This window comes from Helianthus annuus, chromosome 14, assembly GCF_002127325.2.
Source record: "Helianthus annuus cultivar XRQ/B chromosome 14, HanXRQr2.0-SUNRISE, whole genome shotgun sequence".
Taxonomy (NCBI): domain Eukaryota; kingdom Viridiplantae; phylum Streptophyta; class Magnoliopsida; order Asterales; family Asteraceae; genus Helianthus; species Helianthus annuus.
The window spans coordinates 1301992-1374080 of NC_035446.2; the positions used below are offsets into that span (position 1 = coordinate 1301992).

The 72089-nt window shown below is 38.2% G+C and overlaps 2 non-coding genes across 2 annotated transcripts; both read right to left on the minus strand.

Moving 5' to 3' along the window:
• Positions 1 to 28579: 28579 nt before the first annotated feature.
• LOC118487021 lies at positions 28580 to 28686 on the minus strand. Its single transcript, XR_004880188.1, has one exon. It is a non-coding gene; the product is annotated as a small nucleolar RNA R71 (small nucleolar RNA).
• Positions 28687 to 43915: 15229 nt separating this feature from the next.
• On the minus strand, positions 43916 to 44022 carry LOC118487002. The gene has a single exon (XR_004880169.1). It is a non-coding gene; the product is annotated as a small nucleolar RNA R71 (small nucleolar RNA).
• Between the last annotated feature and the right edge of the window lie 28067 nt (positions 44023 to 72089).

Below are 72089 nucleotides of genomic sequence, written 5' to 3' on the forward strand. Positions count from 1 at the left end.
TGTGACATGACCAGGATCAAGCCATCAATCATATTGAACGTAGCATATTATAAGTAAAATAGTTCGTAAAACCCAATTCAATACAATTGATGTTCTAAACCAAATATAGTATCAATAGCGGAAGCATAAGTATGTAACCCAAAGTAAACCATAAGTTCAAACATCCAAAACGTTAAACATAGTGTTCATGATCCATTGCCCACAACGACCCGCTTCTCCAGTGCAAGCTCCATATGTACCTAAGGTCCTGCAAGGCATGCAGCAGAAAGTCAACAACTAGTTGAGCGAGTTCACAGAAGTAAATGCGTAATAGTAAGTTCATGAGTATCAGGTGGCTCTACTGGGCCAATATAGGTTTCTATTGGTGGGGGCTTCCCATGTTATTAATCCACTAGACTATGCGTAACCATAAGTGTTCTTCACAACCGAGAACAGTAATACGTACAAGTTTACGCAGGATTTACGTAAGTATCCTTCACAACCGAGGATAGGGTACGTGGGGGTTTACGTAAGTTTTACGTAAGTGCCTGACACAACCGAGGCAGTAGTGAGTATCCGTTCACGCAGGTTTTACGTGAGTATCCTTCACAACCGAGGATAGCGTGTATCATAGTGTACATAGGTTTTACGTACGTGTCCTGCACAACCGAGGACGATGGTATGGTAGTCTAGTAATGATATCCGTATGAATCTATTCAACCTTATCCTTTCAATCCCATTCCCAACACCCCGGGAATCCCATGCCTTGGTAAGAGTGTGAACTCACCTTGGTTTGCTCGGTATGCTAAGTATGTGCTCAAAGTAAATCAATCACGTCCTAAAGTATGCACGTATACACAATCAGTTTGCATTCGTACAGTTCACGTATAAGCATCAACAATGATCATCAAGTAGCACGTGGTACGTAATCGTAATCATACAAGTATTGTATAACACTTAACAGCGGTTAAAATAGTCCAGTTCACATTTAACGTAATTAACTCAGGTTACTGTGAAAAGTTCACAAGTTGGCGAAACACATTTGTTGGCGAAACACAGGTTGACGAAACATAATTCTGTTTCGTCAATCATCCTTTGGCGAAACAAGTGTCTGTTTCGTTGAAGACCTTTGGCGAAACATAAATTCAATTTCGTCGAAACCCTTGGCGAATCAGGAGTTCTATTTCGTCAACTCCTCTTTGGCGAAACAAACTCTCAGTTTCGCCAAGCTCCTATTTCGTCAAATATCTTCACCTTCGTCAAACATTCTAATTCGTCAATATGCCAATTACGTCAATCATTCACAGCAGTTACAGAGTTATCATAGGAAACCCTAATCTGCCGTCACATCATTATCGATCAAACAACAATCATTCAGTAATCATAGAATCATCGTCTAATCACTACGAAACATTACCGTAATCATTCATCCCCTACCATGCATATCAGTTCGTTAATCAAATCATGTTACAACAACCATCTTCTAGCATGAACCCTAGATCATCAGATCACAATATCGCCAATACCCTAGTCCGATTATCCATAACCACCAATCCAATTTCGATACACAGATTTGTAACAAATACAATAGATTCTAGTATTATAAAAATATCAACCAATCATGACATAATCATTATCTAGCATCAGCCCTATAGATTTCTAGCAAAATAGTTAATCAATGAAACGAACTAACAATCACGCCAGAGTTAAACGCTTACCGCGATGAACAAGATAACAACTAAATTGGTCCGAAGCTTCGGGAACACCAGATTGCCGTCAACAGAGAAGGGAGAGAGTTCTAGGGTTTAGGTTTTGCCAAAGATGTGAAACTGAAACCGTTTCACGTGATTATACTCGAAACAGCGTGTTGGGCCCTAACTGGGCTTCGGCGAATCTGGGCTCGGCGAAACAGGCTGTTTCGTTAAGAGTAGTTTGACGAAACAGTGCTTCTGTTTCGTTGAGTGGTCCTTGGCGAATCACAAGCTTGATTCGTCGAGATGGTTTGATTGGTGCATAAGTCCAAGTGTTTTATATCGATCCATGTTATATACACAACAACAATAAATCACATAAGTGCACAATCGTATCACGTTTCATTATAACATAACATGTATGGTTGCAATTCAAACAAGTCAACTACTAAATAGTCAAAGTCAATGGTCAAGGTCAACGTGCATTAAATACAAAATGAAAGTCAAAAGTTCGAGTTGTCACAAATGTAACCACCATTGATATTCCTCACATCATACAGCAACGCGGTCTTCCCTGTCATATGTCTCGAAGCTCCACTATCCATGATCCATCTGGATACAAGTTTTGGAAGATCCTGCACATAACAAATCATCACTTAAACAACTTCAAGAAAGATGCCGATTCATGCTTCGCGGTCCAGAAAGCTCCGGCAATTCAAACTGTTTAGTCAAACATCGAGTCCACCCAGGCCTCATCAGCCTTAGGTGTAACCTTGACTCTCGCAATTTGAATTTTGAAATTTTCAGCCTTGAGAGGTGGAAAATTTGCATCATAATCAACGGTAATTGATTCTTCAGCCTTTTTCACCTCAGAAGTTGAAATTTTCTTCTCAACTTTTGGTTTCCAAACTTGTTGAGATAATGCAACCCTTTTGTAAAATTAGTCATTTTGAATTACCAACTTCTTTATGGGTTCATTTTTCACATTCTTTTTCTCAACAACGATTGGTGTTTTACCCTTCACTTCAACTTTCTTCTGTTGAGCCTTCACAGTTTCAGTCTTAGGCTTCACATTGGTACACTTTCGTGCAATGTGACCAACATGATTACATCTAAAACAAGTTCGAGTATCAGCCACTCGACTTGTGCCTTCAGACTGAGCCTGTGAAGTTCTCTTTTCAAAGAATTCTTTGTTAGATTTTGAAAAAATTTCTTTTTCTTCATCAGCAAGTGAACTCGAACTGTTCACAAACTTTTTCTTCTCAACAAACCTCTTGTTTTGAACATTCCATTTCTGATACAATTTACCCCCTTGATAACCACCCGACCAGTTGTTTCTGTTGTTATTATAAACACGTGGTGGATTAACAGATTTCTTGTTGTAAATCTTTTCTTTCTCAAATCTTATTTTACTTTTCTTTTGACTCAGATTGTTCACTGCTGACAACTCAACTTCAACCAGTTTGAAAACATTTGTCAATTTGTTCATGTTTACATTCTCAATCGGAAACTCTAAATCCGAAAACAACTTATCTGAACCCAACATCTTGTACATGACAAGATTTGATTCTTCACTTAAGTTGTTCTTGGACTTTTGTTTCGGAATGTATTTGTCCAAAAAACACCCTTCTTCCTCAGTAGTGTCACTATCCGTTTTAAGCACATTTTCAACAACACCTTTTACAATATCATTTTGGACACTATCGTCACTGGAAGATGTGAACGTGACATCAATGTTCTCCGGAAGTTTAACTTCACTTTCTTCCTCAAGTTCAACCAACCCAGATTCCTTTTTCGTGTAATTATGCAAAATCGGCGGTGGAACTTTGTGAAAACCCACCCCGGTTCCATCAGAATACACGTCTTCGCCAGCTTTGTTTTTCCCGATGGGTTTGGGAACAATGTGCTGCAACACAAAGCTTGCGGAGCTATAGCTGTTAAGCTTCAACTGGATTCGCTCATTCTCAAATTCAGCCTCTTGAACTTTTAGTTTCAATTTAGCGATTTCATCCAGATGTTTGTTGATTGATTCTTCTTTAATTCTTACCACTGCTTTTAAATGTTCGTTTTCTTTAAAAGTTTTACCATTTCGATCATCACTATCTTTCACAGTGCTTTTGAGTTTTTCAAATTTTTCAGAAATCTGACGGTTTTCGAGAATTGATCTTTCATTATCATTTTTAACCTTTTCATGTTCAATTTTATCAGTTTCAATTTGAGCAGTTAATTCTCTAATCCGTTCAGTTGAAGCTTTAACTGTTTTGTCACGACCAAGAATCTGATCCTCAACGCTTCTGACCTTTGCTGTCAGATTTTTAATTTTCTCACCGTTGAGATATGTGACAGTGCTACAAAAATTGCATTCTTTGCTGCAATTTTTGCAATCATCATTTCCCTCGATCTTTTTACCTGACGCATTTGTTGACGAATTTGGACTGACCTGGCCTTTTGACTCAGACACGGAGTTAGAGTCTACCTCAAGTGCTTTAGCAGCCAGCACTTTGTCAGGCATTTTTCCCAGGTTCTCTGCAGTCAACTCCTGCGTAGTATCGATAATGCCCGTATCAACCTTCTTTGCTTTTGTCACACTCCCAAAATCCCACACGGGGAGTACCACCGCTTGGGAGCGTGACATGACCAGGATCAAGCCACCAATCATATTGAACAAGCATATAACAGTTAAAGTAGTTTATAAAACCCAAATCAATACGATTGATGTTCAAACCAAACTTGTTTAAGTAGCGGAAGCATAATAATGAAAACCCAAAATAAGTTATAAGTTCAAATATCGTTCACGATCCGTATCCCACAACGACCTGCTCCTCCCTGTGCAAGCTCCATAATGTACCTAAGGTCCTGCAAGGCATGCAGCAGAGAGTCAACAACTAGTTGAGCGAGTTCACAGAAAGTAAGTTCAGTAATAGTAATTGTATGAGTCGTATCATGTTCGTTCATTGTTCATGTATAGTATTGGTTTTTCCATCGCGGGCCCTTTCGGCATGTATGCGAAGATTTGGGGTAATACTCCCAAATATCCTAGACTAAGTATATTTGTATCACGGCCACCCTGGCATTCCTTGCGAAGATTTAGTTTCTATAGTTCGCAGCTGTAACGCCCTGCGTTTTCAAACTTCCTACATTTAGAAACCTTACGTGAAATTCTAACTTTGGAAATCTTGTGTTCTTATAACCATTCTTTCATTGTAATCGTTGTAAAATACGGAACTTGCTACGTAAATAAAACTTGTACATTACACTTTTTACCTAGTTAAATCATGTTTTATTTCATATTTCACCTTGTTACAAGTTAGGGGAAACATTGTTGCATATTATTACACAACTTAATTAACAAAATTACTCATTATAATGTTTTAAAAAAATAGAAAAATAAAGAAATATGGCAGCCCCAATTCAGCAAAATTCAGCCCCATATAGTTGGGTTTTGTGGGCTAGTTTCAAGGTGTAACCCCTTCTAAACACTTACAAAGCCCAACCCATTGAAACCCTAATCCTTCCCCCTATAAATACCACTTATAACCAGCCTCCCTACCACTTTTGCAACCCTAAAAACTCACAAAACATCCACCAAACCGTAGCTGAAAGCAAGGGTTCGAGTAGATTGACACCCCTTCACGAAAATGGGCATAACTCACTCAATTCTTATCCGATTCACTCGATTCTTTTTCCTACTTGCTTGTATAATCATGGGGTTCGATTCCTAGACTTCTCCTTGGAGAAATCAGACCTGGAAATGCCCCGAAATAGTCCATAAACTTTCTGTTTGTTTTTATGTTCATCAAAAACTTGTTTAAACCTATACAACTTGTGTCCAACACATCTCATACCTATGTCCTAATGCTTACAACTTATCCCATGGTTGGTTAAGCTTAAAAACAAGGTTGAGACATTTAAAATCAGAGGATTAAACCTCATAAACTTGGTGTTTTGTTTAGGGTTTTTAACCCACAAGTCATGTCAAACTTTGTCTTTGATACATGAGTGATTATGGAACAACTTGGGTTATCCAAACATACAATCCTCACATGATTTGATGATTTCTCTTAGTTAGTGTGTATATTTCTTATTCTTTACTGTATGTTCATGACCCTCCTTGGTTGTTTTTTTTACATCAAGTGTAGTGGTGAACACATAGAGGTGCCTAAATGGAAGACTTGATCTTCCTACCTCCTACATGACTTCTATGACATTTAGAGGTACCAAAATGAAGATTTTAATCTTCTACCTCATGCTTGAACTATTGGACATATATTATATAACCTAAATATATTATTCGAATAATCGAATCTTTGATGATGAACTAGTGTTCATATGTCGGGGTACTAGATTACATCATCCTAGACTATGATAACTTGTCACGATTCTAATGGAACCTTGTTCCATGAAAACATCTAAACTCCTTCGAGTTTCCTAGTGTCAAGAACAAGCATCATATGTACTAAATGATTATTTTCCATGTTATTCTCATATCTTATTTTTATGTTGTTTTAAACACCGAATCTCGACTCTAAACATACTTGAACTTTAACCCTTATACATTCGGACTCTAAATCTCTACTCGTCAACAATTGGATAATCGGAAAACATATGCAAACTTTGTGAGTATACTCGTATTTCCCCTTTTTACTTTTACCACTTTTGGGGTGTAACATGTTTACTTATCAAAAACTTACACATGAACATTTTGCTTAAACACATGAACATTCCTATAACATGCTTGTATACGTGATGACTTGATACTTTAAACTTGGGTGATTCTTATGTGTTGAACTTATCATTAACTTCGTACGAGCCTAACCGTGACATATGTAGCGCTATAGGATTAACGACCCGCCTCTACTGAAACTTTGGTTATGTCATGAGCAAGTTGCGTTTTCTTGGTTTGATATGTTAGACACATGCCATATTTAATGTTTATCTTGAATCGCTTGCTTGCTATGAGGAATTGTTCACACTTTTATCTTATGCTATGTATGTACCAAACTTGTATACTCGCCTTTGCTTTTGCATTGAATTGTATTTTAAACATGTTACAGGTTGATGATGATGAAATGAAAGAGGTAGCACGATGCCTAGATACACACTTTAGACGTTAGGTTTAATATGTTGTATCGAATTTTGGTTATGTTGGTTTGTTATTTTGATTAAACTTGTTGTTAATTGGGATCTTGTATTGAAGACTACTTGAAGTTTGGAAATGAAATTTGGATTATTAAATTATTGTCACAAATAGCGTTATGATGTCTCGAGCAATCTTCACACTTCGTCTCATCCCGATGTTTCCGCCATTGGTTGGGGTGTGACAGATTGGTATCAGAGCCATAACTATAGGGAATTAGGAAAAGTAGGAATGCTTTAGCCTAGTCTATAGTTTTAGAACCTTATTCGTATGCTTTGCTTGGACTACTACATGATACTTTATTTGTTACTTATTTATGCTCTTTTAAACATGTATGTTACTCATGTGTAATATTCGACATGTTATTCTTACGCATTAATGCTTGTTTTATTATGTGTTAACACTTGTTTCGTTGTTCGATTCTTTATGTGTTATTCTTGACATATTTCTCTATGTGTTAATACTTGTTTTATTTCATTATTTAAGTATCATCCTTGATATGCTTTCTTATGTGTTTATACTTGTTTGTGTATCTCCTTCGACATACACTTCCCTCATGCATTTTACTGGATTATTCTAAATCCGACAACACTCATATTGTACAAATGAGACGAATTCACCAAAATAGGCGTGAAACCCACAATTTGGTGAACGACTCTCAATCTACCTATTCTTTTTTTTTTACACGAGATATCGCGATTAAGCTAGGAGTGAAATCCACATCTTAATGGTAAATCTCAAATTTCAAGTTCTAGTGGACCCTCGTCAACACGTCGAAGTTAAATTTTGACCCGACGAGTACCAACCACACTTAGGATACGAAATCGTCAAGTTAGGGGTGAAACCCGCACCTTGTCGACTAGTTCCACTCCTTGGCATTTTTTTCATAAATCCCGCCAAGTCTCGAAATTTCGATTGATTTGGGACATGTAGTAACCGGAAGGGTAAATACCGTTAACCGACTTGTCGGCGAGAGTATTTTACCTATTAGGCCAAAACATGCTCCTCAAATTCAAAAGACTTTTCGACCACTTTGGTTAGTCAAAGTTCCGTTTTGGAACACTCCAAACTTTGGTCAAACATGTGTTTCTATTGTTCATTTTATACGATGCAATCTTTCAACCTCGAGTATACTTTCGATATTCTCTTTTCATGCACACAACATATTGAACCTTTTCCATACATTTATATATATGCATGATTTCATATAATATAATTTCATATTCCTTGTAACGACGAGTGGAGACATATCATTAAGATTGGAGTGATTTCCTTACCTTGACGACTAACTCCACTCCCCTTTTTCTTTAAAAAAAAAACGACATCACCAACGAGTTAGGGGTGATTCCCTTACCTAGGTGATCGTTACCAAAACGTCTCTTCAAAATATCTTATTATGCAAACTCGATCATATTTTATACCCAAATTGTTTATCATTATTCAAAATACCCACTCATACCGATTTCAAAATGCATTGTTTTATCAAACGTACTTCTTATTCTACAATCTATTTTCACTCAACTCATATACGAGAAATTCATAATCATGTCTTAAAACGTTTTATTGCTCGAACTTCAAAACCTTACGAAATGCTACCTATCAATTTAATCGGCTCAATGAAACTCTTGCCCATGAACTTCATATTCGACTTAATCACTAAAACATGCTCACCTTCTACTTTTAATCAAAATCCAACCAACCTTTCTCAAATACTTATAAGATCTTATAGAAGTTATATGATTGTTTTACCAAATACCCTTTTCAACATCAACAAATCATTTGTTAATTTTTTTAATCACTAAGTCCTTTTGCTAAATTTCTCTTCTAAGGATCCTAGTTTTCACAAGAACCTCCTAAATTCATAATTTCTTCTTTGATGAAACGAACTTACTTTTTAACGAAAACCCTTTTCCTACACCAATTTACAAAACACGTGGGCAAGAAGACTTCATAGGGACCTACCATTTTTCGGATTACGTAAACCCTTTTAAACAAAATTAGCATTTCTATTTGTTACAAAATACGTTATGCATAACCAACGAGTACTTTATGTTCCTTTACATATACAAACTATATTCTACCTTTCAAACCAGGCTCAATCTAATTTTGATTCGATAAACTCAACGTTTTGTTGGAACCACTATACATGCACATCGTCATACACGTTTTAGTCGATATCTCGCGATAACACCATTTATATCGTTCGTATCTACATACTTAGCCTTTCTAATCCGCGATGCCTCAACGTACACCATATACGCAATATTTATTTTTCATACCTACACCTATGTTCATACGTTTTATGCTTGTACTCATACACATACTACTTATACGTTTTACGCTTCTGCTTGTACACATACTACTTACACGTTTTATGTTTATGCTCATACATACATGCGTATTCATACTTAAACTTATGCTCATACTTTCATCCTTACCCATGATTCATACATTCGTACCTATACGCGAGCGTAACCTAAGGGATTCGCTTGCGTGGGTCCCACACATACTTAAGCATGGACTTGCTTATATGCTATATTCTTGTACGTACACATTCTAAACTTTTTATGTATACCCCGATTCATACACAACTAGTACAAGCAATGCGGATCATGCGACGATCAAAATAATCACGGGTGCACACGGGATTATAGTGATAGGCGTATGAGAACCATAGAGTGTGCTACTGCATATGGTAATACATGGAACGTAACATGACACCGAAGACGAAACGGACGTAACATGGTCAAAACATGGTGGATACGCCGCTGGTACTTCCTATATATAAGTGTTTTCACCATGTTACCAAACTTTCGTAAAACGTGCCATGGGAAATTCAGTGTTTTACAGACCTCTTGGACCTAATACAAGCTTTAAGCAACTCACAAACACATTATGTCTGATTATCCATGACGAGACTTCATCCTTAACATGCTACTTTCATCTATCTAATGCCCATATCATTCGTGTACTTGCGTTCATTTAGTGTCAATCGTTCGCCCCATGCTCCTATTTCCTTCCTTTCATACGAACCTCGTTCACAATCAAGCTCGTTTAAGCATTCAAATCCTAACTTATCTTATTACCCTTAGAACTTTCTAATTTTTAGCCATTTCAAATCGTTTTACCTATACCTGTTTACCCCTGCTTATGCCTCAAAACCATTTCGGCTCAACAAATCATTTTACAAACTTAACTTTATCTTCCCAAAATCTCGTACGTTTCAAAACGTTTCAAAATCTCGAGTCTCGAACTGTTACCAAAACTCTTTAAATCTACGTCTTAAATAAATTTCGGGACGAAATTTCCTAAAGGAGGGGAGACTGTAACGCCCTGCGTTTTCAAACTTCCTACATTTAGAAACCTTACGTGAAATTCTAACTTTGGAAATCTTGTGTTCTTATAACCATTCTTTCATTGTAATCGTTGTAAAATACGGAACTTGCTACGTAAATAAAACTTGTACATTACACTTTTTACCTAGTTAAATCATGTTTTATTTCATATTTCACCTTGTTACAAGTTAGGGGAAACATTGTTGCATATTATTACACAACTTAATTAACAAAATTACTCATTATAATGTTTTAAAAAAATAGAAAAATAAAGAAATATGGCAGCCCCAATTCAGCAAAATTCAGCCCCATATAGTTGGGTTTTGTGGGCTAGTTTCAAGGTGTAACCCCTTCTAAACACTTACAAAGCCCAACCCATTGAAACCCTAATCCTTCCCCCTATAAATACCACTTATAACCAGCCTCCCTACCACTTTTGCAACCCTAAAAACTCACAAAACATCCACCAAACCGTAGCTGAAAGCAAGGGTTCGAGTAGATTGACACCCCTTCACGAAAATGGGCATAACTCACTCAATTCTTATCCGATTCACTCGATTCTTTTTCCTACTTGCTTGTATAATCATGGGGTTCGATTCCTAGACTTCTCCTTGGAGAAATCAGACCTGGAAATGCCCCGAAATAGTCCATAAACTTTCTGTTTGTTTTTATGTTCATCAAAAACTTGTTTAAACCTATACAACTTGTGTCCAACACATCTCATACCTATGTCCTAATGCTTACAACTTGTCCCATGGTTGGTTAAGCTTAAAAACAAGGTTGAGACATTTAAAATCAGAGGATTAAACCTCATAAACTTGGTGTTTTGTTTAGGGTTTTTAACCCACAAGTCATGTCAAACTTTGTCTTTGATACATGAGTGATTATGGAACAACTTGGGTTGTCCAAACATACAATCCTCACATGATTTGATGATTTCTCTTAGTTAGTGTGTATATTTCTTATTCTTTATTGTATGTTCATGACCCTCCTTGGTTGTTTTTTTTACATCAAGTGTAATGGTGAACACATAGAGGTGCCTAAATGGAAGACTTGATCTTCCTACCTCCTACATGACTTCTATGACATTTAGAGGTACCAAAATGAAGATTTTAATCTTCTACCTCATGCTTGAACTATTGGACATATATTATATAACCTAAATATATTATTCGAATAATCGAATCTTTGATGATGAACTAGTGTTCATATGTCGGGGTACTAGATTACATCATCCTAGACTATGATAACTTGTCACGATTCTAATGGAACCTTGTTCCATGAAAACATCTAAACTCCTTCGAGTTTCCTAGTGTCAAGAACAAGCATCATATGTACTAAATGATTATTTTCCATGTTATTCTCATATCTTATTTTTATGTTGTTTTAAACACCGAATCTCGACTCTAAACATACTTGAACTTTAACCCTTATACATTCGGACTCTAAATCTCTACTCGTCAACAATTGGATAATCGGAAAACATATGCAAACTTTGTGAGTATACTCGTATTTCCCCTTTTTACTTTTACCACTTTTGGGGTGTAACATGTTTATTTATCAAAAACTTACACATGAACATTTTGCTTAAACACATGAACATTCCTATAACATGCTTGTATACGTGATGACTTGATACTTTAAACTTGGGTGATTCTTATGTGTTGAACTTATCATTAACTTCGTACGAGCCTAACCGTGACATATGTAGCGCTATAGGATTAACGACCCGCCTCTACTGAAACTTTGGTTATGTCATGAGCAAGTTGCGTTTTCTTGGTTTGATATGTTAGACACATGCCATATTTAATGTTTATCTTGAATCGCTTGCTTGCTATGAGGAATTGTTCACACTTTTATCTTATGCTATGTATGTACCAAACTTGTATACTCGCCTTTGCTTTTGCATTGAATTGTATTTTAAACATGTTACAGGTTGATGATGATGAAATGAAAGAGGTAGCACGATGCCTAGATACACACTTTAGACGTTAGGTTTAATATGTTGTATCGAATTTTGGTTATGTTGGTTTGTTATTTTGATTAAACTTGTTGTTAATTGGGATCTTGTATTGAAGACTACTTGAAGTTTGGAAATGAAATTTGGATTATTAAATTATTGTCACAAATAGCGTTATGATGTCTCGAGCAATCTTCACACTTCGTCTCATCCCGATGTTTCCGCCATTGGTTGGGGTGTGACAGCAGCTTCCCCGAAGCATGTGTGCGAAGATCAGTCATAATTATCGCAGCCAACCCTTGGCGTGTGTGCGAAGATCAGTTCAATTAGGTATACTAGTCTAGCCGTATCTTATCATTTACCATCCTCACCCTGAGGACTATATCATCAGGTTCCATTAACTAGGTACGCACGTAATAATCATCCAATCCCATTCCCACCCCGGGAACCCCATGCCTTGGCTGTGTGAACTCACCTTGGATTGCTCGGCAGATACACAAAGAGAGAGGGTTCTTGAACTAACAGTGGTCAACCACGTCCTAACAGGGTTACCATACAAGTCAGATTTTGACTCAAGTATTGCACGTATGTATCACATAAGTTAACACGTTACGAACACGTATAGGTCATGGCAACAATTTACAGTTAAAGCAAATCCATCTAACTTGTGCAATTTAAATTCAGCCCAAAAGTAATCTGGCCCAACATGTTGTGCGATCCACAACATGTTGTGTGATCCGCATAATCCCGACCCAAATAGCATAACTGACCCAACAGCATAAGCGGCCCAAATATATAACACATAAGTGACTTGTGCGGCCCGGATCAGGTTGTGCGATCCGGCCGAGTTATGCGATATGAGCTAGCCCAGCCCAATAATTAACATACGGCCCAAAAATTAACATATAACAATCTTGTGCGATCCCAACACCTTGTACGACTGAGTTGGGTTGTGCGATCAGGGTTGGGCTTGTGCGACTGGACACTTGGGCTGTCCGGCCCAACAGAACGGACCTGATTCAAATTGTGCGATCCAGTGAGGGCTTGTACGATCCAGCTGCCTTGTGTGATCCGAGAGATCTTGTGCGACAAGCAGCCTTGTGCGATCCGAAGCCTTGTACGTGTGGGCCTCTTGTACGATCAAGAGACCTTGTGCGATTTGTTTTAACATACCCGAATTATATGCAAGTTGGTTACCATTATCAATTATCATCAATAGTTTCCAAACTTATAGAATCAACTAACACCAAATCAGTTTCATAACATCCAAAATCTCGATCAAACAAGCAATCTATTTTCTAATTCACATGAACCCTAATTCTTGTTCAAAGCATAACAATAATTTATCAAACCACACGATTCTGTCCGATTCATAAACATTCCCTTAGTTACAAAGATTTAATCTTAACATCACATGAAGGCCGAACAATAATGTGTAACATACCCGATTACATAAGCATACAATCGATTACTTTTATCCGATCACAAGCATCATACAAACAGATTGGTCATGATAGCCTATGATATCTAATCGGTTTTTAGATTATCATCATGCAACTCAATTCACAAGATCATCACTACATAAACATCATGCAAAACACATAGATCATAACATCAACAACATACAATCAATAGACACAAGAACTAACCGATTAGAAGAAGAAAGGGGAATTGGCCAAGTCAAGAGCTTCGAGGGGGATGGTTGCCGTCGGGTTCGTGAGAGAGAATGAGGGAACTAGGGTTTTGTGTGTGTAGAGTGTTTAGCAAACAAATGAGGAGCAACTCCCCCCATTGTGCATGTGTACGCATAAGAGGAAATGGGCCGGCCCTTACTTGGGCTGCCCTTGATCCGATTACAAGGGTTAAGGCCCGAAGTGGGCTTGTGCGGTCGTGAATATTGTTGTGCGATCGGATCATGATGTGCGTTTGGTTCGTGTAACATTCATATAACATATATACATACATTTACACCAAGCACGCATCAAATATATCATTCATTAAGTCAATCATAGAGCTTCACATAAGCACGTAACGTTACAAGATAGGTCTAAAGTACGAGTTGTCACAACTTTCTCGATCTCTTCTTTATCTTTCTTCTCTTTCTCTTCTTTCTCCTTTCTCTCTTTTTCTTTTTCTTCTTCTATCATTTTCTCAGTTGGAGTTCCCTACCATTTGTGATGCCAATACTCATCCTCTTCTTTGTACTCCTTGATGATGGCTTCAATATCTAATGTCTTGTCATTGATCGCAATGTTTCCATACGGATCCAAGTAACACTCTCTATCCGGATCCCATCTTCTCGCTCGCTTTGCTTCCGAATAGATACCAGACAGTCTAATGATCTTGTTTTCAGCAATCATTTTTCTGTATCTATACTTCTGCTCTTCCGTTCGATTATCTTTCCAAGGAACAGGTTCATTGTTTTTCGCCATAAATGCGTAACCAACCGCATCTTCTTCTGGTAGAACCTCTTTGCTCCAATCATACCCCTCATCATCGTAGATCACCGCAAGAGCTCTACATTTGTCTCTGTTATCTTCAGCCTGCTTTAATCTAGGCGGCTCAGATTTATTCTGGTGATAAATCGCCTTCTTGTAGTAATCATCTTTGAAAGGATTCTCCGACTCATCAGCATAAGCATTTCTGCACTCGCGTTTGAAGTGACCTTTCTGCTTACACTTGAAGCATGTCACTTTGGATTTAGCGAACCCCAGCTTGGTAGACGGACCACCGATCGTCTTCCTCCCGGTAATTTCCATAAAACGTTGTGCTCTACGAACAGCACTTGCCATAGTCCAATGAATATCGATCAGCTCCATTTCTTCGGGATCTATCTGATCATAATCTTCCTTCGTCAGATTTGTATTCCCGATCTTACCTGCCACCAATCCTTCATAAGATTCTAACACTGACGCCAAGAAAACCATTTGTTGTTTAGCCGACTCCTCATCAAAATTCTGAGCGTTCTTCAAATCTATTGCGATGTTGCATGAAAATTTTGCATCAGAACGATTTGCAGAAGATGAAGATCCACTGTGATAACCACTATGACTTCCACTGCTTTGACTTTCTTTGCTTACTGAAGAAACATTCTCAGCTGAAAATGCAGTCTTGGGAGAAGTAGCTTTAGGCATCATACTCTTCGGATAGTAGAGATCCAAATTTTGTTGATAAGATGAATGACTCACTTTTACGTCTTCTTCAACTCTAACTCATGACTTTCAAGTCTCTCTATCACCAAATTTGGTTTCAGATTTTCAGGAGCAATAGTGTTCTTCAACATCAACGCATAATATCTCCAATCCATCTCGTCTGGTAATGAATCGAACAGTTTGTCAACAAGTTCATCATCGGAATATGTGATATCGTATCGTGATAATTCCAGCTTCAGATGACCAAACCTTTCTATCATCTTACAAACTGACTCATTCTTAAGACAACCGAACATATCGAACTCTTTCCTAAGAAGTTTCTTTTTACTTTTTACAATTTCAGTACTTCCTAGACACTTCTTTTCTAGCTTTTGCCAAAGATCTTTTGCGTTCGAATAATCAATCAAAGAAATAATGTCTTCCCGGACAGACTGGAACAACAAAGCCACACATTTTTGTTCGGCTACAAACGAATCAATCTCATCAGACGATGTTAATGCTTCACCATTCTTGTTTCCATTATCATATCCGTTCTTCAAACTTTTCCAACTTGGAAATGCAAATGCCATCATCCAATCTTCAAACTTTCTGGACCACCGACTGTACTCCTCGATAGCCATAAGCTTTGGGGGTTTATTGAATGTTCCAAATGTACTTTCCGATTCCCAAGCTTCTCTTTTCTTTTCTTTTGGCGGGTTCTCGTTTGTATTGCTTGACGATGTATCATCGTTTCCGGTATTTCCTGCAAATGCATACATGTCGCTAAACGGGTTCAAGAAAATATCATCCATCGTGAATGTACCTGCAACGTTAACAAACACTTAGAAAAATTTTCAAGATTTTGAAAACTGACAAACAAGCGAAACAATCAATGATGACAACCAAGCGAAAACAACAAGTGACAGACAAGCGGAACTAATCAAGTTGTCACAATAAGCGAAACCACTAGTGTTCGTTCAAGCGAAACTATCAGATTTTCTCTACAAGCGAAACTAACAGATCCTTCAAGCAAAACCAATCAAGCGAAACATCCAAATAAGCGTAACTAACTGGCAGTTTCAAGCGGAACTATGTCATACAAGCGGAATATATAAGCGAAAGCAGTATTTCAAGCGGAACCTTCAAGCGGATCTAGGTCTTATAAGCGAAACTAGGTCTTTTCAAGCGGAACCTAGTTCTAACCAATTTTCACCATGTTTTAGTCTGAATTTTAACCTGAGACTTTCTAGGATTTGTTAATACTGTATAACACACAATATAGTCAAAATTCAGGCCATTTCAACCGTAGGAACCACTTCAAACTGAAAAAGTATGAAAGAAAGTGAGTAGAAATGAGAGATTTCTGCAGATTTCAAGCTGTAGTAGTATGAACTCCTCGTCCTGAGCTCTGATACCACTTGTTGGACCGTGTACCGACCCTAAACCGTCAGTTGAGATAGTTCATCTTCACGTATAAAGGCGGAATCAATATATGTGAAGTAACACAGCTTTTCTTTTTCAATTCCTTCTCTTTTATTGCAATTTGAATCAGTTTTGACAGAGTTTTAGTACCGAATGCTCTCAACAGTTTCGCTTCAGTGAACATCAACTTCATCTATGATTCGCTTCAACTGACTATATATACCCCTATTGGTTTCGCTTGTAAGACATGCCCTTCAAGCGAAACCTCTTCAATACCTTATAAGCGAAACCTATATGACAATGAAGCGGAACCTTAATACAAAATACAATATTGACATTCTAGACCCTATGTTGACTAATCTTGACCTAAGACTTCATGCAGACGCAATCAACAGACATTCCATGCATCAACACTTCATGCATCCTAAGCTTGCGAGACTTATACTGATGCTAAGGAGTGGCCAGCCTATTACGCGTAATACCTGCACTTAGCCTTTTTGGAAAATATGTCAGTTTACACTGGTAAATACAATTTAACTGACTCATTTTGAAAAGGTTTAAAAAAATTGATTTGAATGCCCGCGGCACAAAACTTTTTGTAACTTGGGATCATTATTTGCTTATAATCTTGTAAAAGAATTACATGTTTGTTCTGCGTTCAGTTTTCCGGGTCGTGCCGGTTAAAGATTAATAGACACACCACATAGTATAGTTCCGCCGCGAGATTTCCTCTCGTACCGACTGTTATACTTTATTGATTTTAATGCACTAAGGGTGTACGCCTACACCCGTGTGCTAAGGTGGTGGCCATTCTTTGAATGATGCCAAGGATATCCGGGACATGGTCATTAAACCCCCAAAGGCGTTAAACAAACAAAACAACATTTTTAAACGGGTCATTTGACTGCTCTTAACCACCGACCGGTTAAGGTCAATTACCCGACTAAGCGGTATTTTATATACCGTACCCCAAGCCCGTATAAGTGAAAATAAGTTAAAAGTATTTACCTGAGCAAAGTATAAATCAAATACAACAAGTGCATGTAGCTTTTACTGGGCTCCTATATCTGGAATGAAGGTTTTAAATAACCTATTAGAATCCTAACGGGTCTTTTAATTTAGCCTAAGCTTAGACCGGTTAGTTTTAAATGAAGATTACTGTTTGATCGCACGATAAGGCGAAGACCGTTTTAGAATGTGGTTTTGACCCAACAAGCTTGCATACTTGTTTAATATGGGTAACTTAATCACATTCAGGATTTTGAGACCGAAATGATATGGTTTGACTCGTTTCGGCTAAAATGGGTAAACTAGTTACATAAGCCGATCTGAACGCGTAAAGTGCGTAACGAGTGACCATATGAATCATATACTAGTTTCCTAAGTTAATATGCCTCAAACATGTTGTGATATCAGAATGATACCTTCCATTATGCCCCAAATGGTTTTAAACCAAAACTATGCCTTATAAGGGCACTTTGGTCATTTTAGTGGGTGTAAAAGAGTTTAAATAGTATTCTGAGTTATAGACCTGAATAAATCAGCAAATATACTCATTTTATTAAGTCATGATAGTAGGGTATCAAATATATGTGAAATTTATTACTTATAACCATACTATGCTCCGTAGGGGCATTTTGGTAATTTCACATAGGCCTAAAAGGTCAAAACTGGAATTCTGAGTTTAAAAGATTCACCTACTGTCAAAATATAAAAAAAAATTACTGAATACATCAGTAGGTTTCAACCCCATATGCTTAAAGAGGTTCTAGCACATACTTATGCGTTAAAAATGCTTAAAAAGGCGATTTGGAGCCATTTCCAGGTTTGGTATAGAAAGCTGATATTTTTAAAATTCCAGAAGGCTCAAAATACTTTATTTAACATATTAGATCAGTAGAAAAAGGTTTGGGGTCAATAGGTGTCACGGCCCCCGACCCGATTTTACCCGTTTCAGGAGCCGCGGGACAGAAATCCCGTGATATTTATTTATGTGATTTTAGCAGCGGAATTTTAACATCAGGATCGTTGTAAAGCTAAAAAAAACTTTTCCCGATTATTTTTATTTTACAATTCGGGATAAAACCCCGATAATTTACAATACATAAGTTTTAGTGATAAATCCTTGTTTCGAAACATATCTCTTTATTTTATAATGAGCCACTATTTTAAGCCTTGAAATGCTCCTCAGCACTTTTCCTGATTTACAGTAGATCACCTGAAACATGTTTGAAAAAGGTTTTGTCAGCGGGGAAATACTGAGTGAATCATTCTATTTACTAAAACGACACTTTTGTTATAATTCACAGTATTAAGAGTTTTTACATATGTTTATTATCAACCAACTTTCAAGAATAGGTATTTGTCACACGACCAGCTCTGTGACTGTGGTCATATCACCATTGGCTGTCCCAATGAGTGACGTATATCACTTATTTTTAGGCTCGCCCACCTAATGTGATTAAAACAATAGTAATGTGCATAATACCCCACATACCGGCTGTAATTTGGTGATTACATAAACTTAATCACTGTAACTATAACTCTGAAAAATGATTTGGAGTATTGTAAAACATATTTGATAAAAAGAGAGAATGACTCACATTGCAGATTTAGTATGGATAGAATATGATTTAGCCCTGTTAACCTAATTTCAACAATAATGCACACAAAACAGGGTTAGTGATAATACAGCAGTTACGATAACTCACGAGATCAAATTCTCACAATGAATGACAAAGTGCAATACTTAAACATTCATCGATTTAACGACGAACGACAAAGTATAACCAAATGTGGGCAGCACTTAAACATTCTTTGGATATATTGATCTCGGAAAATGAATCGTAATAGCGATCGAGTACTTACCCTGTTCCGTGGCAGCGATTCGAATACAGTGTGTGTTTAATTATGATGTACTGAGCTAATTCGACGTGCACAGAGCGTGTCACCGTCGTTTTCATTCCAAAATTCAAGTCCCAATGTCGGCTATTTATAGCCAGAAAATAGTCATGCTTACGGACCGTATGACTTAACCCTTACGGTCCGTAAGGAAACCGGTAGGCTTACGGTCCGTAAGGACTTACCCTTACGGTCCATAAAGGGTGCAGTCTATTTACCTAGCCTAGCTAGTTTCGGGACTAGCTTGGGTGACTCAACATTTTTCTTAAACGAATTTTAGACAGCAAATTGAATAGATAAATATCAATTAGGGTTTATCCCCCCTGAGTTTTAGGGGCCCTGATCCTAATTCCGATTGTTCTGAAAATTTTAGGGTTAATGCGGAATTACTTGGGTGTCTCAATTAGGGTTTCCTTGTCGACTAATTATCATTCTAATTATTAATTTTAATGAGAGTTGTTACATCCTCCCCACCTTAGGAAAAATCTCGTCCTCGAGATTCATTGAAACAGCTGAGGGTATTTCTGCTTCATTTCTGACTCCAGTTCCCAAGTGTATTCCGGTCCTCTCTTTGAATTCCATTTGACTTTCACCAATACCAGTCGCTTGTGTTTGAGAAACTTAACTTTTCGGTCTTCTATTTGTAAAGGTTTCTCTTTGAATTTCAGCTTTTCGTTTACCTCTACATCTTGAAGAGGTACTACCAGGGATTCGTCTGATAGACATTTCTTGAGATTGGATACATGAAATACATCATGTACTCCAGCTAGTTCTTCTGGTAGTTGTAAGCGATAGGCAACTGGCCCTATTCGTTGGATCACTGGAAATGGTCCAACATATCTGGGACTCAGTTTTCCTTTCTTACCAAATCGTACTACTCCTTTCCAAGGAGATACTTTCAAAAGTACTTTGTCTCCTATCTGGAATTCAAGTGGCTTGCGACGATTGTCTGCATAGCTCTTCTGGCGATCTCTGGCTGTTTTCAATCTTTCCTTGATTTGAGTTATCTTGTCTGTGGTTTCTTGCATGATTTCTGGTCCTGATAATTGACTTTCTCCTATTTCTGCCCAACATACGGGAGTTCTGCACTTGCGTCCATACAGTGCTTCGAATGGAGCGGCTTCGATGCTTGAGTGATAACTATTGTTATAGGAGAATTCAATTAATGGTAAATGGTTATCCCAATTACCTCCAAAGTCAATTACACATGCTCGGAGCATGTCTTCCAGAGTTTGGATCGTCCTTTCACTTTGTCCGTCTGTCTGTGGATGATATGCAGTACTTAGATTGAGTCGGGTTCCCATTGATTCTTGGAAACTTGTCCAGAAATGGGAAGTGAAACGACTATCTCTATCCGATACAATGGAGAGTGGAACTCCATGTAAGGATACTATTTCATCTACGTACAACTTGGCTAACCTTTCCATACTAAAGGTTTCCTTTATTGGTAGAAAATGAGCTGATTTGGTTAATCGATCCACGATTACCCAAATGGCATCATTACCTTCTCTGGTTTTGGGTAACTTAGTAACAAAGTCCATTGTTATGAGTTCCCATTTCCATACAGGCATTTCTAACTGTTGTAGTAGACCTGAGGGTTTCTGATGTTCGGCTTTAACTTGTGAACAAGTTAAACACTTAGATACGTATTCGGCTATATCCTTTTTCATTCCGATCCACCAAAAATTCTTTCTTAAATCTTGGTACATCTTATTGTTTCCTGGGTGTATAGTATACCTAGATTTATGAGCTTCTTCTAAAATCTTTAATCTTAAATTTTCCTGTTTAGGTACCCAAATTCTGCTTTTATGGAATTTCCAGATTCCATCATTTCCTTGTTCCAATTCTTTTAGGTAACCTTTCATTCCTTCGGCATCGTCCTTGATTGCCGTTTCCTGAATTTCCTTCAATTGTTCCATTAAATCTACTTGTAGATTTATTCTAAGAGCACGGACTCGCTTTTGCTTTTCATGATACTTACGACTTAAGGCGTCTGCGACTACGTTTGCCTTTCCTTCGTGATATTGAATATCACAGTCGTAATCACTCAGGATTTCTATCCATCTTCTTTGCCTCATGTTTAACTCTTTTTGCCCAAATATATACCTTAAACTCTTATGATCTGTATAAACAGTAAACTTACTTCCATACAGATAATGTCTCCATATCTTAAGGGCAAAAACTATAGCTCCTAATTCTAAATCATGAGTCGTATAGTTTTCCTCGTGCTTCTTCAATTGTCTGGAAGCATACGCAATTACCTTTTTGCGTTGCATCAACACACATCCGTATCCTAATTTTGAAGCATCACAATATACCTCAAAATCTTCTGTTCCTTCTGGTAAGGCTAAGATTGGAGCATTGGTCAATTTCTGCTTTAAGATTCTGAAGGCTTCTTCTTGTTTAGATCCCCACTCAAATTTAGTGGCTTTACAGGTTAGCTTAGTTAATGGTACAGCTATCTTGGAAAAATCCTTAATAAACCGTCTATAATATCCAGCTAATCCTATAAAACTTCTAATTTCCATTGCAGTTTGCGGAACCTTCCAATTGGTAATTGCTTCTATCTTAGCAGGATCTACGTGAATACCTTCGTGATTCACCATGTGTCCTAAGAATTGCACTTCTTTAAATTCACATTTTCGACCTGACTTTTTGAATAAATAAGTATATCGTCTATGAAAATAATTACAAATTTATCCAAATATGGTTTACAGATTCTGTTCATCATGTCCATAAATGCTGCGGGTGCATTAGTTAATCCAAAGGGCATGACTGTAAACTCATAATGTCCATACCTAGTCCTAAATGCAGTTTTAGGTATGTCTTCTTCTTGAACCTTTAATTGATGATATCCGGAGCGCAAGTCTATCTTAGAAAAATATTTAGCGCCTTGTAATTGATCGAAAAGATCATCAATCCTAGGTAATGGGTATCGATTCTTAATTGTAACCTTATTCAATTCTCTATAATCGATACACATTCTCATCGATCCATCTTTCTTTTTCACAAACAACACCGGTGCACCCCAATGGGGATGAACTAGGTTGTATAAATCCTTTGCTTAGTAATTCATCTAATTGCTTTTTCAATTCTAACATTTCGGTAGGAGCTAATCGATAGGGTGCCTTGGCTATCGGTGTAGTTCCTGGAATTAGATGAATCCTAAATTCTACCTCCCTATCTGGTGGTAATCCAGGTAAATCTTCTGGAAAAACATCTGGGTATTCTGAGACTACAGGAATTTCCTTAAGTTCGTTATCTTTAGTACAAATGATTACTGAAATCATATATACTATTCCTTGTTTCCGTTCATAATTAGCAACTTTCATTACTGATATGAACTTCAGTGGCTTCCGGGGTTTATCTCCTGAAATCTTAATTACCTCTCCAGTAGGTGCTTGAATTTCTATAGAGTCTCTATCACAAATGATTTGAGCATGGTTGGCTATTAACCAATCCATTCCTAACACAATATCAAACTCAGCTAATTTCATAGGTAATAGGCTTGCAGTAAATTTATGACCTAAGAGTTCTATTTCTACTTTTTGTAAAACCTGATTGATTTTGACTGAATTCCCATCTACAGTTTCGACTGTAAAAATCTACCTAACGGTAGTTAAAGGTAACTTAAGAGCTTGACAGAATGAAGTATTTATAAAACTTTGGTTTGCACCAGAGTCAAATAATACTTTTGCATAAATGTTGTGAACCAAAAACGTATCGGCTATCACATCCGGAATGAGTTCTGCTTCTTGAGTAGTTAGCTGGAATGCTCTAGCATTCTTCTTAGTAGCTCCTTCAGCTGCCTTGGGTTTGTTGTCTACTGGGTTAACTAACTTAGGATATTCTGGTTTGATATGTCCGGCTTCCCCACAATTGTAACAAATTATGGATTTCTTTCTGCAGTTTTCTTCCCGATGTCCTATTGTCTTGCAAAAATTGCAAAGTTTGTTACATTTTCCAAAGTGTTTCTTTTTGCAAATTTTGCAGAATGGCACAGTTGAAGATTGTCCTGTTCCTCTCTTTTTGAAATTACTACTATTATCCACCCTAAATCCTTGGGTAATTTTCTGAGCTACTTCCTTCTTCCTATCTTCATCTCTTGTGCGTATCAGTTCATCAGTTAAGGTGTTAGCTAATTCTACTGCATCGTCAATAGTGCGAGGTCTCGCAGCCTTAACGATATTTCGAATTTCGCTAATTAATCCCCAAATATAGTGAGAAATGAGTACCGGTTCTGGCGAAGCCAGGTGAGGTACCACTCTAGCATATTCAAAGAATGTCGAAGTATAACCACGACAATCCACACCTATCATCCGATGAGTTAGGAACTTATTTGCCATTTGTTCCTTTTCATACTCAGGACATAATTTTCTTTCTACCAGACTCTTGAATTCTTCCCAAGTCATAGCATAAGCCCTATTTCTTCCTTTAGCTTGTAACACAGTGTTCCACCATTCCAGTGCTCCTTCTTTAAACAGATTTGAGGCGTACATGACTTGATCATCTTTGGCACACTTGCTTATTGCAATCACTGCTTCGGTTTTATCTAACCAACGCAGCGATGCAGTTGCCCCTTCATTGCCTGCAAATTCAGTGGGTTTACAAGCAAGAAATTCTTTGAAAGTGCAACCAGGTGTTGCAACCTTTCGCTTTTTAGGGAGCGACGTGTGCTGGGTTTCATTATCATGATTAGCATGATTATTACCCCCGTTTATACTATTACTGAAGTTATCCTCAATAGTATGTTTACTAGGAATAATTTGTTGCGGTTCGATTGGATTTTTCATAGCGGCAACAAATGCTGGAATAGCATTAGCTATCCCTTGAGCAACAATATTTTCAATATCTTGTCTAGTCATATATTGATCTCCTGGATGTTGCTCCGATTGATTAACCTCATTTACTGGTTCATTACCACTATTTGCCATCTGATAATATATAATAATTTGTATTAGTATTTGATAAATAGTAATCATACATAAACAATCAGACAATTTATAGTCAAAACTATCGATTTCTCGATTCCATTTCATATCCGTTATAGTATGCATCACTACACACAGATATTTTACAAAGTTTTATTTGGAGTTATGTTACAGACTGATTTCACTATTTACTATACTATTACACAACTATAGTTTACCACCTTCCTATCCCTCACCATTTGTTGTTCTAAAAACGCATTTCCCTTTCATCATACTTCCAAGCAATCTGTCCCCCTATCTCTCTGATTCTATTCCCTGCATCCATCAACTCTTCACCGAAATGGCGAAGTTCAGCCATATTCTCAGTGCTCATTGGTGGATTAGGTAGGGGTTCTGGGTCGAATTGCGGAAGGAAGGAATAAGGGTCGTTGACAATATTTTGAAATTGCCAATCATTTGTCCACCATTCTTCCATTTCTACAGGTTGGGCATGGACTATTGGTTCTGGGATTGCTGGTGCAAAATTCATAGGGATTGGATTTTCACTAGGATAGGTAAAAACATTCGTATTGACAGGCTGAATAGTTTCACAGTTTGCTAATAGAAAATCTATTTCATCCTGAAAAGTTATTTCCTGTTTCTGGTTTTGATTAGAGCTCTCTCCGATTTCTAACTGAGTTGGTCTAGAACCTTGCCCTACTTCCATTTCTATTTCTTTAGAATATTCCTCAAACTGTATTCCCATTTGTCTAGTCTCCTCCTCGACTTCAATTTCCATTTCCGGCTGTTTACCAGTGTCTTTTGCTATTTCTAAAGGATTGTTTATTTTAGGAAGTTTCGGAACTGGCTTTTTCCTACGGATACGATGTCCCCACACGTAATTCTTCTTTTTCTTTCGTTTTGGTTTTGTCAAAGGTGGAGCATGCAATTCTACAGGTTGGTCCACATCAGCAAAGTATCCAGTAAATTCTTGGGAAACTTCTATATTCACCGGGTAAAGATTGAGGTTCTGAAAAGCTTCAGATATCTCGCTCATGCTGTGTAGCATATATGCAAAATGCACAAAAATGCTAAGTTAAAACTTTGGAACAAAGTTTAACAAACACCGAAGTTTTATTGCACATTATTTGTACAAAATAACAGGAAAGAACACACTCAGATTTATTTATTTAATTACTGAGAAGTGTTATTACTAGACTTAGGGTATTTAAAGATTTGCATGTTCTGCTACAGTGGCTAACATATACAGATTTGCCCATTTCTCATCTAGCTTGTCTTCCCAAGGTGATTTATTAATTAACTCATGGGTTTCCTTTTTAATTCTCTTTTCCCGTATTTGCTCCTTACTTTTCTTAATAATCATACTCCTTTTTCTAGGAGAAAGCGGTTTCTCATATTGTGCTTTTCGCACAAATATTCCTTCTTGTAGGGAGCTTTGAAAATTTAGTTTTGGATGAACTTCCCTCTTCGTAGACTGACCTATCTAATTTAAGATAGATATCTTGCAACTTTTGCTTATGATGTGTGTAAAATGCAACATATAAATCACATCAATTAAGGCACAAAACTAACCCTTTTTAAGTAGTAATGTTGGAAAAAGAGTGTTTTTGTCTTCCTTTTGTATTTTCAGGATGAAATGAGCTCAAAATCACAAAAGAAGCAAAAAGACAACTAATTCTACCATAAATACAAGAAAAGGAACAAAAGTAGGCTGCCCGGACCCTTAACGGCACCTCCCAAGGCAAAGAAGAGAAAACAGAGTCTGAACACGCCCCGTGTCCAGCGAACACGGGGGCGTGCCCAGGAAGCAGCAGAAAAGACAAACCAGTAGAAGCTTCCATTGCCCACCACGGGGCCGTGTCCAGCGGGCACGGGGGCGTGGTGAAAGTACAGCAGGCGCATTAATTGTAATTGCGAATTACAATTAATGAAGAGAGAGAATGTCAGACGGGTACGGGGCCGTGTCCAGCGGACACGGGGCCATGTCCAGCCTTCTGTTCAGCCTATAAATAGAGGAGCTTGGCTTCATTCTCTCTCATCCCTTGGCACACCACCTCTCTCACACTTCATCCGCCACCCACCACCACCATAACACCATCATCCACCACCATCATCCATTGTCCATCGTAGAGTGTGTGAGTCATCTCGGGATCCAAGATTGATAGTAAGAGTTCTTGACAAACAAGGCCATGTTTGCCTAAGTCTCTTACATCACTTGGTGAAGACAAGTGTTTAGTATAATACTTTTTATTTTTAATCTTTTGCACTTTTTATTTGGTTTTGTATTAATGACTTTAATAACTAGTTACTTATGTTGAAGGTGTTCTTTCCTTATCGTTTGTCCGTGGTGTCTTGGCATTATTTTACTGTCTATATAAAATAAAAGATTTTCACCATTCATATCTCCACGGTCTATATGGAGGTATGTTGGCTACCTGGTCGGGGGTTAAGGGAACGGTTTGGTAAGGGTCTTGCCCTTGTTCAGCGTTTAGAGGTCCTGCTTGGGACCTGGGTCAAATTTAGTAGGATCTCCTTCAATGCCCATAGGTATTGGATGGCGGGGATCCAAACTCTTTGACCCCCTCATAAGTTAACTACTATTAATACTATAACCCGGCTATTTAGGACTGTATCCCTGCTGACTCAGACTACTTAGCCGAGGGTAACGTCACCGCCACCACAATTTGCATTAATAACTTAATTCATTATCTTTCAATAATCCGACCCTTTAGGATTGTATCCTTGCTGACTCAAACTACTGGGTTGAGGGTAACGTCGCCTTCAAAAGAGGGGCCTACTACAATAACTAAGATAATCTCTTAAACAAGTGCAAAAGTGCGAAAATAATCAAAGGTTATACTAATACACGTGTCGGATCCAAGTGATTCATCTTGTCTATCTGTTTTTATTTTATTTTTATTTTCAGCATTTAGTTAGTTTTTATTTTTCTTAGTTTAAAACATTTTTCTAACTATTTGATTTGATTAGACGTTGAGGATAAACCGGTACTAAAAGCTCTTGTGTCCTTGGACGACCTCGGTATCTTACCAACACTATACTACGTCCACGATGGGTGCACTTGCCCATATGTGTGTTTAGTGTTAGTAAATATCGTGTTTTATAAATTTAAAACTTGGCTAAAAGTGTAAAAAGGGGCTTAAATACTCATCAAAAATATATTACACCTAACGCACATCAAGTTTTTGGCGCCGCTGCCGGGGACACAAGGATTTTAAGAAAGTTAGGAATCAACGGCCTAATCATATTTTTATTTTTCTTTAATTTTTTAGGATTTTTTCGTAGATTTTCAGCTTCTGCAGAGCTCAGCACGGGGCCGTGCCTGGTCGGACACGGGCCGTGCTCAGCATCGTTACTGGCAGTTTTTTGTTTTTCAAGTTACAGAAGGCTGACCACGGGGCCGTGCCGGTGCAACACGGGGCCGTGTCCAACTTCCAGTAACCGGGATCTGGAAAACAATCACTGCAATTCCGACCACGGGGCCGTGTTCGCTCAACACGGGGCCGTGGTGAACTTTCTGACCAACATTCTTTTCTGTTTTTATTGCAGGACTTGGAACCTGACGCCAACCTCACGTAGTGTATGAGCTCCAGTTCCAATAAAGACATAAAAGAACCGCTAGAAGAACCCGAACGCTTTCTCAGAAAAAGGTTAAAAGCCAAAAACCAAGAGAAGGTTTCGGGTGATCCACCTCCAATGGCGGACCAACGTACCCTTATGGATTATCTACGGCCCACCGTAGGTAATCTAGGCGTCGCTATCAATGCTCCGAATGTCGAAGCCAATAACTTCGAACTTCGACCGCATCTGATACAAATGCTCCAAAACTCTGCAACCTTCCACGGGCTTGCGGACGAGGATCCCCATCTACATATAACTAATTTCTTAGAAATATGTGATACCTTTCGGATCAATGGAGCATCAAACGACGCCATCCGCCTCCGTATGTTTCCGTTCTCACTAAAAGACCAAGCGAAAGCTTGGCTCAACGCCCTCCCAGCTGGATCGGTAAACACCTGGGATGAACTAGCCCAAAAATTTCTATATAAATATTTCCCTCCTGCTAAAACTGCTAAATTAATGGCTGAAATTAATACATACTCACAAGAGGACGGGGAATCCTTATATGAAACTTGGGAAAGGTTCAAGGAGCTATTACGCAAGTGTCCCCATCACGGCCTCGCAATATGGCAACAAGTATCCACTTTCTATAATGGATTATTGCCACACACTAGGCAGACACTTGATTCTAGCTCCGGGGGACTTTTAGGTAATCGACGCCCACACGAAATATATAATCAAATTGAGGAAATTGCTCAAACCAATTTTCAATGGCACACCCCCCGGGGAAATATGTCTATCGCCCCGGGCGCCCATAAGGTCGATGTAACATACCAATTTTTATCATATAAATTATAAGGTTTGGTCAAAATTTATTAACCACTAGTAACTAGTTTATTTTAAATAGTCAACCCAAATAGTTTTTAACATTATTTTATATAGTTGGTTGAAATATTATTGACCCATATATGGGTGACCTTGCTGATAAAATAAAAGTATATAAAAACTTATATTATTAGACGGGTAGTCTACGGATAAGTTAACTATTAGAATTATGAAATTCCTAGACAGGTCTAGGAACCATATAATAATTAAAAAAATAACATTATATTTGAACCTACTCTGTTTTTAAAGAAACTTAGACCCAAATGTAGACAAAAATATTATCGTTCTAAATAACATATTTATTATTTTCTAGAACACCATATTTTAGAAATTATACACGCCAAATAAGTGAAGCAGTTAAATTAATAATAATAATAATAAATATAAAACCAATCAAATGAATTTCCATAAAATTAGAAGGAACCTGTCATGTCTCATTTACCTACTTCTTGTTCATTTCTATAATAATAATAAAATAATAAAAAGATGATTACATATCAAAATATAGGACATGTATGAGTATACGTGTCTGTATACTAAATTATGGGAATAAAATAATAAAATTCTATAATACATGAATAGGCATCATAGGTGATGCGTGGAAGTTCCATAGACTTTTGAAGATAGACGTGTCTCAAATATGAAAAAAATAGGCCAATCTTTTCTTAGTATAAATAGGAAGTAGCTTCAGCTGTTTTCAATTGCTCAATCTCTCTCGAAATTCCCTCTCTCTCCATATTTTTCTACTTTTCCTTAATAATAATAATAAAATAATAATAATAATAATAATAAAGCTCTGTTCCGTTTAAGTATTGTAACCCCCGATCACCGCTACCCTTTCCGATTGATCTGAGCCTCAGGGCTCTGCCCGACTAGGTTGTTGGGATTTGGTCTCGGGATATCGGGACAAGGTTGATTTAGGGGTACTATACGAGTACATTATATATTTTAAAAGTTATACCCAAAATTTATACCAGGAGTCCTTCTAGTTAAACCCTAAAGTTACACAGTGGGTCCATTCCTTTTTCCCACCATTCTACTCTCTTTTTGTAAGTTACCCAAAACTATTATTTATTATTTCTATTTTGTAAACAAACTTTCATCAAAAGTCATACCTATTATTTTATTTACCCAATAGGGAACCATAGTTGAGACACCCAAGTAATCCTGCACAACTCCTAAAATTTTCATAGCAATCAGAATCAGGATCAGGGCCCCTAAAACTCAGGGGGGGCAAAACCCTAGTAACGATTATCCTCATAACTAATTATAAAATTCGAAAATTTAAAAACGGTCGACACAGCAAGCCTACATGCACGAAGGGCTACTCTATGAAAGTAGGGTGATCACTCGCGTAGCGCGACGCCTATAGGGGTACCCCCTCGCGCTACGCGACAGTGTCAAATTTCGGGTATAAATAGAGGGGGTTGGGACTTGAATTCTGCTGAAGATTCGACGTTAAAATTCAAATTATACACTGAGTTATAATAGAAATCGTTCACACACACACTAATATCGAATCGCTGCCGCAGAACAGGGTAATTACTCAATCGCTATTACGATTCATTCCGGGATCAATATATCCAAGGAATGCCTAAGTGCCGCCCACATTGGGCTATGCTTTATCGTTGTCGATAATTCGATAATGAGCCGAAGCATTGTACTTTGTCGTTGTCGATAATTCGATATACGAGTTGAAGTACTATACTTTGTCATTTGTCATTTTGATAAATGAGCTGAAGTATTGCACTTGGACATTCATTGTAAAAATTGATCTCGGGGAATTATCGTAACTGCTGTATTGATCATTAACCTGGTTCTTGTAAAAATCGTTAAGATTGATTTAGGTTTTTCACCAATACTTATTCCATTATGTTAAACCACCAGAAATACTCCCAACTACACCCTTACAATCAAACAAACTATTAAATCATCAGAAGATCCAGAATAATAAAGTACATGCCTAATTATTATCGAAAGAAGTAGAATCAAGAAGTTTGTTAACTCAATCCTGCATGATGATTTGTGAGTTATTCTCTTTTTATAAATTCTTTTATCACAGTTTGTGATCGTTTACAATACTCCAAATTATTTTCAGAATTATAACTTACAGTGATTAAGTTTATGTGAATCACCAAATTACAGCCGGTATGTGGGGTATTGTATACATTACTTGATAATCGTCACCATTGGGGCAGCCATTGGGTGATATGACCATAATCACAGATACCATTGGACGTATGGGCCAATGGATCGAGTGGTAAAGTACTGTGGGTAGTTGGTTGATATCAGGATACATTGTAAAAGATCTTATCACTGTGAATTATAACAAATGTGTCGTTTTCAGTAAAATGAATAATTCACTCAGTATTTCCCTGCTGACAAAAATCTTTTTAAAACGCGTTTCAGGTAATTACAATAGATTGGAGTAAGCATTGGATCCGACACTGAAGGACTTCAAGAAGTGGCTTATTTTCAAATTAAGAAATATTATTTTTTTTTTGTAAAAGCTACCTTTATAAAACATGGAATTTATTCCATCTTTTTAAATAAAATCCGGTGTTTCTAAACTCTGATATTTTTCCTAACTCACGGTCCTGATGAAATTTCCGCTGCAATATTTTTCAAAATAATCACCGGTACCACTGAACTGCTCACGGCACCGATTCCGGCTAGATGGGGTCGGGGGTCGTGACAGAAGGTGGTATCAGAGCTAAGCCACTACTTTAAGCCTATAAAGTGTTGTGATAACAATACTTAAGCTTAAATAAAAGAGTTAGGAGATTGCTATTAACTTAACTGGTAGCATATCTGATAGCATTTAGACTTGAACATAAGAAAAGATGCCTTAGTATAAGCTAAGCCACTTGTTTATGCAAATAGGTGTTATAATAATACCTAAGCTTAAACGGAAAGTTAGAAACTTAATATTATTTGATAGCACTCTGAATGATATTTAGACTTGAACTTAGGAATTTTGCCTTAAAATAAACTTTAAGGTAAATTACTTATATAAGTATAACGTAATGGATACTGGTATGTCATAAGAATGACGGTTAGCAAGCAATAACACTTAATTGCTATTTATTCTTGCTTATTGATATTATTTGGTCTAGAATAAGATATGTTATGGGAATACAAATTTCTTTGATTCTGGATAAAAGTCCTAATAAAAGAGGCACTTTTTCTTGAAAAGATACTATTTATGGGAAATAGAAAATTTTCTCCGGCAAAACTGGGTATAGAGTAGCAGACTCTCCAGCTTGTCCGGATATACTGAAATTACCGCTCCGGCGCGAACCGGATAAGACGGGATAAATGGTATGTCAAACCAGTAACAAGATTTCCCTAAATAGTATCATGACCAAATATTTGACTGGTTTTTGGAAATATGAATCTATTATATACCTTTAACCCTATGAAAGGTATGTATATTACAACATGTGAAATATATAATATAGATATGTATATCTATAAGGAATTCCAAAAGTCAATTAAGAATAAAGCACAAGCATATGTATATAGATTTCTTTATCAGGAATCTTTCGCATATATCTTTAATTTTGATATCAAACATTCTTTCGTTTGATCATCTACCTCGTAACTCGTGCAACAAAATAATACTGGAAACCCATTAAGTTGGGACACCATCAAAAATATAAGAATTTCCAATACGTTATCATAAACTACTAACGCCAGTAAGAAGCTGGTAAAGTTAATGCACAAGAAAACACATGAAACTTAAATTATACATCCACAGATGTCGAAGTTTATCACACACGACTTCCAAAGGAAAGATCTTTGAAATATATAAATTAGGCACGATGATACCTACACTAATTCCATCAGTAAAAGAACTCCTAAATCAAAAATCGGCACTTTGTCACATGATCTTACAAACGATCAAAATGTCGCTGAGGTACGTTGGAACAATATTTCACAAACATCGGTGCATAGTCTAACCTGAGTCATAATTATTCGCACTACAAAAGAAGTCATATAGTTTTGCAAATTCCCTACTTCATTTTATTTCATTCGACATTCCTTGGTACTGTCACGTAACAACGGTTATCACACAAAATTTCAGATAAGAAGTTCTTATATTTCTTTCGTTGCAATTCTAACTTCTGTCTATAATAAGTTGACTTTCGTGTTCTTTTAATGGTCATCATACCATAAAGAATTCTTTCATAATAGCAAATATTGATCCATTTCGTTTCTTGTGTAAATCCACACAATACACATGCACTATTTGTTGCGCATGTGGTTCATTTGAGTTATAAGACCCTAGGAAGGCATCCTTTCAATTTGTTGTTTTATCAAAAGTTCAAATATCATTCCGTTATCCTTGATCTTTGCATTATAAACCGCGTTTTTACAAAGCAATAACTCTTTAATATCGAATCAATGAATTTATTGAAAAACTTGATTTTCTTTTAAAAGGGATACATGGTTTCTTTGTGATCATGTTTGAACTTTCTTATTAAAACTCGTTTTATCCAAACCCAGTTAACTTGCTCGCAATACGTACTCAATTCAAAGTCCCATATGATGAATTGAAACCATCATATTCAAAATAGTCCTAACAAGCACTTCAATTCTCTTAAATCATAATATGCTTGTTTAATCTTCTAATTCATCAAATCATCTCTTTGATCACGATCACTTTGTGATGACATTTTCACAAAATTGAAAATTGCGCTAATCTAAGATTTAATTATTTATTTATATTGAATCCGCTTTATTTTATAAATCTTAACACAATTATGTGCTATAATAATGCTCCACCATTTCATGTCCTAATTCCGTAGTCCTTACAACCAATCGAGCTTTTCGTGATATTTCTTACCTTATCATCATTAATCGAAAAATATTGTATAAACTTAATTGATTATATATAGAAACTTACAATATAGTATTTCTGTAATTAAAATTTTTGCTAAAACCATTAAGGTAAAGAAATTATATTTTTACGTATAAAATTTTGTTTAAAGTATATTCTCATTTAAGTTTATGCATTTATTATTGGTAATTAATATTAGTTTTATTATTAGCAATAATATGGTAATAATAATAGTATTAATATTATAGAGTTATTATCAGGGGCATGTATTGGATAGCCTAGCCTTAATTAGGCATGGACTGGCCACCTATGCTTAAACAAGGCAGCACTAACCAATATCCGCCATGATAATGACTAGTTAATTAAGTGATCATACTTATTTAGTAAATCTTAATTATATATTTTACTTTGTACTGTAAAGAGAAAACATATTTTTCATAAAACAATATCAGAATTTAAAAGGACAAATAAAACAAAATAATTATGTATCATATATTTTGTGATAACTATGTACCATAACACTCTAATAAGAAAATAACCATATAAGAATAATATAGTCAGCGACTACATTGGGTTAGAAAAACATTGTAATACATAAAGAATAGTCACCACAACATTTGTAACTACATTTTTACAACGCTATATGGTTTCAAAATAAAAATGAGTACTCACCTAGAATTGACCCAGTATTATATAAAATATTTTACAAATACTTTTACCCCTTTATTCATAACTTTCATTTAAACGTTATAAGTAATAGTGATTCTTTTACAAAATCATAATACTAAAATATTTTGTAAATGTAATAACTTCATTATAGTATTCTGTAATCTATATTACATAATATAAAACTATTTGAAAATGGTAACCCTTTTTCATATAGTAAAAATGCGAAACAAATAATATATATATTACATTTGCTTTAGTAATATAATATAATAGTTGGTCATGCCAAAACAACTTGTTCTTTTTATATTTCCATCTCTATGACATAGTATGAAAAATATAGTCACCAATAATATACTATCACATTATTTTAAAAGCAACTTGGAACTCTAAATAATGATACACTAACTCTATTATCCTTTGGTGTATCTTTGCAATTCACTCATTTCAATACATAGAATTTCTCATATCATAATTTACTATTTGACAAATCAATTTTCATGCTTTTATTTCCTTTTGAACCCGTCAATTCTAAGTCATCCTCAGTTGTCAATCAAGTAAGATTTCTTTTAAAAAGAGTTTTATTGATTCCAAAAGTCCTTCACATTTATTTTAAAATCTATTTATCATATATCTTTTGACCTGAACCTAGTCACCTTAGAAATTATACCATTTCATCTCATTCGTTTGTCATCAAATTCTTACACTAATTCAATTGAACCATTGAATCCTATCTATTGTACAACTCATAGTCACAAAATTTGATATGTTGAGTTGGCATCATTTACCTTAATATTATTCTTTTTGGTCAAAAAGTAACATAACTCTAAAAGAAATATCGTAGTCCAAATCTCGGGGACGAGATTTAAAACAAGGTGGGGAGGATGTAACATACCAATTTTTATCATATAAATTATAAGGTTTGGTCAAAATTTATTAACCACTAGTAACTAGTTTATTTTAAATAGTCAACCCAAATAGTTTTTAACATTATTTTATATAGTTGGTTGAAATATTATTGACCCATATATGGGTGACCTTGCTAATAAAATAAAAGTATATAAAAACTTATATTATTAGACGGGTAGTCTACGGATAAGTTAACTATTAGAATTATGAAATTCCTAGACAGGTCTAGGAACCATATAATAATTAAAAAAAATAACATTATATTTGAACCTACTCTGTTTTTAAAGAAACTTAGACCCAAATGTAGACAAAAATATTATCGTTCTAAATAACATATTTATTATTTTCTAGAACACCATATTTTAGAAATTATACACGCCAAATAAGTGAAGCAGTTAAATTAATAATAATAATAATAAATATAAAACCAATCAAATGAATTTCCATAAAATTAGAAGGAACCTGTCATGTCTCATTTACCTACTTCTTGTTCATTTCTATAATAATAATAAAATAATAAAAAGATGATTACATATCAAAATATAGGACATGTATGAGTATACGTGTCTGTATACTAAATTATGGGAATAAAATAATAAAATTCTATAATACATGAATAGGCATCATAGGTGATGCGTGGAAGTTCCATAGACTTTTGAAGATAGACGTGTCTCAAATATGAAAAAAATAGGCCAATCTTTTCTTAGTATAAATAGGAAGTAGCTTCAGCTGTTTTCAATTGCTCAATCTCTCTCGAAATTCCCTCTCTCTCCATATTTTTCTACTTTTCCTTAATAATAATAATAAAATAATAATAATAATAATAAAGCTCTGTTCCGTTTAAGTATTGTAACCCCCGATCACCGCTACCCTTTCCGATTGATCTGAGCCTCAGGGCTCTGCCCGACTAGGTTGTTGGGATTTGGTCTCGGGATATCGGGACAAGGTTGATTTAGGGGTACTATACGAGTACATTATATATTTTAAAAGTTATACCCAAAATTTATACCAGGAGTCCTTCTAGTTAAACCCTAAAGTTACACAGTGGGTCCATTCCTTTTTCTCACCATTCTACTCTCTTTTTGTAAGTTACCCAAAACTATTATTTATTATTTCTATTTTGTAAACAAACTTTCATCAAAAGTCATACCTATTATTTTATTTACCCAATAGGGAACCATAGTTGAGACACCCAAGTAATCCTGCACAACTCCTAAAATTTTCATAGCAATCAGAATCAGGATCAGGGCCCCTAAAACTCAGGGGGGGCAAAACCCTAGTAACGATTATCCTCATAACTAATTATAAAATTCGAAAATTTAAAAACGGTCGACACAGCAAGCCTACATGCACGAAGGGCTACTCTATGAAAGTAGGGTGATCACTCGCGTAGCGCGACGCCTATAGGGGTACCCCCTCGCGCTACGCGACGGTGTCAAATTTCGGGTATAAATAGAGGGGGTTGGGACTTGAATTCTGCTGAAGATTCGACGTTAAAATTCAAATTATACACTGAGTTATAATAGAAATCGTTCACACACACACTAATATCGAATCGCTGCCGCAGAACAGGGTAATTACTCAATCGCTATTACGATTCATTCCGGGATCAATATATCCAAGGAATGCCTAAGTGCCGCCCACATTGGGCTATGCTTTATCGTTGTCGATAATTCGATAATGAGCCGAAGCATTGTACTTTGTCGTTGTCGATAATTCGATATACGAGTTGAAGTACTATACTTTGTCATTTGTCATTTTGATAAATGAGCTGAAGTATTGCACTTGGACATTCATTGTAAAAATTGATCTCGGGGAATTATCGTAACTGCTGTATTGATCATTAACCTGGTTCTTGTAAAAATCGTTAAGATTGATTTAGGTTTTTCACCAATACTTATTCCATTATGTTAAACCACCAGAAATACTCCCAACTACACCCTTACAATCAAACAAACTATTAAATCATCAGAAGATCCAGAATAATAAAGTACATGCCTAATTATTATCGAAAGAAGTAGAATCAAGAAGTTTGTTAACTCAATCCTGCATGATGATTTGTGAGTTATTCTCTTTTTATAAATTCTTTTATCACAGTTTGTGATCGTTTACAATACTCCAAATTATTTTCAGAATTATAACTTACAGTGATTAAGTTTATGTGAATCACCAAATTACAGCCGGTATGTGGGGTATTGTATACATTACTTGATAATCGTCACCATTGGGGCAGCCATTGGGTGATATGACCATAATCACAGATACCATTGGACGTATGGGCCAATGGATCGAGTGGTAAAGTACTGTGGGTAGTTGGTTGATATCAGGATACATTGTAAAAGATCTTATCACTGTGAATTATAACAAATGTGTCGTTTTCAGTAAAATGAATAATTCACTCAGTATTTCCCTGCTGACAAAAATCTTTTTAAAACGCGTTTCAGGTAATTACAATAGATTGGAGTAAGCATTGGATCCGACACTGAAGGACTTCAAGAAGTGGCTTATTTTCAAATTAAGAAATATTATTTTTTTTTTGTAAAAGCTACCTTTATAAAACATGGAATTTATTCCATCTTTTTAAATAAAATCCGGTGTTTCTAAACTCTGATATTTTTCCTAACTCACGGTCCTGATGAAATTTCCGCTGCAATATTTTTCAAAATAATCACCGGTACCACTGAACTGCTCACGGCACCGATTCCGGCTAGATGGGGTCGGGGGTCGTGACAGTCGATGAAAGCACTTCTTTACAAGCCCAAATCGAGGCCCTTTCTTCAAAAATAAAAAAATTAGAAATGACAAAAACAGTCTCGGTCATGGCTTGTGAAGGGTGTGGTGGGTCACATGAAAATTGGAGTTGCATGAAAGAAATGGACGATCAACAAGAAATGGTAAACTACATTGATAATAGACCTAGGCCGTCGGGTCCCCCAACGGGAACTTACAACCAAGGATGGCGAAACCACCCAAACCTTGGTTGGAGGGAACCCGGCAATAGTAGTAACCAACAAACCCAACGAACAAACTTTCAGCAATCAAGAAATGAGTCACAAAATTTCACTCAACAACAAGGTGGACGAGAAAGGCTCGAAGATACTATATCTCGCCTCGTCTCTGACACTGATAAGAAAAACTCGGAAAGATTTCTACAATTAGAGTCTAATTTTAGGAATCAACAAGCTAGCATTCAAAACATAGAAAAACAAATAAATCAAATAGCTCAAAACTTTTCCGAGAGACCGCAAGGCGCATTACCTAGCAATACCGAAACAAACCCAAAGGCGCAAGTTCACCTCATCACACTACGAAACCGCACCGTAGGGCCTGCAGAAGTACCACCACCTACGGAAGAAACAGTACCAACACCTCTGCAGGAGAAGAACTCTCCTCCATCACCAGAGCCTACCAAGGCTCCTCGAGTTCCGTACCCCGGTAGGTTAATTCGTCAAAAGACAAATGAGCAATTCGCAAAATTCGAAAGTCTGTTAAAACAATTGCATGTCAATATTCCTTTTATCGAAGTCCTAACCTAAATGCCCAAATACTCTAAATTTATGAGGGACTTCCTTACGCATAAGAAGAAAATTGAAAATTTGCAATTAGTTAATTTAGGCGAAGAATGCTCTGTCCTCGTACTCAATAAACTCCCCCAAAAGAAAATCGATCCCGGAAGTTTCACGATTCCATGCTCAATAGGGGACTCGCCCGTTCGCAATGCCTTAGCCGACCTAGGGGCTAGCATTAACCTTATGCCCTCATCAATGTTCAAGAGGCTTGGCTTGGGAACCACGAGCCCTACAAAAATGAGCATACAACTCGCTGATCGATCCGTCAAATTCCCACAAGGTGTCATCGAGAATGTCTTGGTAAAGGTAAGCAGATTCGTTTATCCAGTTGACTTTGTCATACTCGACATGGAGGAAGACACCGAGGTCCCCCTTATACTAGGGAGACCCTTCCTTGCCACAGCACAAGCAGTGGTAGATATGAATGACGGGACACTCACTTTGAGGTATGGGGATGATGAAGTGAAATTCGGAGTTGGGAATAGAATAGAAGATGACGACCCGGTCAATTACATGAAGGTTATTGATTCGAGCTTGGATGTTGCTCTCCGACGGTGTAACATGGGACGCCAAGCATCCCACTCAGAAAACATATAACCTCGCATTGGGTCTAGCCAAGGACCCTTATAAACGTGGCGCACCACGGAGGCATTCCTTGGAACTATCCTTAGTTTAGTTTAATCTTTTTTTTTATTTTACAGAATAAAACACACTCATGGTGGTAATGGATGAAAAAGGGAACGAGAAACATGAAACCATGCACAAAGAACAGAGCAACCCGACAAAAATCTCCATCACAGAAGGCTCAACACGGGCCGTGCCCAACCAACACGGCCCCGTGCAGAGCCCCCTGCAGAAAATCACCCAGTTCAGGTAACTGGACACGGGCCGTGTTCAGCGGACACGCCCCCGTGTCCAGGCTTCTGTTTTCATTCTCTAATTTTTGTTACTGGCACTTGACCACGGGGCCGTGCCCGGTCAACACGGGGCCGTGTTCAGGATGCCAGTAACATAAAACTTTGCTTTTTAACCCACTTTTACACATTCTAATCAACCAAAAACCTTATTTTTGGACACATTGAGGACAATGTGTAATTTAAGTGTGGGGGGGATGCTAAAACCTTGAATTTTGCAAATCCTAAACACAAGCCTTACACAAAACTCTATTGGAACCGCTAAACACCCCAAATTTTTTCAAAAACTTTTTTATTTTTTATTTATTTACTTGTCTTAGTTTAAGTTGGGAATAACAAGTTCTAAAAAGGTTATATTTTTACAAATTTACAACCGATAGCGTCGTGATACAAAGAACCAACATAAGAAAATTATGAAACGGCATAACAAGTCTAGTTAAAAATTCGATTATATATACTTGATCACATTAAAAACCCATTCCCACAAAAGTGAGTTTTGAGCCTTTATTGAGCATAAAAATATACATATTTAGACTAAATGCTCATTTTTCGTTTCTTGTGTGAATAGCCGATTGGTTCTTACAAATCTACAACTTGCCACGACGATACATTCCCGGTCCTTACCAACTTAAACCCAAGTAAGTAAATGATAGAGGCATTAGGACTAACCATTTTTCTTTCAAAACCATTATTTTTCATTTTTTTTATCACCTACCCAAAATCCCCCTAGATAGCCCCTTTGAGCCTAAACCTTTCATTTCATTACCCCAAAAACCCTTTTTACCCACCAAAAACCTTTTTTATTTTTCACCCTTTATTTTAGTAACAAGCTCGGTTTTTCGTAAAACTCGCCTTTTTATGTGATGAAAAAAAATATATATAATATATATGAATGAAGTCAAAAACAAACAAAAGCTATATAAAAGCTTGTTTGGAGAAATACTTCAAAATAAAAAGTCGCTAAAAACAAGGCATTTTACGAAAACCGATGCTTTTACGATTTTCGCCCTTTTTACTAACCACTAACCAACCACCCACCTTTAACCCAAGCCTAACCCTTCACCCAAAAGTCCTCTTGATATTTACAAAGGTAAAAAGTTAAAAAGGGGGAGGATTGATTGCTTGGCAAGCCTATGGAAGGCGTAAGTTCCATGCCGCTCTCGAGAGATTCACTAAAAATATACACCTTCGGCCGAGTGTTGAGTGATCCCCCGTGAGGTATGTGAACTTGTATATAAATGGAATTTTAATAAGGCATGCTATGCCCAAATAAGTAATTTATCTTATGAAACGTTCAAAATAAATCATAACGAATAGGATTGTAAATAAATAAAAATAAAACTTATAAAGACCTTGGATTCCCGACACTCTAGGACAAGCTAAAAAACTTCTCTTCTACCTATTCCATTTGGGAGTGTAAGCCACATTTAAAGAGTTTTGCTTGAGGACAAGCAAAAGTTCAAGTGTGGGGGTATTTGATGTGTGTAAAATGCAACATATAAATCACATCAATTAAGGCACAAAACTAACCCTTTTTAAGTACTAATGTTGGAAAAAGAGTGTTTTTGTCTTCCTTTTGTATTTTCAGAATGAAATGAGCTCAAAATCACAAAAGAAGCAAAAAGACAACTAATTCTACCATAAATACAAGAAAAGGAACAAAAGTAGGCTGCCCGGACCCTCAACGGCACCTCCCAAGGCAAAGAAGAGAAAACAGAGTCTGAACACGCCCCGTGTCCAGCGAACACGGGGGCGTGCCCAGGAAGCAGCAGAAAAGACAAACCAGTAGAAGCTTCCATTGCCCACCACGGGGCCGTGTCCAGCGGGCACGGGGGCGTGGTGAAAGTACAGCAGGCGCATTAATTGTAATTGCGAATTACAATTAATGAAGAGAGAGAATGTCAGACGGGCACGGGGCCGTGTCCAGCGGACACGGGGCCGTGTCCAGCCTTCTATTCAGCCTATAAATAGAGGAGCTTGGCTTCATTCTCTCTCATCCCTTGGCACACCACCTCTCTCACACTTCATCCACCACCCACCACCACCATAACACCATCATCCACCACCATCATCCATTGTCCATCGTAGAGTGTGTGAGTCGTCTCGGGATCCAAGATTGATAGTAAGAGTTCTTGACAAACAAGGCCATGTTTTCCTAAGTCTCTTACATCACTTGGTGAAGACAAGTGTTTAGTAGAATACTTTTTATTTTTTATCTTTTGCACTTTTTATTTGGTTTTGTATTAATGACTTTAATAACTAGTTACTTATGTTGAAGGTGATCTTTCCTTATCGTTTGTCCGTGGTGTCTTGGCATTATTTTACTGTCTATATAAAATAAAAGATTTTCACCATTCATATCTCCACGGTCTATATGGAGGTATGTTGGCTACCTGGTCGGGGGTTAAGGGAACGGTTTGGTAAGGGTCTTGCCCTTGTTCAGCGTTTAGAGGTCCTGCTTGGGACCTGGGTCAAATTTAGTAGGATCTCCTTCAATGCCCATAGGTATTGGATGGCGGGGATCCAAACTCTTTGACCCCCTCATAAGTTAACTACTATTAATACTATAACCCGGCTATTTAGGACTGTATCCCTGCTAACTCAGACTACTTAGCCGAGGGTAACGTTACCGCCAAAAGCGGGGCCTACCACAATTTGCATTAATAACTTAATTCATTATCCTTCAATAATCCGACCCTTTAGGATTGTATCCTTGCTGACTCAAACTACTGGTTGAGGGTAACGTCGCCTTCAAAAGAGGGGCCTACTACAATAACTAAGATAATCTCTTAAACAAGTGCAAAAGTGCGAAAATAATCAAAGGTTATACTAATACACGTGTCGGATCCAAGTGATTCATCTTGTCTATCTGTTTTTATTTTATTTTTATTTTCAGCATTTAGTTAGTTTTTATTTTTCTTAGTTTAAAACATTTTTTCTAACTATTTGATTTGATTAGACGTTGAGGATAAACCGGTACTAAAAGCTCTTGTGTCCTTGGACGACCTCGGTATCTTACCAACACTATACTACGTCCACGATGGGTGCACTTGCCCATATGTGTGTTTAGTGTTAGTAAATATCGTGTTTTATAAATTTAAAACTTGGCTAAAAGTGTAAAAAGGGGCTTAAATACTCATCAAAAATATATTACACCTAACGCACATCAAGTTTTTGGCGCCGCTGCCGGGGACACAATGATTTTAAGAAAGTTAGGAATCAACGGCCTAATCATATTTTTATTTTTCTTTAATTTTTTAGGATTTTTTCGTAGATTTTCAGCTTCTGCAGAGCTCAGCACGGGGCCGTGCCTGGTCGGACACGGGCCGTGCTCAGCATCGTTACTAGCAGTTTTTTGTTTTTCAAGTTACAGAAGGCTGACCACGGGGCCGTGCCGGTGCAACACGGGGCCGTGTCCAACTTCCAGTAACCGGGATCTGGAAAACAATCACTACAATTCCGACCACGGGGCCGTGTTCGCTCAACACGGGGCCATGGTGAACTTTCTGACCAACATTCTTTTCTGTTTTTATTGCAGGACTTGGAACCCGACGCCAACCTCACGTAGTGTATGAGCTCCAGTTCCAATAAAGACATAAAAGAACCGCTAGAAGAACCCGAACGCTTTCTCAGAAAAAGGTTAAAAGCCAAAAACCAAGAGAAGGTTTCGGGTGATCCACCTCCAATGGCGGACCAACGTACCCTTATGGATTATCTACGGCCCACCGTAGGTAATCTAGGCGCCGCTATCAATGCTCCGAATGTCGAAGCCAATAACTTCGAACTTCGACCGCATCTGATACAAATGCTCCAAAACTCTGCAACCTTCCACGGGCTTGCGGACGAGGATCCCCATCTACATATAACTAATTTCTTAGAAATATGTGATACCTTTCGGATCAATGGAGCATCAAACGACGCCATCCGCCTCCGTATGTTTCCGTTCGCACTAAAAGACCAAGCGAAAGCTTGGCTCAACGCCCTCCCAGCTGGATCGGTAAACACCTGGGATGAACTAGCCCAAAAATTTCTATATAAGTATTTCCCTCCTGCTAAAACTGCTAAATTAATGGCTGAAATTAATACATACTCACAAGAGGAAGGGGAATCCTTATATGAAACTTGGGAAAGGTTCAAGGAGCTATTACGCAAGTGTCCCCATCACGGCCTCGCAATATGGTAACAAGTATCCACTTTCTATAATGGATTGTTGCCACACACTAGGCAGACACTTGATTCTAGCTCCGGGGGACTTTTAGGTAATCGACGCCCACACGAAATATATAATCAAATTGAGGAAATTGCTCAAACCAATTTTCAATGGCACACCCCCCGGGGAAATATGTCTATCGCCCCGGGCGCCCATAAGGTCGATGAAAGCACTTCTTTACAAGCCCAAATCGAGGCCCTTTCTTCAAAAATAAAAAAATTAGAAATGACAAAAACAGTCTCGGTCATGGCTTGTGAAGGGTGTGGTGGGTCACATGAAAATTGGAGTTGCATGAAAGAAACGGACGATCAACAAGAAATGGTAAACTACATTGATAATAGACCTAGGCCGTCGGGTCCCCCAACGGGAACTTACAACCAAGGATAGCGAAACCACCCAAACCTTGGTTGGAGGGAACCCGGCAATAGTAGTAACCAACAAACCCAACGAACAAACTTTCAGCAATCAAGAAATGAGTCACAAAATTTCACTCAACAACAAGGTGGACGAGAAAGGCTCGAAGATACTATATCTCGCCTCGTCTCTGACACTGATAAGAAAAACTCGGAAAGATTTCTACAATTAGAGTCTAATTTTAGGAATCAACAAGCTAGCATTCAAAACATAGAAAAACAAATAAATCAAATAGCTCAAAACTTTTCCGAGAGACCGCAAGGCGCATTACCTAGCAATACCGAAACAAACCCAAAGGCGCAAGTTCACCTCATCACACTACGAAACCGCACCGTAGGGCCTGCAGAAGTACCACCACCTACGGAAGAAACAATACCAACACCTCTGCAGGAGAAGAACTCTCCTCCATCACCAGAGCCTACCAAGGCTCCTCGAGTTCCGTACCCTGATAGGTTAATTCGTCAAAAGACAAATGAGCAATTCGCAAAATTCGAAAGTCTGTTAAAACAATTGCATGTCAATATTCCTTTTATCGAAGTCCTAACCCAAATGCCCAAATACTCTAAATTTATGAGGGACTTCCTTACGCATAAGAAGAAAATTGAAAATTTGCAATTAGTTAATTTAGGCGAAGAATGCTCTGCCCTCGTACTCAATAAACTCCCCCAAAAGAAAATCGATCCCGGAAGTTTCACGATTCCATGCTCAATAGGGGACTCGCCCGTTCGCAATGCCTTAGCCGACCTAGGGGCTAGCATTAACCTTATGCCCTCATCAATGTTCAAGAGGCTTGGCTTGGGAACCACGAGCCCTACAAAAATGAGCATACAACTCGCTGATCGATCCGTCAAATTCCCACAAGGTGTCATCGAGAATGTCTTGGTAAAGGTAAGCAGATTCGTTTATCCAGTTGACTTTGTCATACTCGATATGGAGGAAGACACCGAGGTCCCCCTTATACTAGGGAGACCCTTCCTTGCCACAGCACAAGCAGTGGTAGATATGAATGACGGGACACTCACTTTGAGGTATGGGGATGATGAAGTGAAATTCGGAGTTGGGAAGAGAATAGAAGATGACGACCCGGTCAATTACATGAAGGTTATTGATTCGAGCTTGGATGCTGCTCTCCGACGGTGTAACATGGGACGCCAAGCATCCCACTCAGAAAACATATAACCTCTCATTGGGTCTAGCCAAGGACCCTTATAAACGTGGCGCACCACGGAGGCATTCCGCGGAACTATCCTTAGTTTAGTTTAATCTTTTTTTTATTTTACAGAATAAAACACACTCATGGTGGTAATGGATGAAAAAGGGAACGAGAAACATGAAACCATGCACAAAGAACAGAGCAACCCGACAAAAATCTCCATCACAGAAGGCTCAACACGGGCCGTGCCCAACCAACACGGCCCCGTGCAGAGCCCCCTGCAGAAAATCACCCAGTTCAGGTAACTGGACACGGGCCGTGTTCAGCGGACACGCCCCCGTGTCCAGGCTTCTGTTTTCATTCTCTAATTTTTGTTACTGGCACTTGACCACGGGGCCGTGCCCGGTCAACACGGGGCCGTGTTCAGGATGCCAGTAACATAAAACTTTGCTTTTTAACCCACTTTTACACATTCTAATCAACCAAAAACCTTATTTTTGGACACATTGAGGACAATGTGTAATTTAAGTGTGGGGGGGGATGCTAAAACCTTGAATTTTGCAAGTCCTAAACACAAGCCTTACACAAAACTCTATTGGAACCGCTAAACACCCCAAATGTTTTCAAAAACTTTTTTATTTTTTATTTATTTACTTGTCTTAGTTTAAGTTGGGAATAACAAGTTCTAAAAAGGTTATATTTTTACAAATTTACAACCGATAGCGTCGTGATACAAAGAACCAACATAAGAAAATTATGAAACGGCATAACAAGTCTAGTTAAAAATTCGATTATATATACTTGATCACATTAAAAACCCATTCCCACAAAAGTGAGTTTTGAGCCTTTATTGAGCATAAAAATATACATATTTAGACTAAATGCTCATTTTTCGTTTCTTGTGTGAATAGCCGCTTGGTTCTTACAAATCTAGAACTTGCCACGACGATACATTCCCGGTCCTTACCAACTTAAACCCAAGTAAGTAAATGATAGAGGCATTAGGACTAACCATTTTTCTTTCAAAACCATTATTTTTCATTTTTTTTATCACCTACCCAAAATCCCCCTAGATAGCCCCTTTGAGCCTAAACCTTTCATTTCATTACCCCAAAAACCCTTTTTACCCACCAAAAACCTTTTTTATTTTTCACCATTTATTTTAGTAACAAGCTCGGTTTTTCGTAAAACTCGCCTTTTTATGTGATGAAAAAAAAATATATATATATATATAATATATAGGAATGAAGTCAAAAACAAACCAAAGTTATATAAAAGCTTGTTTGGAGAAATACTTCAAAATAAAAAGTCGCTAAAAACAAGGCATTTTACGAAAACCGATGCTTTTACGATTTTCGCCCTTTTTACTAACCACTAACCAACCACCCACCTTTAACCCAAGCCTAACCCTTCACCCAAAAGTCCTCTTGATATTTACAAAGGTAAAAAGTTAAAAAGGGGGAGGAATGATTGCTTGGCAAGCCTATGGAAGGCGTAAGTTCCATGCCGCTCTCGAGAGATTCACTAAAAATATACACCTTCGGCCGAGTGTTGAGTGATCCCCCGTGAGGTATGTGAACTTGTATATAAATGGAATTTTAATAAGGCATGCTATGCCCAAATAAGTAATTTATCTTATGAAACGTTCAAAATAAATCATAACGAATAGGATTGTAAATAAATAAAAATAAAACTTATAAAGACCTTGGATTCCCGACACTCTAGGACAAGCTAAAAAACTTCTCTTCTACCTATTCCATTTGGGAGTGTAAGCCACATTTAAAGAGTTTTGCTTGAGGACAAGCAAAAGTTCAAGTGTGGGGGTATTTGATGTGTGTAAAATGCAACATATAAATCACGTCAATTAAGGCACAAAACTAACCCTTTTTAAGTACTAATGTTGGAAAAAGAGTGTTTTTGTCTTCCTTTTGTATTTTCAGAATGAAATGAGCTCAAAATCACAAAAGAAGCAAAAAGACAACTAATTCTACCATAAATACAAGAAAAGGAACAAAAGTAGGCTGCCCGGACCCTCAATGGCACCTCCCAAGGCAAAGAAGAGAAAACAGAGTCTGAACACGCCCCGTGTCCAGCGAACACGGGGGCGTGCCCAGGAAGCAGCAGAAAAGACAAACCAGTAGAAGCTTCCATTGCCCATCACGGGGCCGTGTCCAGCGGGCACGGGGGCGTGGTGAAAGTACAGCAGGCGCATTAATTGTAATTGCGAATTACAATTAATGAAGAGAGAGAATGTCAGACGGGCACGGGGCCGTGTCCAGCGGGCACGGGGCCGTGTCCAGCCTTCTGTTCAGCCTATAAATAGAGGAGCTTGGCTTCATTCTCTCTCATCCCTTGGCACACCACCTCTCTCACACTTCATCCACCACCCACCACCACCATAACACCATCATCCACCACCATCATCCATTGTCCATCGTAGAGTGTGTGAGTCGTCTCGGGATCCAAGATTGATAGTAAGAGTTCTTGACAAACAAGGCCATGTTTGCCTAAGTCTCTTACATCACTTGGTGAAGACAAGTGTTTAGTATAATACTTTTTATTTTTAATCTTTTGCACTTTTTATTTGGTTTTGTATTAATGACTTTAATAACTAGTTACTTATGTTGAAGGTGATCTTTCCTTATCGTTTGTCCGTGGTGTCTTGGCATTATTTTACTGTCTATATAAAATAAAAGATTTTCACCATTCATATCTCCACGGTCTATATGGAGGTATGTTGGCTACCTGGTCGGGGGTTAAGGGAACGGTTTGGTAAGGGTCTTGCCCTTGTTCAGCGTTTAGAGGTCCTGCTTGGGACCTGGGTCAAATTTAGTAGGATCTCCTTCAATGCCCATAGTTATTGGATGGCGGGGATTCAAACTCTTTGACCCCCTCATAAGTTAACTACTATTAATACTATAACCCGGCTATTTAGGACTGTATCCCTGCTGACTCAGACTACTTAGCCGAGGGTAAAGTCACCGCCAAAAGCGGGGCCTACCACAATTTGCATTAATAACTTAATTCATTATCTTTCAATAATCCGACCCTTTAGGATTGTATCCTTGCTGACTCAAACTACTGGGTTGAGGGTAACGTCGCCTTCAAAAGAGGGGCCTACTACAATAACTAAGATAATCTCTTAAACAAGTGCAAAAGTGCGAAAATAATCAAAGGTTATACTAATACACGTGTCGGATCCAAGTGATTCATCTTGTCTATCTGTTTTTATTTTATTTTTATTTTCAGCATTTAGTTAGTTTTTATTTTTCTTAGTTTAAAACATTTTTCTAACTATTTGATTTGATTAGACGTTGAGGATAAACCGGTACTAAAAGCTCTTGTGTCCTTGGACGACCTCGGTATCTTACCAACACTATACTACGTCCACGATGGGTGCACTTGCCCATATGTGTGTTTAGTGTTAGTAAATATCGTGTTTTATAAATTTAAAACTTGGCTAAAAGTGTAAAAAGGGGCTTAAATACTCATCAAAAATATATTACACCTAACGCACATCAAGTTTTTGGCGCCGCTGCCGGGGACACAAGGATTTTAAGAAAGTTAGGAATCAACGGCCTAATCATATTTTTATTTTTCTTTAATTTTTTAGGATTTTTTCGTAGATTTTCAGCTTCTGCAGAGCTCAGCACGGGGCCGTGCCTGGTCGGACACGGGCCGTGCTCAGCATCGTTACTGGCAGTTTTTTGTTTTTCAAGTTACAGAAGGCTGACCACGGGGCCGTGCCGGTGCAACACGGGGCCGTGTCCAACTTCCAGTAACCGGGATCTGGAAAACAATCACTGCAATTCCGACCACGGGGCCGTGTTCGCTCAACACGGGGCCGTGGTGAACTTTCTGACCAACATTCTTTTCTGTTTTTATTGCAGGACTTGGAACCCGACGCCAACCTCACGTAGTGTATGAGCTCCAGTTCCAATAAAGACATAAAAGAACCGCTAGAAGAACCCGAACGCTTTCTCAGAAAAAGGTTAAAAGCCAAAAACCAAGAGAAGGTTTCGGGTGATCCACCTCCAATGGCGGACCAACGTACCCTTATGGATTATCTACGGCCCACCGTAGGTAATCTAGGCGTCGCTATCAATGCTCCGAATGTCGAAGCCAATAACTTCGAACTTCGACCGCATCTGATACAAATGCTCCAAAACTCTGCAACCTTCCACGGGCTTGCGGACGAGGATCCCCATCTACATATAACTAATTTCTTAGAAATATGTGATACCTTTCGGATCAATGGAGCATCAAACGACGCCATCCGCCTCCGTATGTTTCCGTTCTCACTAAAAGACCAAGCGAAAGCTTGGCTCAACGCCCTCCCAGCTGGATCGGTAAACACCTGGGATGAACTAGCCCAAAAATTTCTATATAAGTATTTCCCTCCTGCTAAAACTGCTAAATTAATGGCTGACGGTCCGTAAGGACTTACCCTTACGGTCCGTAAAGGGTGCAGTCTATTTACCTAGCCTAGCTGGTTTCGGGACTAGCTTGGGTGACTCAACATTTTTCTTAAACGAATTTTAGACAGCAAATTGAATAGATAAATATCAATTAGGGTTTATCCCCCCTAGTTTTAGGGGCCCTGATCCTAATTCCGATTGTTCTGAAAATTTTAGGGTTAATGCGGAATTACATGGGTGTCTCAATTAGGGTTTCCTTATCGACTAATTATCATTCTAATTATTAATTTTAATGAGAGTTGTTACAATAGGGTTTATAAAACTCATTTTATAGCCCAAAAGGGCAAAACCGACATTAGCCGAATTTAGCTTAGAACACTAAGTTATGCTCAGCCTAAAATTAAATAAAAATCTTTAAAAATCCCAAAATATTATTTTATAATAGTGGGTACAAAGTTTTGTACAAAAATTTGGGTTTAGATAGGCTATATGCAATTTACGCCATCTAATTACCAAAGAAGCTTCTAATTACGCTAATGAGCATAACTCTTAATCTATACCTCAAACTGATCTAAAATTTTAGGTGCAAGTTTATAAATCAGTAGCTAAGGTGTTTACCCTTTTACATTTTCAAAAATCATATTTTAAGGTCATTTGGGCATAATGGTCAACATATAAGCAATTAACGGAAACATGCATGTGAATAGGATATCAAATGAACCAGGTTGTATAATCACAGAGGGTTATACTAACATGTAAGTAGGTTCAAAAGAAGCTCTAAGGCAATCCTAAACTTGGCTTAAATGGGTCAGAACTGAAAGTCAAAGCAGAAGTCAAACTATGCGACTTTCGGTTCCAAACCGAGCCTAAACTGAAAATTGTCGAGTTGAACATGTTGGGGCATGTTCTTACATCAATTACCAAGTTATTTTAATGATCAAACAGGTTGCATGTATCCTACATTGCTAATTATGCATTAATTTGAAAATAAGCATTCTGTTGACTTTTTAAAGTAAGCTTTGACTTGACAATTAACCTAGTTAGAGTGGGAATCTAGAGATACCCTTTTAAGGGTTTATTAGCCACATAATTACCTACTTATAGGTATTTTTAATTCGAGATTTGACTGAGTAATTATTGACTAATCTCGAAGGCAAACCTTAATTACGACGGTTTGACTTTTAGCTAATTAACTAAGCTAAAACGAATTTAGAAAGGTTAAGGACACTTACAAGAGTCCTAATTAGGATTAGGGATCACTAGGAAGATTGCTTGTTGTCTAGAGAGCTCCAGAAATACTCTTGTGAACTTTGCAAAATGAATGAGCAACTTGGTCACAACTAGTGCTCCTTATATATGAGTGTTGATCTTCTAAGATCATGCCAAAAGGGTCTACAATTGTTACCAGATCAAGACAAGTACCCCTACTGCATGAAAAACCATTGGAGAGGCTTCTGGTATAAGAAAACAACTGATTTAAGTCGGTTACAGACCTGAACTGGCACCTGTCCACATTTTCTGTTACTGGCACTCTGACGCGGGCCGCGTAAGTGTTGGTGTATTTGTGTCTGTACTTTGTCTGTATTCGGTCATGATGTAAAACGATGTCCTTGTTAGTCCTGTAAGTTTGACCAAGTCAACCATCCTCCTGGTTTGACTTGGACAAACAGTTAGATTATGGTTGTACAATGTTCTGTGTCGAAGGATAAGGCATCGAAGGATTGTGTATATCCTTCGATGAGCTCGAAAGATATCATTCGATGGATACAGATGGACTTTGAAGGATATGCCATCCTTCGAAGTATATGTGGATCCTTCGATGGCTTTGTGATTGACAGATGATCTATCGATCGGTCAGTTTGATCCTTCGACCATACAACCTGTGTTGGGTATAAATACCCATGTAGTGTGTTCATTTCATGAGTTAGACACTAAGGCAAACACGAGAGATAGAGAGAGTATTCTGTCAAGAACACACATACACATTAGAGAGTTTGCAAAACAGATTTGTAAACATTGAGCTTGTAACCGAACCTTTCATACGTATTAATACAAGTGGTGTTAATCGGTGAATATTGTGTGTCTTGTGTTTGTGCTTGTTTCATCTCGGTTTGCACTCTAGCTTGGATTCCGCACCTTCTAGTGTGTTAAACATAACAAGGATAAGGTTTAACCTCAACCTCCGAGGGACCTACAAGTGGTATCAGAGCTAAGGCTCTTTTCCTTGTTAAAAACCGAGTTTTTACAAGACTTTGGAGTGTTTGGACACTTGGTTTAGCACCCGTTTTTAGTGTTTTTCTCGCATTTCTTGACGTAAAAACGTGTCCTAAACCAACCGGGTGTGTTAAAGGACGGGTTGGGTAACTTAAAAACTTGTTTTTAAGAAACTTGGTGATTTCCGGCCAAATTCCGGCTTGCTCCAGTGACCGGTTTCTAGATAAGGATCTTCCATTTTTGGTAATATTTTATTTGTCAAATCTGAGTTGGTGAAAAAGTATGGTCTGACCATACCTTTCTGCCGAAAGATCTTTACCAACCCATCACCTTTTCACCAACCAGTCACTTTTCGTGTCAGCTGTGTCAGAAGAGTTCGAAAGATATCCTTCGAAGTCGAAAGATTATCTTTCGATCAGAGGAGGTTCGACAGATATTGATCCTTCGAACATCCTTCGAAGTCTGTGATTTATCTTTCGAGCCAAGGAATCTTTCCGAAGGATATATTGTTCGAGCTACAGTTATTATTCAAAAGATAAGGATCCTTCGTCTTGGAGAATCTTTCGAAGTCGTTGTTCGAAATTCAACAGTGATCTTTCGAACACTGTTGATCCTTCGAACAAATAGTATCTTTCGATTCTTATCTTTCGATTCTTGTCTGTTTGAGTTTAACAAGTTTGTGTTTGTTAAGGTCTTCAATTAGTATCTCATCAAAATGAGTTGTACAAGTCCTTGGGACGGGAGTATAGACTCACAATCTAGTCAAGATCAAACCTCTGCTGCAGCTTGGGCGAGAAGTATGTTTCCACAGCCATCAATCAGTCCAAGTCAATGGGCATTGGTATCCAATCAAAGTCAAAGCATTCAAAATCTTCTGATTAGTGAGAGCGAAACGGGCAGCAACAATCGTCCACCAAAGTTGAACCATATGAACGATTTTCCATCATGGAAAAGCCGCTTTCACACGTATGTTCAAGGGCAAAGCACCGATCTTTGGACGTGTTTCATCAATGCATTCAATGATAATCTTGAAGTTGCAGCGTCCACTTCAGAAGGCTATGCCAACATGCTCGAAAATGACAAGAAGGCTTATGAATTGGAGAAAAAGGCCTTTGCTACACTTACACAAGCACTCAACAAAGATATCTATCATCAGTTCTCCTACTGCAAGACCACGAAAACATTGTGGGATGCCTTAGTTGCTAGAGGAGAAGGCAATGCAGCTACTCGAAAGTCTCGTCATGATTTGTTGAAGAAAGAGTTTGAATCGTTTCAGTTTTTGGAAAACGAAACTCTAAATGATATGACAACACGTTTCTATCATCTGATTAGTGAAATGTGTGCTTATGGGGTTTTAGCTACTCAACAAGACATGGTGAATAAGTTTGCTGACGCCTTACCTCCAAAGTGGAGTTCTTTTATTGAGTTGTTGAAGCATACTGGAACTCTAGACACGGTTAACATCTATGAGTTCATTCAGAAACTGGAACATAAAAATGATGAAGAAATCAGGAAAGCAAAGCGAGCTCCCGCTCCTCAGAATACAGAAATGTACCTTCCAGGCTTCGATGCTTTGGCAAGATCCGCTGCAGCTCAGCAACCTAAACTGCAAACTGCATTTGTGTCCAACACAAGTTCCTTTCCGTTTCCTCAATCAACTGCTGCTACGGCTTTTGATCCAAGATCATATATTCCAACACCTCAAGTTAACCCAGCACAACCTCAATTCGATCCGAGGTCTTACATTTCCGTCCCAACACAGCCACAAGTCCAACCACCACAACAACAACAACAGGCTCATTATACAAACAATCCTCAACCTCAAAACCCTAACACAATCCGAGTTGATAATTCAAACCTTTCACACATCAGCATTGAAGTTGCTAAGGAGCATATGGAAATTATCAATACAATGGTCAGTGCTTACTGTGGTTTGGTTGCAGGTCAGCTTGGAAACATCAACATGACCAATGAAGATTATCAACAGATCGACAAGGAAGAAATGGAGTTGATGGATATCAAATGGGCTTTTGCTAGTGCAGTGAGAAGGGCAAAAGATTTCATGGCTCGAACTGGAAGAACTTCGTTGGAAGGAAAGAAAGATACAAAGTATGGGTTTGATATTAACGCTGTTACATGCTTCAATTGTGGTAATAAAGGGCACTTCAAACGTGAGTGCACTCGACCAACAAAACAAGGCAATCACAATCCTTTCAGAAACCAGACGAGTACTACAAATGTGAATGCCCAGCAAGAAAACCGTGAAAGGAGGATTGTGGCAGTTAATAACAATCAGGGCCAGCCTGGAACTTCAAATCCCAATCGGGCTTTGACTGTTCAAGCTGATGAGGGATGTGACTGGTCTGTGCAGTTTGGTGAGGTGATCAAGGAAGTGGAACAGCTTGTTATGCAAAGATCATCAATCACATCAAGCATGTTCATAAAGAAGAGTTCTCTGAAAGTGATGACAGTTCTGGTTATTCTGGAAGTTCTGATGAAGAAGGCTCTGTTTCTGGGGATAATCAATCAGAGTCTGATGTGAAGGAGGAAGCAGGTTCTAGTGTTGAGGATTTATTGAATGAAGCTGATGAACTCATATGTCAGAAATCAATTCTGATCAAGAAGGCTGCTACTACATCCAGGGAAATGGAAAAGTTCTTTTCCGAAGACGGATCTTTTTCTTTTCAAACTGCCTTTATGACAAATGTGTCAGCCTCTTCGAGTCAGGTAAATTCTGAACCTCCTGCTCCTAGTGTTTGTGAATCATGTGCTGAAATGAAGCTTGAACTAGAAAAGCTTCATAGTCATAATCAAAATTTGGTTATTGAACTTTCCAAATGCAAAGAGGCAAATATGGCTTTAACTCGGAACGAAAAAGATTTTAAATCAGTAATTGAAACATTAAAGAAAAATGTGTCCGAAGTGAACAAAGCAGTTTACCACAAGCAAGTAAGTATAAATGAATACATTAACATTGTGGAAGAAACTAAGAAGCAATTAGCCATTACCCAATGCGAGCATGATGCGATCAAACAAAAATTGGAGAGTTATTCTAACTCCCAATTTGTGCTTGATCACATCATCGATGTTCAACAACCGAAGGGAAATCAGAAAGGCATAGGGTATAAGAAGTGTCCGCCCCCTTTGATGAATAACTATACCAAGATGCCTGATGAGGAGGAAATGCCTCGGTATGAACCCAGTGTGCCTCTTGATTTTGAGGAATTTGCTACTGGCCTAGGGTTCAAACCGGACAATTCTTCAAACACATCCTCTAAGAAACAAGAAACTTCAGCATCCATGAAGCAAAGTCCTCCAATTATTGAGGACTATGAGACATCGGATGATGAATCAGCATTGGATGTGAGTGATCAGGATAAATCACTTAACAAGATGAAAGGAGTAGTTATTCCACGAGAGAATCACATTCTTTGTGATCCTGATACTCCTGATGTCCCATCTGTTAAGAAACAAGTGATTGATTCTGTCAAAGTTGATAAGACATGTGTGTCTACTGTTAAAAGCAGTAATGTGTTGTATACATTGGTTGGAGGTGATAAAATCTACTCAGATCACGATTTCCCAATTAAAAATGTAAATCAATCTTTGATTGATAAAGTCTTTGAAGACAACACAAACAAATTTTTGGGAAAAACACTTCCGGGAATTGTTGTAACACAATGTGATCCAATTCCTAAGGCTGAGATTAGAAAACAGTTTGGTAATCAAAAATCTTCAACCACTCAACAACCTAGTGCTTCTAATGGTAAACAACCAGTCAAACGAGCTCAAAAGCATAAAGTCTCTCAGATGAAATCTGAAACAAAAGGAGCTCGATCTCAAAAGAAAGCAAAAAGTCTCAAATTCGTGGCATCCACAGGTACTGATAAGATTGAGACTTTTGAGAATAAATCAAACACAGATTTTGTACAACAGGTCACGATCTTAAAACGTAACATTGATAACAATTACACTCAACGCACAAATGGGTGTGATGAAAAGGCTAGTACCTCAGGTACCACGGGTTCGACATCTTGTGGTCAATCAAGTTCTCCTAAATTTGTTGAAAGGCGAACATGTTTTAAATGTGGAGAATTTGGGCACATCATCAAAAACTGCCCAAATGCTCCAAAGAATAAATTTGTTGAGAAAGCTCCACCTGAAACAGTTCATCCTCAACGTCGGTCAGTTTCACCTAAACATGATAAACGAACAGTAAAAGAACAAGAAACTAAAAAACGACGTAAGAACATGAAAACTGTTGAAAAAGCTTTGAAATCTGAAGTTAAAACAGTTAAAAGGGAACCAAGTGTGTCACAACTTGTAAAACCAGAAGCTTCAAAAACTGTTTACAACACTCAAACTGGTAGGCAAAAACAAACTTGGTTACCTAAGGCGGGTGACAATTCAGGGGGAGCAGTTGTTCTTGAAAACCATCAAGAGATTGATATCACGTTTCGTGATGCTCAGGGACGACCCAAGACCACTAAGGCTTGGGTCCCCATCCTCAACTGATGTTTTTAAATGACATGTGCAGGGTGTTCCAGGAGGAACTATTAATAGTCATTGGATTGTTGATAGTGGAGCATCCAGGCACATGACTGGCGACTTACGGCTCTTATACGACGTGAGAAATATTAGAGGAGGGTATGTTGCATTTGCGGGAGACAAAGGCGGATACATCACTGGAGAGGGAAGTATCTCCAATGGTATTGTGTGCTTCGATAAGATCAATTATGTTAAGCAAATTGATCATAATCTTCTCAGTGTGTCGCAAATCTGCGATAAAAAATTCTCCGTGCATTTTGATGATGCCGGCTGCTATGTGCTGAAACCTGGATTCAAAATTCCACAAGAACGGATTCTCTTATCGGGCTCCGAGAGTTAATGATCTTTATATTCTCGACATGAGCCAGGCGATTACAACATCAGCACAAGTCACTTGCTTTGTCTCGAAAGCCACGGAAAAGGAGTTTATATCTTGGCACAGAAGAATGGGACACATTCACTTGAGAAAGATGAACCATTTGGTGAAAAATAATCTTGTGAATGGTGTGCCTGTGAGAAGTTTTCATTTACAAGATATCTGTGTCTCGTGCCAAAAGGGGAAGCAAACAAAGAAGTCTCACCCTTTGAAGAAAATCAACATTGTTAGCATACCTCTCGAACGTCTTCATATGGATCTTTTTGGACCTATGAAACACAAGACAACATTCGGAGATGCTTATTGTCTAGTTGTTACTGATGATTATTCTAGATTTTCTTGGGTATCCTTCATGGCACACAAGAGTGAAACTCCTGGCATCCTCAAGGATCTTCTTACAATGTTGGAGAATCTCTATTCGTTGAAAGTGAAGAGGATCCGAAGCGACAATGGAACCGAATTCAAGAATCAATTTATGGATGAGTTTTGTACTTCTAAAGGCATTCTTCATGAGTACAGTTCTCGTTATACTCCACAACAAAATGGTGTCGCGGAGAGGAAGAATCGGACGATTATAGAAACTGCAAGAACAATGTTAGTAGAGTCGGAACTCCCTATTCAATTCTGGGGGGATGCTGTATCGGCTGCATGCTACACGTTAAACAGAGTTCTTACAGTAAAGAGACATGGCAAAACTTGCTTCGAACTCCTTCAGAAAAGGAAACCGGATCTTTCTTACCTAGAACCGTTTGGTGCTCCATGTACTATGATTGAGCCGGATGGAAAGTTTGGAGCGAAAGCTATCGAGGGTTTCTTCCTTGGATACGCTACTCCGAATTTTCGTGTTTGGAATCTGGCTACCAAAAAGATTGAGCTATGGAGTGAAGTGAGGGTTCAAAGGTACACGAGTCCTGTTAGGGCTCCGGGTGATCCGTGGATGTTCGATTATGATGGACTATTTGACTCCTTCAATCTGCCAACCTTTGACGAAGAGTCAGCAGCGGCTAGGATGTTGTTGGAAAGTGACAACGCTGCTGACTCGCCTTTGGTTAGACCTATTCTTGTTGACCCACAAGCTTCTTCGTCTGTCAACAATATGGTTCAAAATGAGGTTTATGAAGATGCTGCTGATTATAATGAATCTTCTGAAGATGATGAATATCATGCTGCAGCTGAAGGATCTTCGGCTCCAGTTGCTCCTGTTCAAGGTGCCTCTGTTGATACACCTCATGTGCAGAATGTAGACACTGCTGAAGGGAATGCATCCACCTCTACACACATTCCTGGTGTGGAGCTGGTTGTTGATCTTAATCTTAATAATTTGGGTATCAATTCACGTGTTTCTGAAAATTCTGAAATGAGGATTCACGATATCCACCCACAGCAGAATATCATAGGAGATGTCCAGCGCGGTGTGCAGATGCGTAATCAGCTGAGAAACAACCAGAATGCTGGTTTGTATTCAGCAATAAGAGAATCTGGTCTTCAGAATGACTGGTCCTTCGCGTGTTACGTGTCACAAGAAGAACCAAAATCGTGGAAAGAAGCGTTGAAAGACAATGCTTGGGTTGAAGCCATGCAGGAAGAATTGCAGCAATTTCAAAAGCTTGTTGTTTGGAAGCTTGTTGAAAGACCTGAGAACTACAAGAAAATTGGCACTCGATGGGTTTTCAAATGCAAGAAGGACGACCGTGGAGTGGTTATTCGGAACAAAGCACGTTTAGTCGTTCAAGGTTTTCGACAGATAGAAGGGATCGACTACAACGAAGTCTATGCACCTGTTGCACGTCTGGAAGCAATTCGGATCTTTCCGGCTTATGCCTCATTCAAAGGATTCAAGGTTTACCAGATGGACGTCAAAAGTGCATTCTTACATGGTGTGGTTGAAGAAGACGTGTACGTCGAACAGCCACCAGGCTTTGAAGATCCTATCCACCCCGATCGGGTTTGGTTGCTCAACAAAGCTCTCTATGGTCTTCATCAAGCACCGCGAGCTTGGTATGCAACCTTATCTAACTATCTGCTGGAGAACGGTTTTCGAAGAGGTCTTATCGACTGTACTCTTTTCATCAAAGAACAAGATGGAGATCTTCTTCTGGTACAGGTATACGTTGATGATATTATTTTTGGTTCTACTAATGATGTCTTGTGTAGGAATTTCGAGCGCATTATGCAGGATAAATTCGAGATGAGTGCTATGGGAGAAATGACCTTTTTCTTGGGCCTACAAGTGCAACAAACTGAGTCTGGGATATTCATCCATCAGACTAAATATGTTGGTGACCTCTTGAGCCGGTTCCAGATGTCTGATGCAACGCCCATTGGTACCCCACTGCCACAAAATCACGGAATTACTCCAGACTTGAAGGGTGAAGCTGTTAGCCCCTCATACTACCGTGCAATGATCGGATCTCTTATGTACCTCACAGCATCAAGGCCAGACATAATGTACCCAACGTGCCTGCTTGCCAGATATCAAGTCAACCCGAAGGCCTCACATCTTGCAGCTGTAAAAAGGATTTTTCGTTATTTGAAGGGTTACCCTGACACCGGTCTATGGTACCCTAGGGATAATAACTTTGACTTGATCGCATTCAGTGATTCTGATTTTGGCGGATGCAAAATCGACGGCAAATCCACAACGGCTGGATGTCAGTTTTTAGGAAATCGCCTAGTCACATGGCAGTGCAAGAAGCAGACGTGCGTCGCTACATCAACATGCGAAGCTGAATACATTGCTGCCTCAAGTTGTTGCTCCCAAGTTCTGTGGATCCAACAACAATTGCAGGACTACGGTTTTGAATTCCTAACTACTCCTATTTACGTTGATAATTCTGTTGCCTTACAGATCACTAGAAATCCTGTGCAGCACTCAAGGACCAAACACATCGAAATCAAATATCACTTCATACGTGATTGCTTTGAGAAAAGGCTAATCGATGTTGTTAAGGTCCACACCGATGACCAACGTGCCGACCTTTTTACCAAAGCATTTGACAAATCCAAATTTGACTTTTTATTAATGGTAAATGGCATTAAGGTCAAGCAAGAGTAAACCAACATCGGAAAATCATTTTTGTAAATACCTGTGTGTTTTTAAATTTGTCTTAGTTTATTGATTTTAGGGGGAGTAAATCCAAAATCTGAAAATCCAAAAACATCGAAAAATTTCAAAAACACAAAAACAATAGAAAAACAAAAATGAGTTTCCTGGCGAGCAAAAGAGAAAATGATAGTACATCAGTGGTCTATCCAAACCTCTTTAAACCTTAAATGAAAAACGATAAGCAGCTCTATATAAGATGTATCGGTAGGCTCACAATCATTTTAAAGTGTGCAGGGTGATATAAACTTAAATCGACTGAAGACCAGGTGGGAACCATTCATTGGCATATGGTCTTAGTACCGAAATTTCGTTTGATAGATTGCCGAGGTTCTGAGATATTCGGTCTTTATGCTGCTTATCATCTGGGTATCATGGTTGTATCTTTTACCGAAAAATAACAGGGACGCAAGTCTAGATCTTCCATGATACTATACATACGTGTACATACTGCATACGACCTCAATAAGTGATAAACAATCACATGTCCAATCAAATAAGTGATAAAATATCACATTTATCCGGGAGTCAAGTTCGTCTCTCTGCTGTACGAAAGTACTGACCTGTTCACGGACTTGCTCCTGTGCCCTCATGCATATGAAAATCAAGTTCCTCATCAATAAGTGATTATATCACATAGGGCTTGTTTTCAAATCAAAATAAGTGAGAATCTCACATCATATACGGTCAAACAGATGATAATCGGTATACTCACCGGTAAGATGAACCCTCGTGCATACCTTGATACGGGAATGTGTGGTGATGTGGATGAACACCGGTCGGTAAGTATAAATCATACCTTAACGTATCCCCTCGTCATGATTACATCTGATAAGATGAGCTTAAGTGGATAACAATACCGATAATTGTTATAGGATGCTTATCTTAATGTTAACTAACTGAACAACAAGAGCGTTTTGACATGACCGTACACTGATATGATTCTCTTACCCTCAAAACTCGCAAAAAGAATGTATGTATATATTTATTTATTTACTGCTTTCGGTCTTTACATTTCGAAATATTAAAAAAAATACCAAAAAGATTTTAAGTATGTTTTAATATAAACTTTATAAAAGCCAAAAAGATTTTATTTCTTCTTTATTTTCGATCGTACGATGTTGGATCTCGAGTCTTCGTTACCTGAAACCTGAATGAAAACCGAATTGACTAAATCTTCATAAACGGTCGAAATTTGCAGGTTTTGAAAGTTAAAAACTAAAACTGATAAATTTATTAAACTTTCAAACTGTCGGACGGTGTTTGATTGTGACATGGTCATTCGTGTGTCACTTGTTTATGCTAACTATATTCCAAGCAGTTGTTCTCATTACGCGTTTAGATTTCTTGCATGTGCAGATTCTAAAGGCAAGGAGAACATGGTCGATGACAAGCTTCGGAATGAAGACACGACGTGAAGGCACTCAAATGATGAAGATGATCGAGTTGCCGCTGACCGTCATCAACACCACAAGGATCTTAAGCATTGAAGATCAAGTCATTCACGAGCATAACTCAAGGGCGAGCTTATGTTAAGGGGGAGTTTGTCAACACACTTCCTACATGATACGGGTAGTTTGTTGATACACTTTCTGCTTTCAAGACGTGAAGACTTTGAAGATCCTCCGACATTGAAGACTTGAAAGGACATCAGAGTCTTGAAGACACGAAGATCAAAGATGATCAAGATCGAGACAAAGCTACAGCCAAGGGGGAGTTTGTTGGTGCACTTGTGTCTGTACTTTGTCTGTATTCGGTCATGATGTAAAACGATGTCCTTGTTAGTCCTGTAAGTTTGACCAAGTCAACCATCCTCCTGGTTTGACTTGGACAAACAGTTAGATTATGGTTGTATAATGTTTTGTGTCGAAGGATAAGGCATCGAAGGATTGTGTATATCCTTCGATGAGCTCGAAAGATATCATTCGATGGATACAGATGGACTTCGAAGGATATGCCATCCTTCGAAGTATATGTGGATCCTTCGATGGCTTTGTGATCGACAGATGATCTATCGATCGGTCAGTTTGATCCTTCGACCATACAACCTGTGTTGGGTATAAATACCCATGTAGTGTGTTCATTTCATGAGTTAGACACTAAGGCAAACACGAGAGATAGAGAGAGTATTCTGTCAAGAACACACACACACATTAGAGAGTTTGCAAAACAGATTTGTAAACATTGAGCTTGTAACCGAACCTTTAATACGTATTAATACAAGTGGTGTTAATCGGTGAATATTGTGTGTCTTGTGTTTGTGCTTGTTTCATCTCGGTTTGCACTCTAGCTTGGATTCCGCACTTGCTAGTGTGTTAAACATAACAAGGATAAGGTTTAACCTCAACCTCCGAGGGACCTACAGTAAGCCCATAAGGGGCTCTAACGCGGGCCGCCTGGCCTGTCAGAACCAGCCAAACAAGTTTCTAACTTTGCATTTTTGGTCCCTGGTCCTTTGTAACGTGGTTTTAAGTCCTAATTTTGCTGTATCAGCACTCTAACTTGATTTTTAAGGGCTCTAGGACTTTTACTAACTTAGTTAAGTCCTTGACTAACTTTGTGAACACTCATAAGGCCTTAAAATTCAACGTTGACGCTTTTAACCCCTCGTACACAAATTTGATCATAACTTTCTCATACGATAACGAAACTTTATGAAATTTTTACCACATATTCTAGTGAGTATAATTTACCATTACAAAGCTTCGGGTCTGCTAAAAGGTCACTCAGAGGTATACTTTGCATATGTTGACACATTTAGCCCCTGTAGTTTGTAATTTCTCACTTTCTTTCATATTTAGCTTCGTATGATCCATGATTCATTCGTTTGAAGGTATAAACATCTTGTAGGGCTATTTTTAAATATAATTATCCATCGTTGACACTTTGGACCCTTATATTTACATGGTTTCCCCGTTTGTCAACTTTAGTCCCTTTAAGTATTCTTTCACACGTTCAAAGCTTATGACACGTGTTCATACATTATTGGACATGAATTTTCAAGGTGTTACATAAAAGTTAAGATTCAAAAGAGAGATTGATGAAGAAGTGCGTGTAGATCATAGAAGTACAAGATTTGAGTAGAAACTTACAAGAATCGCGAGAAATCGAGAGAAATAGAGCCAAAGTGCGCTGGTCGAACGGGAGCTGTCACATCACTGCTCAAGTGATGTGACAAGTGCTATTTATAGGTGAAGTGGAGTGAAGGAGATGGAGTGCTATGGAACGGGTGGCAATCCGATCGGTTGGCCACTTGATCGATCAGCCACTCGATTGGTGGTCTCCGGCGAATTGCGTTTCGATGTTTCGTTAAGCATTGCGATAGTTTGGTTTCACATTTCCATACCCACATTCATATATTTATTATGATTAGTCACAAGGGTCGTATAAATATCCACATTTCAAAGTCTGCGTTGCGATAATCAAGTTGCGTGTTTCGAATATGCATTGCGTTGCGACACATCACGGCTATCGAGGATGGTAGAATAGGTCCTCACTCAACGTCATCGTGAGTGTTAATGCGTGTGATGTGATGTGTTATAGCGATAAAGTATGCGTAATATGAGAAAATACTGCGATTTAGCGATATATGTGATATAGTTACATTATGATCTGAATATCTGGTGCTAGGCGTAACGAGTAAAACGAGTAGTAACAACGCGTGCGGGTTGTTACAGTCTCCCCTGCTTTAGGAAATTTCGTCCCGAAATTAATCCATAAGAAGGGTTGCGATAAAGCGACGAGATAGCAAGCGATCGATAGAGAATTAACGCGCGAGAGCATTGCGAAGACTAAGCGAGAGCGACGAGTTAAAGCGAGTCATGTAATCAAAGGAGATTACACACACAAGAATGCGATCCCAAAGCATTTTAAATTTTCGAAAAATCGATTAATTAGGAAAAACTTGTTTATGAAGATCTTCTCACGGTGCGGCGTTAACTATATTGATGTCCACACCAGCGCTATGAGAAGGGTTTTGGTTAGATTACGAAAAGATCTAAAAGTGTTTCAAACTCGTTTTACGAAATTTTCTCGCCACACGGCGTTAACTTGAGTCGATTGTCACACTAGTGTTACAGGAAAATCTCGTTTTGTACAAAGGTTTTGGAAAAGTTTTATAGGAAAAGTTGGTTTAAACTTTGTGTAAACAAGGCCTTTTTAATAATACCAAAAATTTAATTTTAAGGTCGGCCCCGCATGGCACTTTTCCACGAAAGTTCTACAATATGGCTAAAACACTTATATATAGGAAGTACCAGCGGCGTATCCACCATGCTTTATCCATATGGCTTTCGTCCCGTGAGGCAGTGTCATCCGTGTCAACATAGTACAGACAGAAAACCGATGACTCGATCCCAACGAGAAAGGGTGGGATCAAGTCTTGAAAAGGCGAACTGAGTGATGAAGTCATTTTCAAACTCAGTTTAGTGACACGAGCGAGTGCGAGAAGCGATAAGCGGTACGCGATAATTGATAACACAAACACCAAACACCAAGCATAGTAAGCAAATACGGTGGCGATAAGCGAAAGCGATAAGCGACAAGCAAAAAGCGATGAGCGATAGCGACAAGCGGTAGCGACAACCGTCAAGTGATAAGCGACAGTCGATGCGTTGCAAGCGATGGAGACATGCGATTCGATTAGATTTAACAACACCACAATTTTAACTAACATTAGCCCACATGGCCTTTTTCCACGAAAGTCTGCTGATACAGCTAAAACACCACCATGTCTTAGCCCTATTAGTTTCATCTCGTGAAGCGAGGTCATGAGTGCTAATATAACGCAGATAACACGGATAACACAAATAGCGATAAGCGATAAGAGTGTCGAAGCAATGAGATAGGTGCTAGGAGCGTTAAGGCGAAGAGCGATGAGCGATGAGCAGTACACGTCAAGCAATCCACGATATGCGATTCACAGCAAGCAATATACAGTAAGCGGTAAGCGATAGAGCGATACACACAAAATATGCGATTTAAGCGAAGACACACCCTAAGCGATAGCAATCCATATAATAAGCGATTAAGATTGCAAACACACAATAGGCGATAGCACGAGACACATAATAAACGATTGCGATTTGCGAGATAGATTCTAGCGATAATGCGATTGCGAGCATGTTGACTTACGAAAAGTCTTGTGATCACACGCTTGAGTTGCAATTGAGATTGTTACGCCTTGCGATGTAGTGTAGTGTGTCGAAAATAACCACAATAGTATAATAGGTCTACGTTCCAACTCCACATGGCACTTTCTTCACAAAACTTCGGTTGGCATGGCGAAACACTGTCGTGTTTCAACCATACGCCTTTGTTCCGTGAATAGGTGTCACACTTCGTCAGACATGGTCAAGACGCTTATATATAGGAAGTACCAGCAGCGTATCCACCACGCTTAACCATGCCCTGAACGTTGAGGCATCATTGAAACTCACTACGATCTCCGTGCACTAACCAAAATAATCCCGTGTGCACCCGTCATTAATTTGATTCTTGCACGTTTATTGTACCTTATCTCAAGAACGCATAGTAGGGTAAAATACATTATATAGTACATAGTGCTAGCCTATAGATTGTGTGCGAGTATAAGAGAGATATAGAATCCACATGCGTCGAGAGATAGAATAAGTTTCCACACATAAAAGAAATTGACGGCGATAACTCGTATTATTACAACAACATTAGAAGCAAAATAACGTTGCTGTGGAGTACTTCTGCGGAGGTTGCGGTTGTTGCTGAAATTCCTCAAGGTTGCGGTCCCGTGCAACAGAGCTGCGTAAGATGACCATACCAGTTGCAATTTGCGCAATAGCGACAGTTAGCTTCTGGTGGGTAATGATATGTACACGTGAAACACAGGGGATTAGCTCTGTTGTAGGCGCGTTTCAAGTGAACTGGAGCTGCTTGGAGAGGTTCTGGTTGCGACAGTACAGTTGTGGAAGAGTCTGGGCTCATGGTCTTTCGTTTACGGCTGGGCTGAGCTTCCTAGGATGATGCGGCGTCATCGGCGGATTCGTCTGACGATTCGTTGGAGATATCGTCGGAGGAATCTTTAGAAGAATCGTCGGTAGATTCGCCAGAGGAATCAACGACAGTTATTTGATGAGCCTGTTTGACAGGATTCTTGGGGAAAAATCCATCTAAGACTCGTTTGTTGTTGATTTTTGCGGCCAAGCGGTAGGTTTCTTCGATGGTAGCAGGTCTTGCAGCTTCGACAAAATCACCCACACATTCAGGGAAGCTGCGAATGTACTTCGTGATGGCTTTCTCTGAAGTGTTGACTTGACTTGGGCAGATTATGCTAAGCTGTTTGAACCTTGCAGTTTAGCCAGCATTGTCACCTTCGACTTGCTTGATTTCCCAAAATTCGTCCTCTAGCTTCTGGACTTCGTGGGGCGGGCAGTTGATGTGCACAAAATGCAACACATAAATTACATCAATTGTGGCATAAAACTAACCCTTTTTAGTATTAATGTTGGAAAAAGTGTATTTTTGTCTTCCTTTTGTATTTTCAGGATTAAATGAGCTCAAATAAACAAAAGAAGCAAAAAGGCAGCTAAATCTAACATAAATACAAGAAAAGGAACAAACGTGGCATGCCCGGCCTCCCCAACAGCATCTTCCCAAGCAAAACAAGAGAACAGAAGGCTGAACACGCCCCGTGCTCAGTGAGCATGGGGGCGTGCCCAAGTGTCAGCAGAAAAGACAAAGCTGTAGAAGCTTCTATCACCCACCACGGGGGCGTGCCCACTAGACATGGGGCCATGGTCAACTCTAAGATTCGCAAAATCTGAGGAAATCTTGATAGTATAGATACGCTTCTACACACGGGGTCGTGCCCAGCGGACATGGGGGCGTGGTCAACTAATGCAGACAAACTGCATTTAATGAAGAAAGAGAAGGAGGATGGATACGGGGCTGTGCCCGAGCTTCTGTTCAGCCTATAAATAGGAGTGCTTGGATCACTTGCAACTCATCCCTTGGCACACCACCTCTCTCACACTTCACCCACCACCCACCACCATCACAACACCATCATCCACCACCATCATCCATTGTCCATCATAGAGTGTGTGAGTCATCTCGGGATCCAAGATTAATCGTAAGAGTTCTTGACAATCAAAGGCCATGTTTGCCTAAATCTCTTACATCACTTGGTGAAGACAAGTGTTTAGTGTAATACTTTTTATTTTTAATCTTTTCGCACTTTTTATTTGGTTATGTATTAATGACTTTAATAACTAGTTTCTTATGTTGAAGGTGATTCTTCTTTATCGTTTGTCCGTGGTGTCTTGGCATTATTTTACTGTCTATATAAAATAAAAGATTTTCACAATTCATATCTCCACGGTCTATATGGAGATATGTTGGCTACCTAGTCGGGGGTTAAGGGAACGGTTTGGTAAGAGTCTTGCCATTGTTCAGTGTATAGATCCTGCAAAGGACCTAGATCAAATTTAGATAATCACTTGAAAAGAGGGGCCTTCAAAAGAGGGGCCATCCAATACCAGTGGGTATTGAAGGAGGTCCTACTAAATTTGACCCAGGTCCTTGCAGGATCTTTACACTGAACAAGGCAAGATTCTTACCAAACCATTCCCTTAACCCCCGACCAGGTAGCCAACATATCTCCATATAGACCGTGGAGATATGAATGATGAAAATCTTTTATTTTATATAGACAGTAAAATAATGCCAAGACACCACGGACAAATGATATGGAAGATTCACCTTCAACATAAGAAACTAGTTGTTAAAGTCATTAATTAATACACAACCAAATAAAAAGTGCGAAAAGATTAAAAATAAAAAGTATTACACTAGACACTTGTCTTCACCAAGTGATGTAAGAGACTTAGGCAAACATGGCCTTTGATTGTCAAGAACTCTTACGATCAATCTTGGATCCCGAGACTACTCACACACTCTATGATGGATGATGGTGGGGGATGATGGTGTTGTGGTGGTGGTGGAGTGTGGGTGAAGTGTGAGAGAGGTGGTTTGCCAAGGGATGATTTGCAAGTGAGCCAAGCACCCCTATTTATAGCCTGCACAGAAGCCCGGACACGGCCCGGTGTCCATTGGGCACGGCCCCTTGTCCACCCTCTTCTCTTTCTTCATTAAATGCAGTTTGTCTGCATTAGTTGACCACGCCCCCGTGTCCGCTGGGCACGACCCCGTGTGCAGAAGCGTGTCTGTACTATCAAGATTTCTTTAGATTTTGCGAATCTTAGAGTTGACCACGACCCCGTGTCCGTTGGGCACGTGTAACACCCCAAAACCCGAATATTTATATTTGGCAAATGTTCTGATATGGTACATCAAGAAATAAATAACTAGGCTACTTAACCTAGTTAAGAATATAGTAGAAACAATTGAGAGATGAAAGTTGAACCAAATATGTTTAATTAATAAACACAAGGGACTAAAGTGGGTTAAAATGAAAGTTGAATTAATATATGAAATTACACACACAAACACACACGATCGTGTGTTCTAGAGAGAGCAAGAGCTCTCATGAAGCCAAAACCCTAACTTCATCTAATCCATCAAATTGGAAGGCTAAACGAAGCTCAAATTCATAACCGAGCATGGATTAATGATCACCTTCACAAGGGGATCGTAAGGTATGTCTTAAAAGTTAGATTGGTGATCTTTAACGAAGTGGGTTATGATGTAAATTGCGAATTTGTATGAAAATGAGAACGGGTGTGTGTTAGATGTGACAACCCTCACAATTACAGGTACTGTACAATTAATTAATTTTAATTATATGCTTAATGACTGTGCTTGATTACAACTGACAACTCAAACTGCTTTATGATTTCTACATCATACATACATATGCATCATATTTCATGCTGTCACTCCGTATATTACACACAAACTTTAGTGACATATTTGATGCACAAAGCACAGTTAGCACACTGAACGGATAATTCAAAAATATGCTGACAATGCCAGCAATAGACGGACAATGTTTTTAAGGCCCAGTATGGGCCAGGGATAAGGTACTACACTAGTATGGAGTGTAGGGAAGTGATGACCATAAAACTGCGTCACTAGGTGCTAGTTACAGTGTTGGGAAGTGCCTAAAACACACTTTAAATGCAGAACTCTACACTCATTAATAAAATTCAGCATTTTAAAATACTAGTAAAGTGCAAAAATATGTCAGAATGGTCCTGTATACTTTCCTAAGTGCCGGGGATTAACTATGATGCAAAAATATACATAAAAGACACTTTAAAGAATAATTAAACACTTTAACGGAACGGTATCCAACCGAATAACCGGACATTACCTGGAACACTAAATTTTTGCCAAACACATTGTTTTACTATTTCTTGGCTTGTCGTGATCCCCAAACACCCTAACACCCACTAAATTCTCTAGTAAACATCATATGTAATCACAACACTTGAAATCTAACTATCCATTTCTCATTAGTTGGAAAAGTTACAACCAACCCCCCTAAACCGAATTCGGTCCCCATGTGGACCCACACAACACCACACCATACTTCATATCCTCTAACTTGATTTAATTCCATTATTTTAATAAGTTGTTTCTTGCTAGTTTGGTCAAGATATTAGGAAGACATCCTATAAGTATGGCCTTGTAAGAACATCATCATCACTCCAAAAATTCACACACTTCCTCACTCCCACTCCCTCCTCTCGGCTCACCTTCAACCGCCAACATCACCACCATTCCACCACCATCATCTTCCATTTTCAAGTCCCATTCAAGCTTAAAGGTTGATACAAGGAAGTTGCAATTTGTGGAGCTTCAAAAGGGCTTGTTTCTTGCTTCTTCATCATCTTTTCTCATCATCTTCTTCACTAGATTCTTCCCTAGCCTTGTGCTAGTAGTAAGTCTTGTTACACCTTGTTCATCTTGTTTTTGGTTACAAGTTGTAGTATGTTTAATATGTTTAAATCACTAAGGAAACAAGAACACTAAAAAGGATGAACATGAAACCTTACATGAAGCTTGAACATAAAAGGTTAACTTGAAAGTGAAATGCTACTAGATTGATGTAGTCATGAGTATGTTGTTAGTTTTATGATGATTTTTGGTTTTGTGATGTTAATCACCATATGATCTTGTTAAATAATGTTAGGAAACATGATTTAACAAGAAAAGAAAATGGTTATGTGTTACGAAAAAATAACCACTTTCTAGTTAGACATGAACTTGATGAAAATGATTTTTCACAAAATATAAATTAACTAGTAAGTTGATGAGTTTGTAAATCTAAGAGTTTACAAAGGATTTTTGTAAGAAACCAAGTTAGAAAAGCGGTTTTTGGAAAACCATGACGATTACAAACACTTACACTATTTTTAGAGATAAAGACAAGTATGGAAATGTTTTATTTACAAGAAGAGTTCAAGAGTTTATTTTAGCAAAAATTGTTTACAAGTTGTAAACACTAAATATTTCCAAGAAAATGATTATTAAAGAAATAAATACGTTTCGGAAGGTAACTAAGTCTATTAAGAGCTTTACCAAGTTACTACGCGTTTTCGAAATATATCAAGTTCATGACTAGTGTGAAACACATATATTTTTGCTCTTGGTAATGTAAAAATAATTCAAGGATTGTTGTTGATTGATTTTGAAAAGAAAATGATATGCTTAATAGCATGGACACCTCCGTTTTTAGGGGAAACTCTGGCGAAATTTTCTAAAAATCTCAAGACTTAGAAAATATTTTTTCCAAACCAATACTACAAGTATATTTTATGACTTGTGTTTCGAATATAAACTTCGTCGTAATTTTTGTAACAAAATAAAAGTATTGGAGGTTGATTTTCTGAAATAAAAATGGATAAATATATATTTCGAATATATATATTTTTATACTATAACGCTTGTGTGATTATTCGTTATTTTACGAACCAGTTATATTATTTAGAGAAAAATAATATAACTTAACAAAATACCGTTATTGGTATGTTTTGGATGGATAATATTTCGATAACGAAAAAATATGAATTATCACAACGTATAACATATTTTTGAAACAAGTAGAAAATATATTATTTCGAGAAATTATGATATATTTTTCCTACATACATGGAAATAGATATTTTTGGGGATAAATAAGTTATTATATTTTTCTAATGTGGGACTTAGGAATATATAATGTCAGTACTTTAATCACCAAATACATGTATCAACATCCAACCGAACAACCGGACTTTACCCGGAACATAAAAATATTGCCAAACACATTGTTTTTACTTTTCTGAGCTAGTTAGGGTCCCCGAACACCCTAACACACCTTATATAACATAACACACCTTAATATACTAACTTAACACTTAAATCTTAACTAAATAAGTAACTAGATCAATTGAATCCCAACCCCCCTACCCCCCCCCTCGACGGTTATGAGGGTGGTACACCCTCACCCTTTTCTTTTGATTATTTTAATTGGAGATGTTGGGTGATGAGGAGCATTTTACATGATGGTTAAAGATGGAATTGGTTTATAAATTAGCACATGAGGCACTTGATCATTTTATTTCAACATCACACAAACAACAATCTTTCTCTCTTCCCTCTTCCTTGCTTACGACTGCCACCACCATCTACCATAACACCACCATCAAGCTTCCATCCAAGCAATCTACATACATACAAAGGTGCAAGAGGTCCAACAAGTGAGTTTGGTGCGCTGGGAAGCTCAAGGACCGCTCTAGTTTTCTTTTATCCACCACTTTTACGCTTTGAAACTCCCCTAGGCTTGTGCTAGTTGTAAGTGCTTTAAATCTTCATCTTGTTCT